Source organism: Phragmites australis, chromosome 21, assembly GCF_958298935.1.
Source record: "Phragmites australis chromosome 21, lpPhrAust1.1, whole genome shotgun sequence".
Lineage (NCBI taxonomy): Eukaryota > Viridiplantae > Streptophyta > Magnoliopsida > Poales > Poaceae > Phragmites > Phragmites australis.
Window position 1 is genome coordinate 12,336,138 of NC_084941.1, and position 70,339 is coordinate 12,406,476.

Genomic DNA, 70,339 nt, shown 5'->3' on the forward strand with positions numbered 1-70,339 from the left:
GCTTCTTGTTAGCCTGAACTTTCATTCTCTGCTGAGCACGGGTGAGGTGTTGATGTATCAGTTTGGATACAAGTTCGCGATCTTTCATCCAAGTGGCCAAAGGACTGATTGCACATGGCAAAGGTGAATCAATACCCATATGTTGAGGAGTGTGTTCATAGAGTACCTCAAATGGAGAGCGACCCAATGATGAATGATCGCTTGCGTTGTATGAAAATTCCACATGTACCAACCATTTCTTCCATTGTTTGGGGCAGGCATGGACAAAGCAGCGCAAGAATGTATCAAGGAACTGGTTAACACGCTCAGTTTGCTCATCGGCCTGTGGGTGATATCCCGTGCTCATCTGCAAGTCAGTATTGGTGAGGCGGAAAAGCTCTTTCCAAAATTGACTTGTAAAAATTTATCCCTGTCAAAGATGATCGCCTGGGGCATGCCATGAAGGTGATAGACAATATCCAAAAAGGTAGCAGCCATAGTAGCAGCAGTAAAGGGATGACGAATGGGAACAAAATGAGAGTAACGGCTGAATTTGTCGATAACAACAAGAATACAGTTGTATGTCTCTGATGTGGGAAGCCCTTCAATGAAATCCAGTGATATAGTGTGCCTACATTGAGTGGGAATGGGCAGCGGTTGGAGCAAACCTGGATATGGAGGCCAAGCCGGCTTGGCCTGTAGACAGATTTGGCAATGGCTCACATATTGTCGTACAGTTTTTTTCATGCCCGGCCAGGCAAAGATCTTCTTCAGACGATTGCAAGTCACTGGAATGCCAGAGTGGCTGCCCACTGCGCTACTGTGTAATGCCGAGATTACTGTGGTGTGAATATCTGTGTTAGAGCCCAACAATATGTGTCCTTTATAACGAATCAACCCATCCTTGAGAGAATAGTGAGGTAATGAAGTTGGTGAAAGAGCCAATTGAGCAATCAGTGCCAAAGCTTTATCGTCAGACTGATAGCTGGTAATAACATTGTGTAACCAATGAGGAGAGGCTGAGGATACTGTCGTGGAGTTAAGTTCCAAGTGAGGGCACCTAGAAAGGACGTCGGCAGAACTATTTTTTGAGCCCTTCCTGTAGATAATGCGATATTGCAGGCTAATGAGTTTAGAGAAAGCCTTTTGTTGTCAAGGAGTGTGAAGTCTTTGTTCAGTCAATTCAGTTAGACTCTTATGATCAGTTGAGATGAAGAATTCACCTTGCTGCAAGTAGGGGCGCCACTGAGTAACATATAAGATGATCGCTAAATACTCCTTCTCATATGTAGAAAGGCCTTGATTTCTAGGGCCCAGAGCCTTGCTCAGATAGGCAAGGGGATGACTAGACTGTGTCAAAACGGCACCCACACCATTGGCACTAGCGTCGGTATCTATGTAGAATGGTTTACTAAAGTCAGGGAGAGCATTATCATTAGTGTTGTCTTGAATGCTTGAAAAGCTTGATCATGGTGAGAAGTCTAGACAAATAGAGTGTTCTTGCGCAAAAGATCAATCAAAGGTCGACTAATAACACCAAAATGCCTAGCAAAGCGCCTATAATAGCTTGCAAGACCAAAAAATGCTCTCAATTCTTTAACAGATGCTGGAGTTGGCCAAGTGTTGATTGCTTGGATCTTGGCAGGATCAGTAGATACCCCTGCTAGAGTGATCAGATGACGCAAATAGGAAATCTGATTGAGGGCAAAGGCACATTTGGACAATTTAATCTTCCAATTATCCTTTTGTAACAGCTTAAGTACCTGTCTCAAATGATGTAAATGGTCTTCCAGTGTAGTGTTGTACACAAGTGTTGGAACCGAGATCCCAAACAAGGAAAGCCTTCGCTCCGAGGGAAAACCAAAGGCTCCTGGGTGTGACACATGTTTAGAGGTGAATAATCTTAATTCACCTCTCATCTCAGGTACACTATGACCCTATTTATAGCCTATACTCAACTACTCCATACTAAGATTTACAGTTTCACCCCCTCAACTGCCACATTCTCAACATATTCGGGGGCATTATGGTACAATCAAGTACATTTACATAATTACAACTGTACCCTGAGCGGCTATATGGGCTTCGACGTCCATTGGGCGCCTTCGGCCAATCTAATGACTGCGTCGCGGGTCTCTCTCCGGCCTCCAACCGAAGGTTCGCCACGACCTTCGCTCCTGCTCTCCGGCGCCGTGGGTCAACCTTCGGTCGAGCCTTCGCCTGCACGGGTGAGCGAAGTCACTGATCAACCTTCGGCCTCCGATCGAAGGCCCGCCGCAGCCTTCACCTACACGGGCGGGTTAGGTCGCAGATCAACCTTCGGCCTCCAACCGAAGGTCCGCCATAGCCTTCGTCTGCATTTCCTGAAACACAACTGCAACACCCATCAGTGCTCAGCCAATGGTAGACTTTGACTTGCCATCCGAAGGGGGCAGGAGATCATCCCCAACAACAAGTATGTCATCAAAAAAACCAAAGCACATTTCCTAAGAAGAGGTGCCTAGTGTAGCAATCATAGAACCTTGAAAAGTTGTCGGAGCTCCTATCAAACCAAATGCCATAACTTTAAACTCAAAATGTCCTTGATGGATTTGGAATGTTGTTTTATATTCCTCTCCAGGTTGTAAGAGAAATTAGTGAAAACCGGCTCTCAGATCTAATTTGCTAAACCATTTAGTGTTGGCTAATTCATCCATAAGCTCATCAAAAACAGGAATGGGCATTTGCATTTGATAGTAAGTGCATTCAGGTATCTATAATCTACACAAAAACACCAAGATTGGTCCTTCTTCTTGACTAACAGCACTGGAGAGCAAAAAGGACTATTACTGTGTTGTATCACTCCTTGATCTAACATAGCAGCTACTTGTTTCTCAATTTCATCTTGGAGTGCTGGAGGATACCTGTAAGGCTGGACATTGACTGGTCTTACCCCCCGGGATCAGTGGAATGGCATGATCACAATGCCGGCTAGGAGGTAGGCCTGATGGTTCAGCAAAAACAGTGGCAAATTCCTCTAGAATGGCTTGAATATAATTAGGAAAAATAGGTTGTGTAGCCTCAGAAACATCGTCCAAAGCATAAACTTGGATGACAGAGCATTCAAGAAGAGAGGGCAGAATACCTTGAAGAAGGACAGTATTGCCGTGATAAGGAATTGCAACCCATTTGTTATGCCAATCAATCCTCATAGGACTAAAAAATTCAAGCCAATCCATACCAACTATCATGTCATAACACTGGAGTGGAAGGACTTTAAGATCAGAGTGGAAAATGAAGCCATTAATACTCCATTCAACTTGTAGCAATTCTAAGACACACTGAATAATACAGCCATTGATGACTTGAACTTTGACAGGAGTGGCAAGAGTAGTGATACCAGCCAATTGAGTGGAGAGGTGTGCACTGATAAAGGTATGAGAGCTTCTAGAATCTAAGAGAATGGAGATTTCCTTGCTTTGCATCATACCGTGAAAGCACATAGTCTTGGGAACCTCAACACCAATAATGGCTTCATTGGAGATGGCAAAAAAACTCTACGCAACATCCTGATCTAGTGCAGATTCATCAAAATCCCAAAGCTCCTGAACCACATGCAGTTGGACTTGGGGGGAACATTTGTGATCCTTACTCCACTTCTCGGCGCATTGATGGAATAGGCCGCAAGCCTTCCTGTAAGCGCGGAGGGCAGCCAATTTATCATCCAGTGTTGGACCATGGGCAGCATCCAGACCATGATGATCGTCAGATTTTGGCACGCCTAGTGATAAATCCCACCTGGGTGGCACTGGTAGAGAAAGTGCTCTACGTGTTGCCTACCGATTCAGACTCTGGTTGTCGAGTTGACAGAAATCACGGCGCCTCACTGGTTCAGCTGCCTCTTCCTACAACAAGGCGAGCGCACAAGCAGAATCCAAATCCGATGGTCATTGAATCATACCAATGGATTTAATATCAGCATGAAGACCATCGATGAATCTCATAGTGTAGTATAAATGGTCAGAATTAGTATCATCCGCTGCCAATTGATCAATGATTTTGAAAAATTAAGCGACATATTTAGAGACTGAGCTCATTTGTCGTATATGGAAAAGTTGCCGGATCAGCGCTTCATGCTGATCGCGGCCAAAGCGATCATGAATTATACGGTAGAACTTCGACCAGGACGCATGTTTCACGCGACGTTCCGCAAACTGTAACCAGCGCGCAGCAACTCCGATGAAGTGCATACCCACGACTTCGATCCACAACGATGGATTGACCCCAATCACCCCACACATCTCAAAATAGTTCTTGCTACAGGATTTCCATAACTGAGGACTATCACCATCGAAAAGAGAAAAACTGGACTATCACCATCGAAAAGAGAAAAACTAATTTTAGGAAGTTTGCGAGTATTCATAGGGAAGTAATCAAAGGCATGGCTGCTAGAACAAACGGTGTGGTGATCTGGGTGAGAACCAAACAGATGATGAGAGGGGTGATCGGGCGTACCCTTGATCGGGAGGTGAGGATGAGTCGTGATCAACCCAAGCCTAGACTCCCGGTGAGTGTTGTTGGTGAGGTGCCCATCGGGGCCGACGGTCGTCTCACCGGTGGAGTAGCACACCGAAGCCATCAACGGGTTCTCAAGCACGCCTGGTGAGGCCGACGAGTGCTCGAGAACAGTGTGCTGCAGGTGTTTGCTGATTTTCCCCACCTCCAACTTCAATCCATTGACTATTGCTTCGAGCTTCGGCTTCCATTGTTGGATCTCAGCGGTGGTGTCCTCAATGGCGAGGAATCAGGCCTCCTACTTCTGATCAGCGTCGTGGAGATGCTCGTTCAGATCACGAAGGAAGTCTTGTTGGTTCTGGGTGATGCGGGCCTCCATTTTCATCTCGTCCAGAAGGAGTTGGAAGTTGGGCTTCATGGCTCCGTGCTTGCGCTGGAATTGCATGAAGTGGTCGTGCGACTCCAGGATCGGTGAATCTGATACCAGATGTTAACAGAGGTGCAGGAGGAAGAAGGGATCGGAGAAGAATTGGGCAGGGAGGAAGGAGGAATTGGATAGAATAGGAAGAGTAGAGAGGTTCAAGGTTCAGGGGATACAGAGTTTTCCGTCTTTGATGCCCTTTCACTAAGTCTCGATCGACCTCTTATAGCACTATATCCTATTACAACGGGCTGGGCCTAACTTGACTCAGCTCACATCCAATATGGCCCAACGACAAGCGTATTTGGTTGGAGCACACGCGCTGGGACGCATTCTCCCGCCTTCCTTGTCGAAGTCAGCTGGTGGCTCCCTTGGTGAAGATGGTGAAGTGACATGCACAAACAGATCTGACCACTCTTGTATCGTAACACAGCCCACTCACCCAAGCAGGGATTACAACAAGCGAACAGCTAGATCCACCGGTGACTAAGAGTAAAGGGGGCAACTCGCATCACCTTGTAATAGCCGAGGTCGATGGGAAGGTGCTCGGCAGCGCAGATCGCGGCGAGCGCTTTATCGGTCGGACAGAGCAGGAGACTAGAGACGCGCGGAGGAAGGAGGAGTGCTTGACCTTGGTCAGCGACCTTGACGACTGGGTGAAATCGCCGGCCTCGATGTGGCGGTGGAGCGCGGAGAAGAGGCTCGAACTCTCAGGAAGTTCGAGTCTAGGGTTTTACCAAGAATGGAAATGCCACACTTCAGATGGATCTCTAGCACAGGGGGCGGGGGGGAGGGACAGCAGCACCAGCTAGGGGTTTCCGGGGGAGATCGAAGCCAAGAGACGGGGCGGCGACCGGAGGAGGACGCAGAACGGCAAAGACGCCTGCCGACTGTAACGGAGACGGAGGTGGGGGTTGGGAATCGGGAAGGGGCATATCGCGATTGAGGGGATGACTGAATTGCACAAAGCTTGCGATTCGACGCTGCTCGAAGCACCTGAAAGGAGCAGATGCAACGGCCTATATACCTCCGTGACTAGATCTAACGGGTCACGATTTGATGATGACGTAGAGTAGCCAGCGAGAGCCCAGTATACAACGCAATTAGATTGTAATTAGATTGTACAAGACTGATACAATACAACCAACCACTATATTGAATGAGGAGGAAATCAATAATCTATAAGCCAAATATATCGTTCACCTTGTTCCAGTGTTGTTCTCCCATTAGCTTATAGCAATAAAACTACACCAAATGATGCCAGGTTATATACCGAAATATATAAGCCAAGTAATCTAAAGGTAGCTAAAGGCGGAGAAAGAGATGTCACCTTGTTTGCCATCACCAGGAGGTCACCTGACGCAGCAACAGATGGCAGCATAGTCGGTCAATCAGTATATCGTTGTGAGCACTGTTGAGGTGCCAGGCAGCTTCACGTTGGTATATCCACGGCATGATTCTTTTCAGCAAGAAGACCTCTCACATAGATGTGTTCATAAGCATCAAAATAATCACTGAGAAATCATCTTACTTCCCATCGCCGAGGGGGAGGAGTTGGGTCAGAGACTCTGAACTCAGGGCAAGTACGGATCGAGGATACGGCAAGGGTAATGTGGTTCAGCAGTGCAGAGGCCACCGCTGGAGTACATCTTCATATGTGTTCAATTTAGAACAATCCAAGCGGGCTTCCTCGGCCAGGCCTACCACCGGCTCCCTCTGCGACAACTCCCTAATGGCTGTGGTTGACGTGGTCGTGCTGCTCCCCGTCCTCACCACGCTCGGCTTCCTCGTGATCCTGTATGTGAAGCGGCTGCTCCTCGAGATGGGTGCGCTGCTCCACCCCGCCACGTCAGGTCTCTCGGCCGCCGCCTTCTTCGGGCCGTGGTCGCCGGGGCCACGGCGGTCGTCGCGTGGGAGCTACTGGGCCACCACGCACGCAAGTGCAGAAAGCCGAAGTGCAGGGGTCTGAAGAAGGCCGTGGAGATTGACATCCGGCTCGAGATGGAGGAGTGCGTGCGCTACCATCCCTTGCTTGCGGCGCCATCGGCGCTTCTCACGGCGGCGAGGGCGCGCCCCGTGGAGCTCGGGGACAAGCACCGGGACCTGGAGGCCGAGCTCCACAAGATGGCGCCATTGTACTTGTTGAGGTTGAGCTCGTTGTTGTGAGGAACCGTCCAAACGGTATTCAAATTAATCATCAGGCGGATCATTTTTCATAATCACAACCTCGACGATTAATCAAAATGTCATCCCGGTAGTCCCAGCATGTGTTTTGTGCCCAAGATTGTAACACATGCCTTTCCAACATATACATCACAACAAAGCTTAAGAAAGAGCGAGTAATTAACATTATATTACAAGTCTTTAAACATGCAGTTGTTTCCACAATTTACAACAAAAAGGAAATAACAACTACGCAGCGGAAGAAAACTATACAACAAAAGGATATGAAGCCATATTCCCTTAGGCTCAGAACCAAAACACTGAGTTCGGAGTAGAGTGTGCTACTCCTGCCCGCCACCCTAATCGACAAGCACAAAGTAGCCGAACACCACCTCTTCCTCGCCGACCTGTGAACCTGCATCAACTTAAGGGCAACACCCTGAGTACGAAGGTACTCGCAAGTCTTACACAATATAGAGCACATATACATAGCTCGACTCCAAGGATCATGCATTAGCTAGTAGCAAGGATTAAACATGCGGTTAAGTTAATTAAGCGGTAAGCATCCTAGACATAGGTGTGAGCAACTGACCTAACCAACTTATGTGAAACTACCCTGCCATAACCAACAATAGAGCATATGTAAATGTAACAGCAAGTATATCAATGTGAACAAGTGCCAACTCGAACCACTAACCACCAACCACCATACCCAGACCATAATCACATGCCCAACCATCAACCTCATGCCATCATCCACAAACCACAACGAGAACTCTACGATCGGGTGCAGATAAAACAATAGCATGCTCATGACCGAGAGCGCGTCAGTTCAAATTGTTTATACACCCTGCAGAGGATACTTCTGGACCCACACGACACGAGGACCATTTGTCTTGTGCCACCGGCCAAAGTGCACACAAGGGGGTACTCATGACAACCTTTTTCAACCAGCCCCAACCGTGTGGAGCATGCATCACTCGGCGTGGCGATACTAGAACTACTCCCGGAGCAAACTAGTACCGCTTACAAGCTCGCCCGCTCACACCGTCGATGTCCACGCCCACAAAGCCACAACTGCGAAGGTATTCGGCTCGCCTTACCATTAGATCGGCATGTGGTGAGTAAGGTAAGTGCTAAAGCCAACAACCTTGAAGATCGACCTTAAACGATGCAAGCGGTGTATGGTGCTCGGGTTTCCTCTCCCGACCTGCCCCTGGACTTTCCACCGAGGCAGATGACACCCCTAACACCGTCCACATCTCATCTCATACTCACCACTCACCAACCATCTCGCCATCAGCATGTATTTGTAATCAATAGTAATCTCTATACTCGCGAACAACGAAAAACACCGTTGTTCGACTTCTACCGAAAGACCTAAGCATTGATAAGCATGTATATCGTACTCGTACCTAGACGTAACACCATCTAAGCTACAAGAAAATTACTTGAACAATTGACCAAGGTAGAAAGATGCAATCGGCATAGGTTCTACTCAAGGGTACCCGACACATGTATACATACATAAGCATATTGATCAATTGAGACTTCCAAATTTGACATAGGTGAAATATGTTAGTTGCTTGCCTTGCTGCCCTGGATCAAAAAGGTGGGGTGCCTCCGGACCGCCCTCGCTCGTCGGGATAGTCGGATCGGCGTTCTCTAAAAAGAATAACGCATGCAATGCCATGAGTATGGATGAAATACAATAATGCATGCCATAAGATGCGCAAAACATGAATTGTCCAAGTGGTTTCACAATTTTCGAAGATGGTATTGATTATTGGTGATTTAAACAAGTGGAAACACATTTAATTAACTCATCAATTATCAAAAGTATTTTATGGAGTTCCAACACTTTTAACACGTAGTTCATACTCATACGAAGCTAACACAACTAGTCTCACGTCGTTTGAAGTTCGGATGAATTAATTATGAATTTTACAAGCCTCCACGTGTATGATGAATAGTAACTACGGACCCTTCGCACTTTTCCGGACTATCCGCACTTTTTTGAGGTTCTGGACTGCGAAACCTCCGGAAAATTTTTTGAATGTTGCAGACTTTCCAAAACTGCTCCTATTTCAACCAAGAACACCAAAAGACATCAAATTCGATTCGAATCTTTCAAGAAAACGAAAATGAATTGGATGAATGAGTAGCTTATGAGCTCTAGAATGCAATGGTACCACATACATACCTTCAATCCTTCACTTGAGCTTGGATTTCGGAAGAAATGGAGAGAGAGAGTGAGAGTTTAAGTGGGGAGGAAGAGCTGCAGCTACTGTAGCACGTGTGGGAGTGATGAAGGAGAGAGAGGGAGCAGGTGGGCTGCTACCCACTTGAGAGAGGGAGTGGGGCCACATGTGGGGCCCACAGGTAAGTGAAAAGGGTCCATTTTCGCTGTGAAATCAATTCTTTTTTCTCCCGAATTTCTTTCTCTCATCCAAATGATCTCAAACGAATTGCATTAGTATTCCGAATTATAATTACGCAAATTTAAACATAATGCTTAAAAAGCATGATTATGCTTAATTGTGTGATTAAGAATTTGGGATGTGACAGTCGCAGACCACGGTGGTGCGTACGAGCTGGTGGTCGGCTTGTAGCATGGGGAAGCAAGGTGCTAGGAGATGCACAGGGCCGTAATAGCAGCTCCCGCTCGAGCAAACGCTACGTCAATCTGGCGATGAAATCACGCCTCTTCATCGTTGATTTGTTTGTTGCCCTTTGCATCTGTACTCTATAAACAGATCTAACACTTGTGGATAACTTGTGTTCTTATCTATCTCTAGCTGATTTTCACGTGGATCTCAAGCGGATTCGAGGTTTGGGGAGGTCGGATTCGATTTTTGGGGAAATCAGCTGTTAGCTCGGGTAGAGCAGCACGCACACCGGCCTCACCATTTGTACGGGACAGGGATGAAGGCAAGAGGTTCCCAAGCCAAGCCTTCCAGAACCTACGACGCGGTGCTCACCGGCCGATCCCGATCCATCGGTCTAGATTTCTTGACAACGTGGCTCAACCGCTGATCGCTAGGCTCTAGCTGTTCTCTACAGGGAGAATAGACATGCCCACCACCTCACTCAGTTTGGCAAGTTCCCACAGCACCCGTCCGGTAGTCTGGAGGTCATCTTCGCACTTGTAAACAATGAGCCAGATCTCCATCTGAGAGAGCAGGTCCTCCTCATTGCCGCCCTGTACGCTGAGCTTGACAGAGCCCTCGACGAGCTGGAGGATATGCATCAGCTTCATGCAGAGTAGGAGCAGAGCATCCGCGAGCTGTAGATTCTGTTGGAGGACCCCGACCAGTTCCCCAAGGAGGCTCCCGAGGCACCCGTGGTTGCACCACCCCATTCCCTGTCACGCAAGAAGCTTCATCTGGAAGATGCAGCAGGTCCTTCAGGCACAACAGGCGAGGACTAGAGTCGAGCTAGGAGGATGTCCTTACCTGAATAAATCGTTAGTCCTGTGTGCCGTCTGTTTGAGTCTATGTTTGTTGTTTGTGTCTGTAGTGTGAACCTTGTAATGAATTGGATCTTTGCATGAATGTTGGTGTGATGTGGGGATTTCCCCTCTACATTACATCAATTAATAATATAATAATAGTTGGAAATCCCTTTCTTTCTTTCGTACTTTTCTGTTCCTATTTGTCCTTTCCTGTTCTTGTCTTATTTTTTTCGCCCTTGCTTTTCTTTTGTGTTCCCCACTCGTACCTTGGCTACCAACAGATGGTGAACACCAGGCGTGGTAACAACACCAACAACAACAATGTCAACAAGAACACCAACGCCAACCAGCACGATCTTCCCCCCTCACCCCCTCTGATGGATGTTAATCAAGTAATGACCATTCTCTAAGGCCTGGTGCAGGCTATCAACCAGCAACCTCAAGGCCAGCAAGCACCACCACATCAGCCACAGTCCAGGCTCATGACTTTCTTGAGTACTCAGCCACCCACCTTCTCACAGGCAGTTGAGCCTATGAAGGCTGATGACTGGTTGAAGACCATTGAAAGAAAACTGCAGATAGCTCAGTGCACTGGAAGGGAAAGAGTTCTTTTCACTTCCCATCAGCTTATGGGACCAGCTCAGGAATGGTTGACAGCATACACTACCGCCCACGAGGATCCCCAAGAGATCACATGGCAGAGTTTTGGAATAGCTTCCATGCACATCATGTCCCTATAGGAGAAGTGAAGCTGAAGAGGAAGGAGTTCCTCAGTTTGAAATAAGGACTCATGTCTGTGAGAGAGTACCTCACCAAGTTCGCCTAACTCTCTCGCTATGCCCCCAACGATGTTAATACTGATGAGAACAAGCAAGACTGTTTCCTGGAGGGTCGCAACACTAGCTTATAGTATGCCCTCTCGGCTAATGAGTACCCCAGTTTCTAGAAGCTGGTGGACAAAGCTTTTATCATGGAAAAGAAGAGGCAGAATCTGGGAGAAGAACGCAAGTGCAGTCTACAAGCGGAATCTTCAGGCAACAACACCCGTCCCTGTTTCAACCCCCCACCTACAGGTCCTATGTTCCGCCATGGAGGACAGAATCAGCAACAGAGGCCACCACAGAAGATGCCTAACTAGGTTGCTGGTGCATACAAGCCACCAATGCAGTTGGGGTAGCAGCAACAGCAGTAGTCGTGCTCTAACTTCTGGCAGCAGCGACTCAACATCAACAACCAACCCCAGTAGCAAAATCGCCTGGGTCAAGCATGAGGCAACATTGGCCTGTGTTTCAGTTGTGGCAACTTCGGGCACCTGGCCAACAAGTGTCCCAAGAAGCAGCAAGGCCAAGCATAGGCTCAAGGCAACAATCAGCAGCAGTAGCCTCGGCAGAATGCGATGCATGGTCCAATTAATTACTTTGCCATGGAGTAAGCCCAGGATACTCCTGATGTAGTGCTGGGTATATTTTCTGCAAACTCTCACCCTGCTACAGTTTTGTTCGATTCTGGTGCTACGCATTCATTCATACTATCTTAGTTTGTGAATACATATAATTTACCAAGAGCATTAATGAAAAATCGGGTGCTAGTTAGTTCTCCTGAAGGACAAATAGAATCAAGGCATGTATGCCCTAAAATAAGTATATGCATAAGGGGGGTAGATTTTGTTGCCAATCTCATCATTCTGGAATCCAAGGGAATTGATATCATACTGGGAATGGACTGGTTGACCAAGTACAATGGAATCATTGGATGTGCTACGAAGTCAGTTCAATTGACACACACAGATGGTACCAAAGTGGAATTTCAAGCCATAACGGAGTCAGCTACCAACGCTAGTCTCAACAAGGCTAATGTAGTGGAAGATAGCAGAGTGGTTAGTGAATTTTCAGACATCTTTCTGGAAGATTTGTCAGGTATGCCACCTGATCGTGAAATTGAGTTCATCATTGAGTTAGTACCTGGAACAGCTCATATATATAAGAGACCGTATAGAATGGATGCAAATCAGTTGACTGAGCTCAAGGAGCAAATCCAAGAGCTACTAGACAAAGGGTTTATCTGCCCTAGTTCTTCACCCTGGGGAGCCCCAGTTATCTTCGTACCGAAGAAAGGATGGAACCCAAAGGATGTGTATAGATTATCGAGCCCTGAATGATGTAACAATCAAGAACAAGTATCCTCTACCCCGCATTGAAGATCTGTTTGACCAATTAAAAGGAGCATGTGTGTTCTCCAAGATCGATCATCGGTCTAGGTATCATCAACTGAAGATTTGCGCCTTGGATATTCATAAGACTGCATTTGTTACTCAGTATGGTCTATACGAGTACACAGTAATGTCTTTTAGGTTGACCAATGCCCAAGCCTACTTCATGTATCTGATGAACAAGGTCTTCATGGAGTATTTGGACAAGTTTGTCATGGTATTTATTGATGACATCCTGATTTACTCCAAGAACAAAGAAGAGCATGAGGAACATATAAGGATGGTATTGCGGAAGCTCAAAGAGAATCAGTTGTATGCTAAATTGAGAAAGTGTGAGTTCAGGTTGAAGGAAGTTCCCTTCCTTGGTCACATTATATCAACAGGACTGTATCTGTGGACCCATCCAAAGTAAGAGATGTTCTGAACTGGAAAGCACCGTGGAATGTTTTGGAGATCCACAGTTTCTTGGGTTTAGCAGGATATTATCATCGGTTCATAGAAGGTTTTTCTAAGATAGCTAAGCCAATGACAGAACTGATAGAGAAAGGAGTAGAGTTCAAGTGGACAGGTGCTCAAGAAGCTAGTTTCAATGAGTTGAAGAAAATGTTAACCTCAGATCCAGTATTGATCATGTTCGACACCCAGAAGTCATTTTCAGTGTATTGTGATGCATCTCGTTAAGGTTTGGGTTATGTGCTCATGCAAGAGGGTCATGTGGTAGCACATGCTTTCAGGAAGTTAAGGAAACATGAAGAGAACTACCCGACGCATGACTTAGAGCTAGCTGTAGTAGTTCATGCACTCAAGATCTGGAGACATTATCTGATAGGTCAAAGGTGTGAAATCTACTCAGATCATAAGAGCTTGAAATATATCTTCACTCAACCAGATATTAACCTCAGACAATGCAGATGGTTAGTGCTCATTGAAGATTACAATTTGGGAATCAACTATCACCCAGGAAAGGCAAATGTAGTAGCCGATACCCTAAGCAGAAAGACTCAGGTCAATGCTATAACTCTACAAAAGATGAGTAAGAGATGAGTCCCGAGCTATGCAAGGAATTTGAGAAGTTGAATTTGGGAATGGTATGTAACACTGAGATAGTTGCAATGACAATAGACTCAACGCTAGAACAAGATATAAGGAAGGGTCAGCTTGAGGATGAAAAGATTTTGGAAATCAAGCATCTCATCCAAGATGGCAAACCCCCAGATTTCACAGAAGACGAGCAAGGTATAGTGTGGTACAAGCACAGGATATGTGTTCTGGACGTGAAGGCTATTCGGGATACAATTCCAAGGTAAACTCATGATTCAACATATTCCATTCACCCAGAAAGTACTAAGATGTAGCAAGATCTTAAAGATCAGTATTGGTGGTACAGAATGAAACATGCAATGGCAGAATAAGTGGCTTTGTGTGATATTTATCAGTGAGTCAAAGCCGAGCATCAAAGGCCAGCAGGACTGCTACAACCATTGAAAGTACTAGATGGAAGTGGGAAGATATTACCATGGATTTCATAGTGTGACTACCACGAACACAGTCAGGATATGATTCCATATGGGTCATAGTCGATCGGTTGATAAAAGTATCCCATTTCATTCCAGTCAAAGAAATCTATCAAGGTTCAAAACTAGCTGAATTATATATGTCCAGAATTGTCTGTCTACATGGAGTACCCAAGATCATCATATCGATTGTGGAAGCCAGTTTACTTCACAGTTCTGGCAACGCCTGCATGAATCTATGGATACAAGGTTGAATTTTAGCTCAGCATATCACACGCAAATTGATGGTCAGAGAAAGAGTAAATCAAATCCTTGAAGACATGTTGAGGGCATGTGCTTTGAAAAATGGTAACAGTTGGGACAAGAATCTGCCATATGCGAGTTCTCGTACAATAACAACTATCAAGCTAGTCTCAAGATGTCTCCTTTTGAAGCCTTATATGGAAAGAAAGTGTAGAACCCCGATGTTCTGGAACCAAACCATGGAAAGCCAAGTTTTCAGCACAGAAGTTTTGAGAGAAGCAGAAAGACAAGTACAATAGATCAAAGATAATATGAAAACTGCTCAATCAAGACAAAAGAGCTATGCAGATAATCGACGCCGAGAACTAACTTTTGTAATATGAGACTTTGTGTATCTCAAGGTGTCATTGATCACAGGTCTACGCAGATTCAAGGTCAAAGCCAAGCTTTCACCTCAGTTTATTGGTCCATAAAAGATATTGGGGAGACGAGGTGAAGTAGCTTACTAGCTTGAGTTACCATCTCAACTCTCAGGGGTACACGATGTTTTCTATTTGTCACAGTTGAAAAGGTGTCTAAGAGTTCCTGAAGAGTAGCTACTAGTAGAAGAACTGGATGTGCGAGAAGATCTCTCTTACTCAGAGTATCCGGTCAAGATTCTTGAGATGTTAGAACGGGTTACCCAGAACAGGCGACTGAATGTGCAAAGTGCAGTGGAAACAACACTCAGAAGAGGAAGCTACTTGGGAAAGAGAAGATGATCTGAAGGCAGAGTTTCACCATCTCTTTTCCGATCCTTCCGAATCTCAAGGGCAAGATTCTGCCTAAGGGGGTAGGTTTGTAACACCCTAAATTTTCAATTTTTGTAATAGTTTAAAATTTTACTATAATTTAAATAGGAGGTGTAGATTTTATTCAATATAGAAAGAAATTAATTTCTAAATTCAAATTTGCCTTAGGTTGTAGTTAAGTTTGTTGCATTCATGATGCAGTAGTTGCAATAGGGTTTTATGCGTGAAAAGTGCTTACAAAAGTTCGCTAGAAGGCGCTCGTTTAAACCTCTTTCAAAATTGGTTCAAAACATAAAAGAAAAGCCTTTTCAAAATTCCCTAATTTCTTCTAGGCCAAAACTCCTTCAAAAGTTTGGCCCAAATCTCCTTCCCCCCCTTCTATTCTTTCTGGGTTGCCTCCCTCCCTCTCCCGCTTGGGCCTGGCCTGACCATCTTTTCCCCACGCCCGCCTCCCTCTCCCGCGCTAGGGCTTGGGCTAGCCTGCCCCGTGCCTGAGCTTGCCGCTGTCCATAATGCTTGAGCCGCCCCCTCCAGCCCTCTCTTTCTGCTAAGTGGGCCCGAGCCAAGCCACCCGCTAGCTCCGCTTCTTCCTCCTCCCGCTCGCCATTTCCGTCCCCAAATCTCGTCGCCTGTTCAAAATTCGATGCCTCCCCGAGCCATTTCTCGCCAATCAATGTCACGCATGCGATCCCCGCCCTCTCCTTTGCGCGCTGCATGAAACCTCCCAGGTTCCCCTCCCCTCTATCCTTCGTTCTTTAATCCGATTTATGGAAGGTGGTCGCTGGTTTGGAAACGGCTCCAGCCGTGTCACTCTCCCTTCCCGAGCCCCCTCCTCCCTATTTAAGCCCATCCCAAGCATCGTGCGCCCATTCTCCACCCTGTCCAGCCGCTTTTGCCCTCTCTCCCTCACTCTTGCGCCGTCACCGTGCCTTTCATCCCCATCGCCGATAAGAGCTCTGCCGCTGTGTCTATCTCTACTGTCGAGCCCCCTAACCCTATTTCTTCCCTCTATAGCATCGCACGATCACCGGTGAGGCTCCCAGCCACTTCTCGGCATCGCCCGACCCCCGGAGCGTCATATATATATATATATATATATATATATATATATATAGCTCAAGCTCCACCCGACCGCCCCTCTCCGTCGCCAGCCTCCCACAGTCCCTCTCCGCCTTCGAGAAGCAAGTGGAGAGACTCCTCGCGCCCTCCTCTTCGTTTTGCACTTTCCCCATCGAATTCTGTGGCTAGATGCGCGTTTTCACGCTCCTCCAGCAAGGTTTCGGCCATGCGCCACCGTCAGCCAGCTGCTGGTCATGTCCAGCGCCTCATGGTCCGCCCCCATTCACCACAAGCCATCTGATCTTGATCATGTGGCTCAGATCGCATACCCCTTTATTCTTTTTTAACTGGTCCACCGTGGACCATGGACCCGCCCTCATGGGTCCATGGACCTTTTTTGTAAGTTTTTTCTATGGAAAAATAATTCTTATTCACTTTTTGATGTCATAATCAAGATTTTCAGTATAAAAAAATATTCAGTTTATTCTCTGAAATTAAGTAAAACTTGCAGAAAAGCCCATAAAACTTCAAAAGTTTATAACTTTTTGCTCGTAGCTCCGATTTGGGCTGTTTTTGTGATCAAATTCTCGTAGCGGCGTGTAGAATCTTTTTATAGAGTTTTTACCTAGTCTTAGAACTGTATGGTGTACTGTTTTTAGTAGTTTAACTTGTGTGCTTTTTCTGGTTTGTCGTTTAGGAGGTGATCAGTATGTGAACCTGCAAAATCAAGCCTTTGAAGACTTTGAGCAACCCTTAGCCGAAGGCAAGTGTCCTTTAACATCTTGCTCCTATTTTAGGATATTATGTAGTTGTTTACCTTGATTGCATGCTTGTCTAAATTGGAATCCCATGTTAGGGTTTACTATATTTTCTATGATTATTCTTATCACCATTGATGAGTCATAGGTTATGAAGGGTAGAAATGCTAGTTGCTGCCATGGTTAGAGTAATTATTAAACTTGACTAATGATTATGCAACAAGAACTGGGTATGGTAATTTTTTAGCAACATGATATAGGGATCTCAATAGAATGTTCGTATGATGATGGTGCGGGAATGCACGTGTACGGGTAATGCACAGTTGGTTTATGGTTGTTCTTGTGTGGGATCCTAAGGACCGGTTCTTGAAGCATGTAACCTGGCTAAACCGCACAACCACGAGGCTTATAAGGGTACGGCCTAGCTAACTAATTAGCCACCCCTCCAGTTCTGTGGGCACCAATAGACGATTGAGTGGAACAAGAGGGGGCTTCCGCATGAAAGTCCTTAATGTCGACAAGAGGGGGGTGAATAGTCATTTCTAAAATTTAAAACTCTGTAGCGGATCAGACAGTGTCCGGAGACTCCGGCTCAATCCGGATACTCTGGGTTCTGGAGTATCCGAGTTCACCCGGATTATCCGGACTATACAGGAACTCGAAATCAAAGTAAGTTTAAGTTAATCTAATGTAGTCTATGAGTTACCACTGTTTCTATAAGATGGATAAGTTCCTTTCAACAATAATCCTGCACTCAAATACTCGCAATCAACAATATTGAGGCAAATCCTCAAATAACAATTTGAACGAGTAAATTGCAAAAAATTAAATGGAGACAAGATTTGTTCCCGAAGTTCGGCCACCTCACAAAGAAGTGCCTACGTCTCCATTGAAGAGCTCACAAAGAGCCGGGTTTTTTTCAACCCTATCCTCATCCAAGCGACCACAAAGATCGAGCTAGGGTTCTTACTCAATTTGTGGGTAATACAAACTTCCCGTGGCACTCCACAACGATTGGGTGCTCTACTAGTGACCTCTTGCCATCTAGAAGCACAAAGCTTCAAGAGAAAAGAACGCAAACCGTAGCTTGGTAAGAACTCAAAATGCTCAAAGATTTTCTTGTTGCTCCCTTGCTCCAAATCTCACTCCCCAAACCTAACTCAAAAATCTTAGAAAAGATCAAGCACTAGAGGGGTTTGGGAGGGCTATTGAATGCTCTAGAAAGTGTTTGTTCACTGGTGGTTCAGCAGCAATAAATGGAAGGGGGTGAAGAGGTATTTATATCCTTCCCCCAAAAACTAGCCGAAGTATCCGGGTTCACTCGGAGTCTCCGGGTAGCACAGAAACTCACGCACCTAACCTGTCAGAACTAGCCATTACACTGACCTGGAGTATCTAGGTTCATCCGAAGACTCCGAGTAACACTTTGGGAAAAATCGGCTAGAACACTAGTTTGAAGGATGCCCGGAAGGTCCGGAAGCATCAAGACTCGAAGACTCCAGCTAAAACACCCTTGGCTAACCGAGAGTCTTTCTCGGAGTCTCACTCGGAGTCTCACTCGGAGACTTTAGGACACTAACAATATCCGGAGTATCCGGACTAACCCGGAGACTCCGGGCTCAGACTTTAAAGCGAGACCAAGACTCTCTCCCGGAGTCTCACTCGAAGATTCCGAAACACTAGCACAGTCCGGGGTATCCGGACTAACCCGGAAACTCCGGGCTCAGAATTAAAGCCAAACCGAGAGCTTTTCTCGACCAACCTGAAGACTCCGGCTCAGACAACTCTGCCCTTTTTTCCGGTGTCCATGAGTGATGGTGTCTCTTAAAATTTGGTTTTCACAAAATACTTTAAGCACTGAGACACTACCAAGACTACAGAAGCATCCCTCTTTGTAGTACGACATTCCTAAACTCAAATTCAAAATTAAAATGAATCGAACTCTATGAGTTTCTTCATGCCGCTTCTCCTTTCTTTTTGAGGGACATCGACTTCTTTTAACCTTTTTTCAATGGGACTAAAACCTGTTCATAAACTAGATAAACTCATTAGTCCCTTAATCATTTGTCATCAATTAGCCAAAACCCACAAGGGGCCTAGATGCATTTTCAATCTCCTCCTTTTTGGTGATTGGTGACAACCCGATTAAAGCTTACAAAGGATAATAGAATTTAAGGATTTTGAATTTTAAGGTATATGGTGAGCTCCCCTAAATATGTGCATTTTCTTGAAATAAGAAATTGAGATCAAATGCACATATTTAAAGAAATTTTGTGAGAGCTCCCCCTATATCTTAGAATTTGTGGGGTGCAAAAGTGAGTGAACATGTATATTGTGATGCATATGACAGGATATTTCACAAAATCTAAGAAAGAGAGAAACAAACATTACATCAACCAACTCATGGCATCACACTAGCACAAATATAGTCTTATGAATGTAAAAGGTTCAAACTCAAGCACACCACACATAGTTCAATACAATTATTACAAATGTCTCAAATATCCAACAGAAATGATGAAGGATTTAAGAATGAAGGTAGACATGACACAAGGATTTCTCTCCCCCTTTGGCATCAAGCACCAAAAAGAAAGAGAAACAAAAGAAAGATTTAGCCATTGTCCTCTTCAAAGTCATCATCGCCACCATCATCGGATCCATCTTCATTGCCATTTTCCGAAGATCTTGATTCAGCTTCTTCTATCTCCTCGTCGTCGTCGGTCTCCTCATCATCTTGAGCATGAGAGGGACCCTCAGCAGCTGTTTGGGCTTCATCATACTAAGCCAAAGGGTTCTTGAATTCTGGCTCACTAGCTTATTTTTCATTGATAATTGGAGAGCAAGGTAGCTGAATACCAAGATGAGTGTGAATCACCTTTTGCCTTGCTTCAATTTTCCTCATCCTTACTTTGGTCTCTTGGATTTGAGTAGCATTGTGAGTGCAAACTCAAAATATTGCCTTGAGTGCACTCTTGATAAAAGATTGAGAGCCACGAGAGGATAGAACATGCTTGGGAGTCATTCTTTGTGCACTTGGAGCTGCAGGTGGAGGAGAGGGTGGAGGAGATGACCTAGAGCTCACAATTCTCATCCGATAAGGTTTGTGCTTCACTTCCTTGAAGAAATTTTTCTTGGTGACCCTTTAAATCATATACATGATGTAAGGCGCATAGGCACAACTTTTGTTGGGAGTATATGAGATAGTGTGGATTTCCTCCCAAACAAAATCTATCACACTGAAAGGTCCGCCCACACTAGACATCCGAGCTAGACGGTTTCTTGAAATTCCTTGAACATTTGTGGCATCACCTCCTTTGGGATTCAATATGAGATGAAATAAATTATTTAAATACTTGTAGTAGGGCTTCATCCCTACTGTCATGCCATGAATCACCCTTCCATGATCCAAATACATAAAGTCCATATCATCTGGAGACAACTGATTTTCATTATGGATCTTAGAGTTGTGCAAGTCACGAATGTCAAAACCAAAAATGTGAGCAAAGGTTTGATAAGTGATTCTGTATTTCTCTCCTTCTATCATCCAAAACATGGATTGGTTTTCTTCATGATCATAGGAAAGTGTAGCATAAAATTGTGCAATAACTTCTACACTCCAGTCACACTTCAGACTCATAAAATTCTTGATTTTCTTTTCCTCACACACTACAATAACAGCCTTGAAAGTTTGATCATTCTTTTGCTCCATGTAATCCCAATCAATCCATTGCATTGGAGTGACAGGATTCTTCTTTGTGAGGATCGCGCTCTCATAGAAGTCAGCGTGAAACTCATTCCAAAAATGTGGGTATGCCATGCTCTTCTCATACTCATAAGGATCTTCATTTCTATCCTTTTTGCACTTGGTAGCCTTCTTCATATAGTCAATCATTCTTCTTGGTATTTCATGTGCTGAGTGAGCTCTGTAAGGCCTGTGTAGCTTTAGAGGCGCTAACACAATGTTCTCTTCTTCTATCTCTTCCTGCCCGTGGATACTAGAACTGACACCCACAACTTTCCCTTTTCCACGACCTGTTTTTACAGGGGCTATTCCCCTTGCTCTGAAAGTACCCCTTGCCCTCATAGCTTGTAGCTTAGTCAATCCACGGGGCACATTTTCAGATTTTGCCAGCTACTCGATCCGAATACCTCTTGATTCAAAACACTGAGGAGGACCATCGATTTGACCTTTGAGCTTGAGAGTCACTTTTGTGTTTCTTCCTCCTCTCATAGCCATATCCCTTGTTCCGATCCATCTCAAAAGTCATGAGGTATACATGAAAGATATATAAGAGAAGGCACAAAGATCGGTTGAGAAAAAATTTGGAATTGAAAGAGTGCTGTTAATTTTGACAGACCTGGAGTATTCGGGTTAGCCTGGATACTCCGGGTAGCCCGACCCCGGGGCAAGAATTTAGGGATTGAGCTATTCTTCCCCCACATTGCGAAGCCCTTTCTAGGAGTTGATTCTAGGGATCATAAGGAACATCTTCACTAAAGAAATTTGATTCTAGACCAAGCTATTTAGAGATCGGGTGAAAAGTACCTTTTAGGGCTAGAGGAGCACGGAGAGTCAATTCGGAGGGAGGATCAGAGATTCCGACATAGAGATGATAAAGATTCCAAGAAGTTCGCCAAAAATTATTGGACAAGACTTGAGATCGCCGAAGCTCTCCTCTCATGGTGAAGGGAAGGAAGAAGGAGTGAAAAGATGGAAGAAAGAAGAAAAATGATCAGGGGTCTCTGTATAAACTGGGTGACCCAAAGACCCCGGTCTGACCCGGAGACTCCAGGTGGAGTCTAGAGTCCGAACCAAGACCCTTTCCCGGAGGGTGACCCGGACCCTCCAGGTTGAGTGAAAGAATCCGGATACTCTGGGTGGACCCGGAGACTCCGGGTTCTATCAACTCAACAGAACCAGAAGCTCACAGAACAGTGTCAGATTCCGGATACTCTGGCTTAGTCCGGACATTCTGGGATCTGAAGAATTTGCATATTGAATTAGGAGCTGAGATTCGATGGGGAGAAGATTGTTGGACAAATGAGACATATATTTACCACTTGTGATCAGCCAACAAACAACATTACATAACTATGATCACAAGTAGCAAATTATGATCCAAAGATCGAAGAGTCAAAATTTTCAAATATTGCACACAAGAGTTTTTGCAAACCACTATCTACAAAAACTACAAATCTACAACAATCAATTTTATGCAATATATCAAGCCACGTTGCGAGAATCTAGGATATTAAGCTCACATCTCAACTCGCAAAACCTTTGCTCATCTAATGGCTTTGTGAGGATATCGGCTAGTTGTTTCTTGGTTCTCACATGACGAATATCGATATCCCCTTTAGTTGAGTGGTCTCTCAAGAAGTGGTGACGTATGTCTATGTGTTTGGTTCTTGAGTGTTGTACAGGGTTGTTGGCTATTTTGACGGCACTCTCATTATCACATAAAAGTGGGACTTTTGTCATATTGTAGCCGTAATCTCTCAAGGTTTGCCTCATCCAAAGTAGTTGAGCACAATGAGTGCCCACAGCAACATACTCGGCTTTTGCGGTGGATAGAGCTACGGAATTTTGTTTCTTTGATGACCAAGACACCAAGGACCTACCCAAGAATTGGCAAATCCCGGATGTAGTCTTCCTATCCACTATACATCCAGCATAATCGGAGTCCGAATAGCCAATAAGTTCGAATGATGAACCTTTAGGGTACCATAAGCCAAGGTATGGAGTATGAACTAAATATATAAGAATTCTCTTAACGGTTATTAAATGGCACTCTTTTGGAGCGGCTTGAAATCTTACACACATGCACACACTAAGCATTATATCGGGCTTAGATGCACAAAGGTAAAGTAAGGAACCAATCATAGAACGATATACCTTTTGATCCACGGCCTTGCCTTCTTCATTTAGGTCGAGATGCCCATTTGGTTGCATTGGAATCTTGATGGGCTTGGTATTCTCCATGTCAAACTTCTTAAGCATGTCCATAATATACTTGGTTTGACAAATAAAAGTTCATTCCTTGATTTGTTTGATTTAAAATCCTAGGAAGAACTTTAGTTCACCCATCATTGATATCTCGAACCTCTTGGTCATAATCCTACTAAACTCTTCACAAAATATTTTGTTAGTAGGACTAAATATAATATCATCGACATATATTTGGCAAACAAATAAATCATTATCAACATTTTTAATGAAAAGGGTAGAATCGGTTTTGCCTATTTCAAAACCTTTCTTGATAAGAAAATCCTTAAGGCATTCATACCACGCTCTAGGTGCTTGCTTAAGCCCATAGAGCTCCTTATGGAGTTTATACACATGATGAGAACATTTGGGATCTTCAAATCTGGGAGGTTGCTCTACGTACACCAATTCGGAGATTGGTCCATTTAGGAAAGCGCTCTTCACATCCATTTGATATAGCTTGAAATCATTGTGAGTAGCATAGGCAAGTAATATACGAATTGATTCAAATCTAGCTACAGGAGCATAAGCCTCACCAAAATCCAAACCTTCTATTTGCGTGAAGCCTTGAGCAACCAACCTTGCCTTGTTTCTAGTGACGATCCCGTTCTCATCTTATTTGTTGTAGAAGACCCATTTGGTGCCAATTACATTTTGGTTTAGTCTTTTCACCAATGTCCAAACTTCAATCCTCTTGAAATTATTCAATTCTTCTTGCATAGCCATCACCCAATCCGGATCTCCAAGTATGTCTTCCACCTTCAATGGCTCCAAAGAGGAAACAAAAGAGTAACATTCACAAAAATTTGCAATCTAAAACGAGTGGTTACCCCCTTTTGTATATCACCAAGGATGTTCTCTCCTTTTCAAGGATGAGCAAATCTTTTTGCTTCTCGAGGATCTCCTCTTGACCCTCTATTGTTTCCATAAGTTCTTTCAATTTAGACATGGTATTTTTACTAAGACCTTTAAACATGCTTTCATCACAACTGTCACTATCACTAACTAGAAGCTTGAGATGTGATTTTACCTTTCGCCCTTTTGCCATGAAGCATGTGGGGGTGTCGTCATCGCTCATTTCGTCAAATAGTGATTTTGTTGGTGTAGGGGCGCGAATGGCGATGGTGATGACTCCTTCATCATCGGAGTTGAAGTCAGAGTTTGAATCCCACTCCTCGCCAATATGAGCGTGATCGAAATACTTCTTCCTGTATGCCTTGTCCTTGTCTTTCTTGAATGGCTTGCTCTTCTTTTCATCTTTGTCTTTGCCCTTCTTCTTGTTAGGACAATCAGCTATGAAATGGCTAACATCGCCACACTCATAGCACGCCCTCTTGGAAGTTCTTCTTTTGGGCATATATCTTTTATACTTGCTATATCCTCCTTTCCTCATGAATTTTCTGAATTTCCTCACAAAGAAAGCTATCTCTTCATCATCGGAGCTTTCAGATTCACTTGAACAAGATTCTTCAACTTGTTTGCTCTTGCTTGCCTTGAAAGATATTTCTTTGTTTTTGGAAGTGGAGTTTTGCTTGGACAAGTTCTTCACTTCATTTGCTTCCTCTTCCACGAGCTCATGAGCAAGTATTCTCCCAAGAACATCACTTGGGGTGAGCCTTTTGTAATCTCTCCTTTCCCGGATAAGGGTGACCAAAGTTGGGTTTCTTGATGTGAAGGCTCTAAGCAACCTCCTCACAACCTTGTGGTCATCAAGTTATTCACTACCAAGTCCTCTAATCTTGTTGACAAGCACCATCATCCAATCATACATGGCTTGTGGAGTCTCATCATCCTCCATGACAAACCTTCCCAATTTTCCTTCAAGTAATTCTATCTTGGATTCCCTCACACTAGTTGTACCTTCATAGGACACTTGAAGTGTATCCCAAATTAATTTGGCCTCCTCAAGCCCATCCATCTTGTTGAACTCTTCGGAGCTTAAGGCACTAAGTAGAATACTTGTTGCTTGGGCATTTCTATGTATGGCTTGTTCTTGTTCGGGTGTAAGCTCCATGTCTTTCGCTGGAAAATCAAAACCTACACACACAATTTTTCAAATACTCGGATGGAGCGATATTAAATGCATCTTCATCTTGTGCCTCCAAGCAGCATAGTGATTACCATCAAAAAATGGTGCACGCCCGGAAGGCACGGAGATGAAGTTGTTAGAAGGAGAATTTAATTTACTATAATCAAAACTAATATCAACTCCCTTTCTATCTTTGGAGCCACTAGCTGTTCAAGCATCTCCCGTATCCATTTGTCTTCTCGAACCACCACCCGAGGTTTCACCTTTAGGACTTCTCGGGCTTTTATCTCCGGATGCCGGCATCTTTAATTCCTCCAAGTGGTTAAGCCTTGCAGGAGGTTAGGCTCTGATACCAATTGAAAGTCCTTGATGTTGACTAGAGGGGGTGAATAGTTGTTTCTGAAATTTAAAACTCTACAACAGATCAAACAGTGTCCGGAGACTCTGGCTCAATCTGGATACTCCGGGTTTCGGAGTATCCGAGTTCACCCGGATTATCCGGACTATACAGGAACTCGAAATCAAAGTAAGCTTAAGTAAATCTAATGTAGTTTATGAGTTACCACTGTCTCTATAAGATGGATAAGTTCGTTTCAACAATAATTCTGCACTCAAATACTCGCAATCAACAATATTGAGGCAAATCCTCAAATAACAATTTGGACGAGTAAATTGCAAGAAATTAAATGGAGACAAGATTTGTTCCGAAGTTCGGCCACCTCATAAAGAAGTGCCTACGTCTCCGTTGAGGAGCTCACAAAAAGCCGGGTCTTTTTCAACCCTATCCTCACCCAAGCGACCACAAAGATCAAGCTAGGGTTCTTACTCAATTCATGGGTAATAAAAACTTCCCATAGCACTCCACAATGATTAGGTGCTCTACGGGTGACCTCTTGTGTCTAGAAGCACAAAGCTTCAAGAAAAAAGAATGCAAATCGCAGCTTGGTAAGAACTCAAAATGCTCAAAGATTTTCTTGTTGCTCTCTTGCTCCAAATCTCACTCCCCAAACCTAACTCACAAATCTTAGCAAAGATCAAGCACTAAAGGGGTTTGGGAGGGCTATTGAATGCTCTAGAAAGTGTTTGTTCACTGGTGGTTCAGCAGCAATAAATGAAAAGGGGTGAAGAGGTATTTATACCCTTCCCCCAAAAACTAGCTATTACTGTGCTATTCAGACAAACTCAGAGTATTCGGGTTCACCCGAAGTCTCCGGGTAGCACAGAAACTCACACACCTAACCTGTCAGAACTAGCTGTTACACTGACCTGTAGTATCCGGGTTCACCCGGAGACTCCGGGTAACACTTTGATAAAAACCGGCTAGAACACTAATTCGGAGGATGCCCGGAAGGTCCGGAAGCATCAGGACCCGGAGACTCTGGACCAACTCGAAGAATCTAGCTAAAACAACCTTGGCTAACCGAGAGTCTTTCTCTGAGTCTCACTCGAAGACTCCAGGACACTAACAACATCCGGAGTATCCGGACCAACCCGGAGACTCTGGGCTCAGACTTTAAAGCGAGACCAAGACTCTGTCTCGGAGTCTCACTCAGAGACTCCGAAACACTAGCACAGTCCAGAATATCCAGACTAACCCGGAAACTCTAGGCTCAGAATTAAAGCCAAACCGAGAGCTTTTCTCGGAGTCTCACTCGGAGACTCTGGGGCACCTAACAGAATCTGGAGTTTCCGGACCAACCCAGAGACTACGGCTCAGCCAACTCTACCCTTTTTCCCGGTGTCCGTGAGTGATGTTGTCTCTCAAAATTTAGTTTTCACAAAATACTTTAAGCACTAAGACACTACCAAGACTAAAAAAGTATCCCTCTTTATAGTACGACATTCCTAAACTCAAATTCAAAATTAAAATGAATTGAACTCTATGAGTTCTTCATGCCGCTTCTCCTTTCTTTTTGAGGGACATCGACTTCTTTTAACCTTTTTTCAATGGGACTAAAACCTGTTCATAAACTCGATAAACTCATTAGTCCCTTAATCATTTGTCATCAATTAGCCAAAACTCACAAGGGGCCTAGATGCACTTTCACCGCAGCAATGGAATCGTCTATTAGTGGTGAAACCTCAACGGGTGCCTACGGATCGGTGGGAGCTTTGTAAAGGCCTTGTAGTGAGACCCCGACTCCACACCCCCGGAAGTGTGAAGCAACATGGGAATCACGACTCGTGGGGAAGCCGGGTAATAGAATTACCTGGTGAGTCTTGGTAGTCAGATGGAATCTGATGAGTTGTTACGCTTGTCATACTCGCGTCTCCTCACTTAATAAATAGGATGCATGTTGTTGAAGTCTTACGTCATAGTTGCTTAGTGCAGTTAACCAGTGTCTAACTTTTTCTTAACTTAAACCCCATAGCATGTTTTCCCAACACTTGCGGAGTACATTTTGTGCTCACACTCGTAGTCCCCTTTCTTGCATCCCTCTACTGTTCAGAAGCCGTCAATGAAGCTGCATCCTTCGATGAAGATGACTTCGACCCGGAGCTCTTGTTCTAGGCTGATGTGCCCCCAGTTGAGGCATGTGGAAGATGGAAGACCTGCTAACGCTGAAGCTCTCTTGTTCCGCCTTGTTTTCTTTTAGACCTTCGGGTCCTTTTGTAATAAGTTAATATCGTTATTGTAATAATGGCATTGTGATGATACACTAATTATGTAACACATATATGAAACTTAATCCTAGCATAGATGTGTTGTGCCCGGTTTTGTTCCTTTAAAACTGGGTGTTACACGTAGAATCATAAATGTGGGATGGTTGGTATAGTTTTGTTAGCATGGTTGTCGATGGTCGATTATTACATGAGATGATTCTATTTACATTTACGTTCATGTTGTTTACAGGTTTAGAAAGGTTTGTTTAGTTAAGTATAGGTGCTCACACATATGTGTCTAGTTTTCTTATGCATATTAATTTACTTAACCTTTTGACATTCTTCTTACTAATGGCTCAATGCATAATTTTTATAGTCGGATTATCTATATATATCCTATATGAATTAAGTCTTGTAAGTATCTTCGTACTCACGTTACTCTTTCAAGTACTTCTGGTGAGGAGAAGCTCATTTTTAGCTACTTCACGTCCGTCGATGTTGGTGGCGGGTCCCAGTAGGCAACTACTCTCGAGTGGCGAAGTTTTTAGGGTGGAGCCTTCTTTTATTATCTATAGCTTTGTTTCCGCTGCGTAGTTAATCTAATCTTTTGATGTAAACTGATAAATGTTGGAATGCTTAAGAACTTGCAATATAATTTAATTACTCGTTCTTTCTTAAGCTTTGTTGTGATGCTATATGATGGAAAAATATGTGTTCCAATATTAAGCACAAAACACGTGCCGAGACTATCGAGATGATATTCCGGTTAATTATCGTGGTCGTGATTATGCAAATAATCGTCCGGACGATTAATTGGAATATTATTTGGATAGTTCCTCACACATGATGTAGTCGGTCATATCAGCAAACGGTGAAGGCTGAAGCCTGTAAGTATGACGCATATGTGCATCTTATCAGATATGTTCACAATAATAGAAGTGTAGTTTTGCGATAAAGTGATATAAAATGAGTGGTTTTGTGAAATATGAGGCGGAAAACGTAGTTTTGTGATAGCTTAAAGAAAATGTAGTTTTGTGATAAAGTGATATAAATAAGTGTATTTTTTTAAATAGAAGGAGAAAATATAATTTTGTGATAGTTAAAAAAATCATAGTTTTGTGGTATTTACCAAAGAAAAAACAGAACTACTACAGTTGATCATCACTCACGGAAATGGCAAATACTACGCTGGCATCGTCACGTCCGTGAGAGATCGCGGAGATGGTAGGGAGCACGCGCGCTTTGCAGGCGTACACGCATGCTGGGCAAAAGGCGGCGTGGTGTGAGACATCGCACGCAGCCTTTTCTTTTCCTTGTCCCAAAAAGCAAATCGCATTGTGCATGGAGAATCAGTGTAGTATCGTAATGGTTAACGTACATGCAAACGGCATACTCTCTCCCCCTCTCTCTCTGATCTGAATTCTCATTTTCTTTTGCCTGCCACCTTGTATCAAACAGCGATCTCTACTTGATTCCTGAATCCTGATGATACCTACAGGTAACTCTGCTTAACACTATTTACTGAGAAAAGTCCAATCTAAATTCTGACGAACACGTCCACGGCATAAAACCAAGTCAATACAGGACTCGAGAGCCAACAAGTTAGCAGACAAATCCAATCATTTTCATTTCATTCTGCAATTTCAGGAGCAACAGAATCAATGTAGAATCAATACAGGTACCCAGCCACATATGGTTGCACCACATCAAACGGCCGATTCATTTCAGAGTTATTTCATGTTTGCAAACACAACACGAGAAAGAAAGGAAACCTCACATGTTAATGTCACAGAAAAACCTCATGCCGGACGACTGAAAACTACAAAGCGAAATTGAGGTCCGCGCGAGTCACAAACCCACCGGGGAAGAAATAAATACAGGTCTGCAGTCGAGAGCTTCACGCCGATTCCTTTTGTGAAGCGATCAGCAAACTACATCAAGCTATCTATCTTTCATCTGCTCCGGAGCATGATTAAGAGGACTGAACTTACTGTCCTCACATCTTCCATGTATATGCAACTGGACTGCGAACGACGTGTTCATCGTTCACCCATGATATCCACCCGAAATATGGTTTCGCGCTGCTTTGATTAGCTTTCGACCTGAAGGTGACATAGTACCTCTGCTTCTGCCCCGCCTTCTTGAACACGAGTTTGGCCGGTGTCACCGTGACACTAACAGATTCAGGGCTGCTGACCTTCACGTTGTAAACGGACATAGTCGCTGGGCCAACATTGGTTAGCTCCCTTCGGAACCTTAAAACCTGCCTTGATTTCTTCTTGAACACTACTGAAAATGATGGGTAGTTGAGGTCACCAGGACGGAATTTCCTCGGACAGGTAATGTTGGACATCTTGGTGATCACTTGGATGTGTGGGAGACTGTAGTTCAGGGAGCAGAGGAAGGAAACATAATCGTTGGTGGAGATATCGTACACCAGACCCGGTGAAAGTGCCTTCTGTGGGTCCACATGGCCGGCACCATAAACAAATGGGTTTGCAAGTGAGCCATCTGCTGCGTCCCGGAGAGAGGAGTTTGTGTTGTCGACAGTGTATGCGGTGGTCATCAGAGCAGACTTGATGGCAGCAGGACTCCAGTTGGGGTGAGCGGCCTTCAGTAGTGCAGCGACTCCACTAATGTGAGGGCATGACATCGATGTCCCTGAATTGATGGAAAAGCGTAATCAATCAGTCCATATAAAGGCAAACACTTGATAAACTACAACGCCTAATGGCAGAAATCTAGTTTTCAGCTTAGCTCATTATAGCATGCAAATTCACATAGTTGCATCAGTCATGGGAGAAAAACTGAAGTTCAACGCGAATTCATATAGAAACCTACTCAACTGCATCAACATGGGAGAAAACTATATTTAAGCATTAACATACAAAAATAAGACAGTTTAGTACAATAAATTGTGACTGGATGGAGCACATACAAACTTAAGAGTAGATCTTGTTTGATTTGTACATTCTTCTGTGTGTCAACTTCTATTCTACCATCATTAGCTGTTCCTTTTATTTCGTTCTGCTATCGAATAAACCAAATGAATTTGCTAACCAGAAGTCAATAGCTCAACACACCCGTAATTAAAAAAAACGTTGTTACGATTTGTTAATCAACCTAGCTTTTTGGGGGAGGTTACGATACCTTTGTTTGAAGCTCATAATGAAAATGCTACCACGATTTCACAAGATCCAGTTTGTAAAGCCGGAGACTACTCAAAACACTATTGTCTCCTTGCCTCATGCTTTTCGAATGGCAATCTAAAGATACTAAAGTAAAAAGTAACTTGTCTTTGCTGTTGCCTTTTAGTGCTTCATATCTAGCAGAGCATACATGTGCGTCCCTGACAAAAGGTAGTGAAATAAATTTGACATTTCTTCCATCACAAAGGAAGTTGAGATGAAATGAAATGGCCTTTCTGCAACAGAGTGCATGACTGAATCTGACCAGTAAAGGCTCTGTTTGCTAGTAGTGTCTCTTTTCCTGACTAAATTGTCTATGTGTGGGAGCAGTAAATTAGTAATTCCAAACACGATAGCGGCATGACAAAGATGCGAATTTTTTTAATATGAGCAGCCACAAGAGCTTGATAGAAACAAAGGGACACTCACCGGAGATGATGTTGAAGTGAGTCCGGCGGCCGTCCTTGGCGAGCCCCGTCGGCCCGGCGACGCCGGACCACCCTGCCAGGATGTTGACCCCGGGGCCGATCATGTCTGGCTTCAGGACCTCCGGCACGACGGTGTTGGGGCCGCGGGAGCTGAACGCCGCTACCACGGGAGACGGCCGGATGCCAAGAACCGTGCCGCCGAAGCTCAGCATTGCCATCGGCCTGCCGCCGCGCGCAGCGTACTCCCGTATCTTGTCACCGACCGACCGCCCCACCGCCACGGCCGGGAGGAGGTGGCTGTCCGCCACGAGCTCCTCCCCGCTGACCGCCGTGTTGGCCAGCACCATCCCGCCGCCGCCGGCGGCCTTGACGACGGCGCCCTTCTCCACGCGCGCATTGACGCCGCGGTCGCAGAGCACGATCTTGCCGCGCACCGCGGCCGGGTCGAGCGTCCCCGAGAGGCAGAGCTTGCTCGCGTTGTCGCGCCCGCCACCGTAGACGAGCGGGAGCATGGCGGGGCGGGGGGAGGAGGAGGGCCCCGCGTAGAGGGACACCCCGGCGAGGCGCGCGCCTGTGGGGAGCGTGACGTAGGCTGGGAAGTCGCGGTCGAGCGTGCCGGCGCCGACGGTCGCGACCCACGGCGCGGAGTTCGACACGGTGGCGCCGGATGGGCCGGAGTTTCCGGCGGAGCAGGAGACGAACACGCCGGCCGCTGCGGCACCGAAGGCACCCACCGCCACGGTGTCCCGGAAGTACGGCGCCGCGCCGCCGCCAAGGGATAGCGACAGCACGCCCACCCCGTCGGCTACGGCGGCGTCAATGCCGGCGAGGATGTCGGAGCTGAGGCACCCCTCCGGCCAGCACACCTTGTACGCGGCCACGCGCGCCCCGGGCGCCATCCCGCGCGCCGTCCCCGGAGCGTACCCGAGCAGGCTCGCGTTCGCCACCACCGCGCCAGCCGCCGTGGTCGCCGTGTGCGTCCCATGCCCGTCCCTGTCCCGCGCTGATCTGAACTCCCTCTTCCCCACGCCTATTGCGCCGCCGTTCGCCGCACGGAGCCCGCGCGAGAAGCTGCGCGCGCCGACCAGCTTCCTCCCGCACAAGCTCGGTGGGAAGTCCACGCCAGCCTCGCACACCCCCTTCCACCGCGCGGGAGGCGGCGGTAGGTCGCCGCCGGCAAAACTCGGGGACTCCGGCCAGACGCCGGTGTCAAGAACCCCTATGACCACATCGTGCGTGGCCGCCTCCAGGTTCTGGATGGCAGGCTGGTACGCCGGCGCGAGCAGCCCCAAGAACTCCGGGGAGCGCGTGGTGTGGAGCTGGAACACGGTGTCCGGCACGACCTGGAGCACCTCGGGGCTGGCCCGGAGCAGGGGCAGGTGGGCCGGGAGCAGCGCCGCCGCGAATCCGTGCGCGGCGGCGGAGTAGGAGTAGAGCAGGTGGCGCGCCGGGTCGATGGACAGGGACTGGAGGTGCGCCGCGTGCCAGTGGGCCGGGGTTCGGTGAACGGCCGGCATGCGCGCCGCGTCCATGAACACGATGTAGGTTGTCGCGTTGCCGCCTTCGGCATTGACAAGCGAGTGGCTCGCAAGGAGGAGAACGACATGGAGGAGGAGGGGGAGGGTGAGCTCCATTGGAGAGGGGAATGTGAGCGTTGGGGAGTGGGAGTGAGAGTGAGGGGGAGGTGATAATGGCGGCTGTGTGGGAAAGCACTTGTGCCTTGTGGGGAGGTAGGGCCCTTGTGCAGGGGCTTTAGAGAGGGTTTTGGGGCTTTTTCAGTGGATGAGCACGAGTGATGGATGTGGGAAGTTGAAGATGGAGAATGTCTTTGGTTTTTTATAGGAAAAAAACGGAGTAGGTAAGGTATGATTAGTGAGTAATGCAGCATCATTTCAGGATTAGTGAATTTTAGCAATTATTTCAGGAGTAGTGAGTACTAAAGTTTGCGAGACCAAGTTTGGTATGTGACAAATAGGTTTTCCATGTAATAATTATTGATTAATTGTATCACTAATAGTTTAGAGAGGGTTGTGGGGCTTTTTGCTGAACGAGCATGAATGCATGATGATACGATCAGGATGGAGAAGGCCTTCGATTATTCGTTTTTTTTTTTAAAACAGAGTTGGTGATATGATTAGTGTGTAATGCAGCATCATTTAGGAGTAGTAAATCTTAGCAATTTTATTTGGTTGTCTACTATTTTAAACGTTACACTACGTTTGTGGGAGCCAAGTTTTTTAATGTTACAAATGAGATTCTAGGTAATTATTTGTCAATTAATCGTATCTCAAATTGTTCAACCTTTTTTCCATTTTTTAGCAAAATACTCAAAATCTTATGATTTAGTTCAATTTCTGAAAACTCTTTATGAAATCCACCCATCCGAACACCCTTCAATAAACAAGGTCCATCTCTAGCTTTAGAAGAATAGAGTTCAGATAAAGAAACATAAAAATTGTTTTCAACACTTAAGAGCTAAATTTAATTGCAAGTGCTTAATCACACACCTATATTAGATCAAAAAATGTGACTCCGTGGAATTTGGCTTTTTAACAAAGAACTTTTTATGTCACTTATACGTTGTGGGCAATCGAAATGAGGGATGAAGCTTGTTGGCATTTCTTTTCATCAAATATGGAATTGCCCTATGTTCTATTCAGATAGCATGTGGTATGATTAAAAAAATTGTGTACACAACTAAGTGGCTTTTGCAGTTGTGTCTAGTGTATTTCGTAAGTTTCTTGTACACATGTATGCCAGAAACTTAGTTAAACCATAGGACAAAGTATTGTATCTCGGATGCATATTGTAATTAGATTGTACTTTATTCGCGTCTCTCGGTGGAATTAAGAGTTAAATTGTAATAGCCCAAGAGGTTATACTCTGTAGCTTTACTTATATCTCTTATTGATGGATAATTTGAATTACTGTGCAAGAGAGGTTTCAATCAACCATTCTCCTGATGGGCTTCACCATGTAGCCCTCAACTACTTTAAGGGTGTGTTTGGTTATCTGCGCGTGTGTATATATATATGAAGTATATTTAGTTCTCTCGAGAGTATGTACTCTCATATACGTATCTCATAATATAGAAAGTATCTTATATGATAAATTATATGTATATAGAGCATGTGGGTATATAAAATTATTCAAGTGGTATGTATATTTTTTACGTGGTTCACATATAATTTATTTAAATATATTATATTTTATATACAAATATAAAGGTATTATCAAAATCTATTAAAATTGATGAACTTCTTTTTTCAATTTTTTCATATAATTCACATTGATGTATTTTAGAATGAGTATATAAATATACTTATAGTGATAAAAAAAGTATATCTAATTTATTTATATATTATATCTTATCTAGTTCATTTATATGCTAGTCTTCCTAGCATATAGGATTCAAGCAGCAAGTATTTGGTTACTTGTATACCACCCTGAGCCCGACTTTCGCAATGCAAATGTATTCACTCAGCCTAGCTCGGGCATATACATGGAATTTGAGCGTTTCTACAAAGCTAGACCCGATCCTGATGTCTAACTAATGATATTATCAGTATGTAATTAGTGTACATTAAGTGTTATTAATGTATTTCGAAGAATATTAATACTTAATAAGATAAACTAAAGACTATAAGAGTACAATGACATAAATAAATATTATAATAATACTTATTTGTTAATTTTTATCTCATACAATATATTTTTTAAGCAACCAAACATCATCGATTCTTAGCCTCCCATCCCTACTGTGCGCAGTCACTGGCAGGCTGACCCACCGAACCTCACCTTGTCCATCCATGGCCCACGACAGATGCAGCAGTCCGCAGCAGCGGATGCAGAGCAGAGTTGCAGAAGGGAGCGGAGATTTGAATTTTGTATCGGCACACCCGCACACGCAGCAACAGCAGCAGTCCCTGCTCCCAACGGCTGATTAAAGAAAGGTAAGCCAAGAAGTGAAGGCCGAGGCGAGGAGGATCCATGTCAGCTTCCATGCGCTCCGACGGGATTTTTTTATTTACTAGTATAACACCCATGTTATAACGGAACTCATGATTTATACCAAATGGTATCATGTCCTATATAAAACACTTATATTTTGGATATATCATACATCGAGCATACGAATTCATGTTCTAAGAGATACACAAATTCATATTCTGTACAAAACAATTAATGTTAACGCTGTATAGTTGAAAGTGTTAGTCCTAATGTATGCACTAAAAAAGGGGATAAGAAGCTAATATACACGTTTACATATTGTTCATGACGGTATCAAATAACTTTGCAACATAAGTAAAAGAGCTGCTAAGCGATCAATGACCGAGAGGTGCGTTCAACAGTGCATTAATAGAGGCCTCTAATGATAAGTTACAATGAGAAAATTGTAATTCAACATAACATTATGAATAGAAAAAGAAAGGCTGGAACTATAAAAAAAGGCACAACAAAACAAATAATTGGACCTAAGAACGTGTTGAATTGAGGCAAAATTAACACATGATTAACTTCTACTTCCTTTGCCACGTGAATTGTGATCGGCGGTGGTGGACAATCCAGACATTTTGGAGACATATACCCATAAGAATCACACAAAAGGGAAGATCCGAGAAGAACTGAACCAATCTAATCATGATCAGAAGATATCATAATTTGAAGTTTCCTTAATTTGTACTGTGTATAGAAGAAAATAACATAAAAGAAGTTTAACATACAACGCCACAAACCCAAGCAATTGCACTGCTACATGGTGTGCTGACCTCTTCGATGCTTCAAGCAATGAGGTCTCAACCACCTTCTTATTTGGGAAAAATGCAACTCCCCAAGGTCACTTGGATTTTGATTTTCCCCTAAAAGTTGTTTTGTTACAACAAATCCCCTAAATGTTTGGTTTTGTTGCAAAAACACCTTTAAAAATTAAAAAAAAATAAAAAATCATAAAAAATTCTAAAAAAAAACTACAGACAATTCTAAGACCTTTTGTGACTTTTTTTTTTCAAAAATAATATCATTTGCATCATATTTCATGGAGAGTAAGTTTAAAAAAAAATGTGCAGCTCATTTATTAATTCGAGTTAAATGCATAGTTAATTATTTACTAATCCAAAAATCATGAAACAAATTTTTTTAGTCTTCTTACATGATCCTCTGTCTTCTAAAAATACATGAAATCTTGAAATAGTTATTGTAATGTGCATGATTGAGTAAATGTGTTGCAAATAGATTAATTTATAACTAATCCATAACACCCCCAAAATTAGTGAAACCACTTTTATTAGTTTACTTAAAAAATTATTTGTGTCGGAAAAATAATGGTAGACATGACAAAGTTAAAATAATATGAGTTAATAAATGAGCTGCATATTTTTCTTTTTTTCCAAACTTCCTCTCTATGAAATATGATGCAAAAGATATTATTTTTGAAAAAAAAATTCACATAAGGTCTTAGAATTGTCTCTAGTTTTTTTAGAATGTTTTTGTGATTTTTTTATTTTTTTGAATTTTTGAGGGGTTTTTTTTTTTGCAACAAAGTCAAATTTTTGAGGGGTTTTTTTTTTAACAAAACAACTTTTTGGGGGAAGTCAAATCCAAGTGATTTTTGGGAGGGTTTTACATTTTTCCCTTCTTATGTAGATAAAACAAACCGTCTTACCAATTAGAATCACTCCTGTCATCGATTACTTTTCGGTAAAGTTCATGCATGTGAATTGCAAGAGAAGCCTAATGAAGCAAAATAAATTATTCTCTTAGACCAACTCCAGCAGTGGAGTTATCACTGTAGCATTATTGCATCACACTGTTTTATGTGGTCTACCAGTGGGCTCGGAAGTAGAAAAACGCATCAGGTTACTGTCGCAGTACTGTTTATAGAGACTGACAGCGGGACTGGAGAGAGAAAAAGAGGTGTAGAAAGTAGGAAATAGGGTAACTGCTGGAGATAAAAAAAATAAGGGATGCTATAATAGTGATAGGGGATGCTGTAATAGTATTTTTGAGGATAAAAATTTAAAGTAGCTGCTGGAGATAATCTTAGAAGTGCATCTTGGTTCTGAGATGAAAGGTCAACTTTAAACCCAGTATGAATATTCTCTTATTCCATCTTTTAGAAATTCAAAAAATGTGAAAAGGAGAAAACGTCTGATTCACTTAAGAAAACCAGAATCTTACCAAAAGTGTTGGCTGGCATTTGTTTACCCGTAGGGCATGATGAGTATGTTGTGTTGTTGCACTGGCCCAAACATGCATCATTTTAGAAAAGCAAAAGGAAGAACCAGGCTAAAATTATACGACCAAGAAAATAGATATTGAACCTAAGGTCTCTTACCAAAGGAGTTCTTTTGAAAAAAAAAACACATTCTTATATTTATGGATGCTGAACAAGGATATCTTGAGAAACACCAATAATACTGGCACGCAAATCTACACACCATAAAATTCAACGTTCTTAATCTACAAATATTCCCCAGGTCTGAAGGTAAAATGCTCTTGATCAGGTCTTCAGTGCACTGCCCCTGGAAATCGAAGTAGATAATAAGATAAGCTAAAGGTATGTAATAAGAAAATGTGAACCATAAATAAATACAGTTACATGGAAGAGCACGATATAAATATAAGAGAATATATTTGGAGATTAGAATTTAGAAAACACACCCGATCCTTTTCCTTTGCATCTCTTTTCTCACTGTTTTACTTCTTAAATGGCCTTTATTTCCATCTTAACCTAGCAATGGTGCAGCCGCATCAACTTGTTTTGCAGGGCTTTATACTGGTTACTAAAATAAGCTATCGTTGTTACAACAAATAACCTATTTCACAGAGTAACCATCTCTGGCATGTACTTGAATCTATTCCGATTTAGTCCATCCATTATCAGCAGCTGCCCTATAGATTAGACACGGATCATGTTAGGATGGAGAAAATCATAGCTAGCTGTGAGAGGATAGCATCAAACACCTGCCGCCGACAGCCGCGGCAGCCTCCTCCTCTTCAGAAGGAGGACCGGTTGGGTTCACGGAGTGGCCGCTTCCCTGACCTAGTCGTATGAGAGCCGCTCACACGGCAGTATTAGGGGATCCTTCACCCGAATGATGCGTGGTGCCTTGGCATGTATAAGGGGATCTAGGTTTTGAATTTTTCTGAGATGATCCAGATTCTGAATTGACCATTATTTTGATTCTTTTTCTAGCTTACTGAATCAGTAAGATAGGTTTTTTTTTCTAAAGCAATTGCCAAATATGCTATTACCCCTTGCAAAGTACATGACATTGGGAGCAATGCATTAATTTTGTCAATCTAAATCTTCCAGTTCTACCTTGACACACTCTTCGTACATGATATATGGTACTTAGCGTTCATGCTTAGACCCTGTAATTCATAACACCAAAGATATGCAGACATCGATTAAGAGAAGATCCACTCTGCATACAAGATGACACGCTATTTGCTTGAATCAAATATGGATTATAAGTGGAGAGTTCAAGGATCCGGAGCAAAAATGTGAACGCACACCTATGCACAATTCCTTATTTCCTCACCCAAAGTCCCCACATTGAGGGGCTCCAAGTGGTGAAGGATCGTTCTGCTCCAAGAATCCAAACCCCACCTACGCAACCACCAACTCGCCGGATATTGCTTGCAGGCATTGTTCAAAATCTAAGCCCAAGATCTCAACTTTGACACTAAAGTCTCTGATTCTGAAATATTTAACTACCATTCTACTCAAAGATCTAAACTTTATACCACGGCGCGGCGGCGCCCGTGAGATCTGGACTGATCCATGGTTCAGACGGAGAAGGGAGACAAGGGAGGGCCGTAAGTACCTTGCGCTTGATCTCGTGGATGGGACTCTCGCTATCCTCGACGTCGGGCACGAAGGCCGCTGGCATGCAGCCCGAGTCCCGTGACACGGTGGTGACGCAGGTGGCGGCGAGCGAGGTGAAGATCTCGTCATTGATGTAGTCCTCGTCGGCCTTGCCATCGGCGTTAGTGAGGTCGTCGAGGACAGGCGCCGCCTCCATGCCTGGCGCGTGCAGCCTTCTGACGGCGAGGCGCTCCCACTCGTGGTCCTTGAGGTGGCGTTCGAGGTCCACGATGGTGGGGTCGAATGGGATCTGGTGCGGTGGCCGCTCAAGGTGAGCAGCAAGGTGTCAAGGCGGCGAGGTGCACCGTCAGGGTGAGACGCCGAGTGGCCAGCGGCGGGCGCTAGCATGTGAGATGAGGGTGTGGGTGTGCCGTTAGGGAGATTGGCGAGCGTGAGGTTTCTAAATTAGCGTAACACGGGGAAGGAAAGTGATAATAGGAGATGGTGGAGAATCCTCGTAATTCGTGTATTTTATAGAAGTATAGATTTTTAAGTGTATTTTTTAAAATAAATTGATAGGAGAGCTGTCATGTTACGTTAAAATTGGCTTGGTAGAGATTTAGATTCTTTCATAAATATTTCGGTTTCAGATTCTCTCTTAAAACGTTTCTCTCGTGAATCAGAATCACTTCTGTAAATTGTTTGGCTAGCTGGATTCGATGATGGTTATGCAATGGACCAATTTACCCTATCCTGATTAGCTTTTTTTATATATTTTTCAGTGAGTATTTCACTGAGCAATTGACCAAATTCAATTTTTTGCTAGATATAAAAAAGACAAATACTTCACAAATTGCATACACATAAATAATGTCCTTTGGCCATCTTACATGTGGGACCCATAGTTGCATTGTCTCAACTTAGCCACCATTCAATAAACACCATCCTCGTCCTATCTCGCCAATCTACCATCTCTCTCTATCTATGAATCTATCTATAGCAAACCCCCAGCTCGATTGTCTGCTCCACCTTTGAGCTCAACGCCCGTCACCACCGCTTTCGTCCGCTGTCGGATCCGGTATCCATCGACCGCGCATGGGTGGCACGTGGAGGTGCAGCTGAAGGGCCACCATGGGCGGGGGGCGAAGCCGATGGTAGCCGGGACGTGGGTGTGGTGACAAACTGGGAAGGAACGCGACATGAAACGGGAGAAACACCTCCTAGGTCATTTCGTTTATGAAGATGTTTTTCTGGGAGCGTTTCGGCAGATTCATGTAGAAACATTTCTCCTCCAACGTTGTTTGGTATAGATCTTGCTGAAACTGTCGAAAATCTGGAGTGTTTCAACCATCCAAACGAGGCTTAGTTATAGAGAGAATCCCGGAATAGGGTGGTACAACAAACATAGACAACCGAAGAGGTTAGCCCGATACAGGAAAGGAACCTATTCGCACTAGGTGAGGTGCCCTACGCACCATGCCCCCACTAAGGACCAAAGGTTAGCTTCATCCTTAATCTTTTGTGCGACCAGAAGTGTGCGAAGTTTCTTCCTCTCAAATATTATGGCGTTGTGCTCTTTACAAATCTCTCATTAGGCTAGGATGATAAGCGATCTCAGACTTCTATCTGAGATGTTTGGGCAAGTTGCTAAGGTTCTCCACAACCTATGGGTGGACATTGTTGATGACCATGAATCTAGTTGAAGCATCGAAAGTGTAGCCCACTGCACGAAGAAGGATGCACCTTGAAAATCTACATTCCACGAATAGATGAAGGCTAGACTCTAGTATCTATCTGCATAGCATGTAGTAAGGACCATGGGGCCAACCCCTTAAAAATAGCCTATCCAATGTCTATCGTTTGTTTTGTTTTGCCAACCAGATGAAGAATATGCATTTCTGCAGAAACCTGTTTCCGTGGAACCTAGGAATTACGCTTCTTGGTAGAAGCCACTGAGTATTCGTCGTTTTTTGTGAATTTTCAAGTGATGTTATCTTGGATATTCGGTCTCAGCTCCACCCGACGGATGGCACTCCAGAGGTGTATGAGTTCCACGATGAGCTGGCCTATAAATCCTGTCATGTAGGTTAGGTCTGGCAACCAGGAGTTACTATTGATGTTGCCAGGTAGGGAACATTCTTTAGCTATCGACGTCAAAAAGATTAATGGAGCAACATCTTTTGGCCGTTGGCTTTGGAACCATGTAGAGTGCCAGAAAGACGTCCTTGCACCATTGTCGATGGAGATGGTGGTGCATGCCACGAACAACAATTTATCGGTGTCATTGCATGGGATCTCCGTTCCTATTTAGGATCTTTGCCGGCCCTTCCAATCCTGCCACAACCATCACAACCAAAGAGCCATAGCAAAGTTTTGCAGAATAAGTATGCCAAGATCGCCTCTACTTGTAAGCCTACAAACCCACTTCCAATTGACCTTGCACTTCCCCCATGTTAAAGCCTCTATTCCCGCCCAAAGGAAACACATTCTCATTGTGTCAATTGCTTTTATGATATGCTTCGATGCGTGCAGGGTGGTTAGTAGAAAGATCGATTGGGATGAGGGCACCAACTTGACCACCGTTAGCCTTCCGCTTGGGGCGATGAGTCTTCTTTTCCATCGAGCCGAAGTGGCAGACGCATTGTCAATTAGAGGTTGAAAGTCTAACCCTCTTTAGGCATGAGAACCCATTGTTGTTCAAGTTGTAGAAAGTGGAGGCTGCCACCATAATGTCATGCTTAATGATATTCTATAATTTTTTTTTGAAGAAAATCCATGTGAAGCCATCAGGCGCTGCGCCTTGTCTAGTGGCATCGCATTGATAGCGTGGAAAATTTTATCTTCAGTGAAAGGTTCCACTAACTGTTGTAACTCAGTGCCTGCCCAACCCAGTCATTCCCAGTTTAGGTCTGTAGCATGGGGCAAAGGGAATCTCGTGATCACCAAAAAGTATTATTTTATGATGGTCTCCTTTTCATCATATCTGACAGCTCATCCTAGCTTGGTGCTTCTGTAGCCTCTGGATGTGGTTCTTTCTCCTCCTAGCATTCACTCTGAGGCGGAAGAATTTGGTGTTGGCATCTCCTTCCTTTAGGTATGTTATCCCCGAAGCTTGCCTTTACTAGGCCCTCTCAATGATCGCAAAACTCATAACTCTCTTCTTTAGCTGAGCGTGAAGACGGTGCTCCTCGGCTGACAACACCTTGGATTCTTGCATGGTGTCTAAGCGTAGGATGACATTTGAGCCATAAGTAGTTTAATCTTAGCATATGAGAATGTCCCTTGGCTCCAGAATCTGAGCTCCATTGCCATGGCATGGAGTTTCTGGTTTAGTCTGAGGAAAGGATGTGTGCCGAACGTGGGCTGGTTCCAGGCTACAGTGACAACTTCTAAGAAACCTAGGATCTAGGTCTAGAAATTCTAGAACTCAAAGGTTCTAGGGTGTTTAGGGACACTCTGGTTTGAAAGGAGTAGTGGGTAGTGGTTAGAATGTGTTGTGGATAGTGTGTGCAGTACGTGGTTGTCGAAGGTTGTGTTCTATTCCATGTTGCAGAAGACTCTGTCTAAATGGACCAGAGTTGGATTTTATCTTTCATTACTCCAGGTGAGCTTTCGATTTTGGAGATTTATTTCATGAGGTTCACACTCATTTAGCACATCCCGGAAGTGGCCTATTAGCATGTAGTTTAACCTTTCTATCGTTCTTGTCACTACCCCTATTATAAGCCATTTTTGTCCCGGAGATGGTCTAGTGTTCTTGATCTCAAGAAGAAAGGCAATTTTCCCATTGGCCCTTGTTGGACCATAGACTAAGGTTAATCGGAAAGAGGTTGAGCACTCTTTGACTGTCACATCCGTGAAGATGTGTAAATCACTGGTTGAGATGTTCTCAACATGCAGGACATTGTCGTTCCAGAGTAGTAAAAGACCCCCTCAAACTCCTCGAACCCTGATAGACGGTTGGTATGTTAAATCGGGAAGCCTGTTTTAAGGCTCCACATTACATAGTCTTGTTTCTTGAAGACATGCAAGATGATAGGCCGTTGTAGTCTTGGTTTCATGGACCACATTCAGTCGAGCAGCTGAGTTCAAGCCGCGAATGTTCCAACATAAAATGTCTATGTTAGGACCTATCATCCGTCACCGTGAAAAAAACTTGACGCCCTGAGCAGGCTAGCAAGTGGATTTAGAATGTTGGACGGATGCTGCAGGCAAAAACCAACATGCTTGGAAGCTTGATTTGGGCCGAAGTTGTTGGCCATAAGGTCTTGGTCCAGTACAATACATTGGAGGAGATGGCCAAAGTTGCTGGCCATACAAGGGCCTGATAGTTTTATATCGCAACATGGAGAAACCAAAAGGCGCCAAGACACGAGCAACACCTACAAATTAGGTAGTCCCCAGAACCATCTCACCTTGAATCCTAGGGATACTGTCACCAGGGACGGCCAAGAGCGCATTGTTTATGTTGTCTGCCTTCGCATAGTCGATGTTGAAGAGGGTGGTGAGGGCCTCGATCAACTTCATTTGAAGTAGACCATTGAATATGGTGGCATATTCCTGCAAAGTAACTTCCAATGGTTGAAGGTCATCATGTAGAAGGTCTAGCTTTCCACACAGATTTCTTGGGGTCCATTGTATGCAGGTCATTGGTAAGGGTGCAGTGAGTCAGGTCATATTGGAGTCCCATGGGTTTTAGACATGATGGGGGTGGGTTCGGGTGTGAAATTTGATCTACGAGGCCGTCAGGCCGGGGCCTCGATTTCAGGCAGGTCTTAGGCCAGGGTGGCTTCTGCACCTGTAGGTCCCCCACGGGCCACGGATGTAGCCCGCGACCTCCCCACTCCCCCACTCGTTTGTCAAGCAAGCGGTGAACCCATTTCCTTTCTTGAGGGCAGCTTCTGCCTTCTCACTCGTGATGAGCATGGTGGGACCCTGTAGGATCAAGGATACCGACTAGAGGAGGGGTGAATAGGCAGTTTTAAAACTAATTGCTAAGCAATCAAGAAAATTTTCAAAAATAAACTAAGAATCACTAGAGCAATACGTAGAACAACTAAGAGCTAAGTTGAGGTTCGCAAACCTAGGGTGACATGCAACAATTTATAATCTAGGAAGATAAATTACTTGAAGTAAATTGCATGAAAGTAAATAACTCGATGATAAGGTAAATAGCTCAAAGATGACACAAGAGATTTTTTCCCGTGGTATCGGTGATTTGCCAATTACTTCTAATCCACGTTGAGGTGAGTTCAAGCTTTAAACTGCTTCTCTATCAAGTATTCAATTCTCACACGAGAAATGGCTCATTCTAGCAACTTGACCTTAAGCCGGAAATGAACAAGAACTACTCAAAACCTCAATTTCACTAGTGAAACACTTTACCACTCCGGCAAGGCGGTCTCAAACCTCTCACAATCACCACCACGACTTTTTCACAATCTTCCTTGGAGGACTCGATGGTGCCACAACCTCCAAGACGTCTAGGAGGCGGCAACCTCCAAGAGTACTAAGTTGATGATGCTTGCTTGAAGGATCACAAGGGCCAAATTACTCAAACTATTTGAAATTATGCACTAGTTGCTCTCAACCTCTCAAAGATGCAATCACCGAGTTAATAGATAGGGAGAGTGAAGGGCTAGAGCTCAAAGTGTTATATTTATGTGCTAGAGTCAAGAAACCCATTCAATGAACCAGCCATGCCCTTATTTATACTCTTTTACCCAAAATCTAACCATTACTGCTGTTCTGACAGCTTTGCGCAAGTGGCGGTCAGACTGCAGCACGAGTGGCGGTCAGACCGCCCCGTACAACGGCCATAGACAACAGTCAAAATTAATTCTGACATAGCCTGGCGGTTAGACCGCCATCCTTCTCGGTCAAACCGACACAGCCTTGGCAGTCAGATCGACGAACCCTGCGATCAGACAGTATGACCTAAAACTCTCTGTGTGATTCTCGGTCAGACCGGCCCTCGATCAGACCGAGACTTAGATTTACTCAGAGTTTTTAGAAGACTTTATACAGTGGTCAGACCACCACTCTCAAAGAGGCAAGACTGCCCTGATTCATTATACAGCGGTCAGACCGCCGCCTGGCCCGGTCAGACCGCCAACACATAGGAGCACCCAAATGCAGTCTTTTCGACTGTTTTTCTCAAACTATAATTTTCAACTCTATATGAAATGCAAGTTTGAGCAATTTGGTACCACAGAAATTTTAAGTAAACTCACATCAACCCCTCTTAATAGGACGGCACTTATCCTATCAATCCGATCAATTTTTCTTCTCTAATCTCCATTGACCGATAAAAGAAAATACCCTACAATTATACCTTTGCCTTGAGCTAGCCATTCTTCATGCTTTTCACTCATGCAACTTCTAGCTCTGCAACACCTTTGTGACTAACATTTTCATAACTCATTCAAATATATTAGTTCACAAAAGATATATTATCATTAATTACCAAAACACGAATTAAGGGCCTAGATGCTTCAGACCCGCGACATCATTTAACTATGTGGCTCCGAGGAGATGCTCTAGGGGCTACACGCCATGCGCCGCCGTGCCCATGTGTTTGAACAACACAATGCCCCTCCTAGTGATGGGGGTGGAGACGTTAGGACCCACACCGTAGTGGCTGAGGAATCCGCAAGAGGCCACGTTGACGCTCGATAGCTTAAGGCCTACGAGCGCACCCAGTACCTCACACCCGCCCTATCACGCGCATATGTGGTTTGTGCAGACACGTACCTCTACCTCTCTGGAAGCGCGAGGTGGAGCAGGCCTCTAGCGTTGAGGCATTGAAGAGCCACCGCCTCAACATTGGGGAGGAGCCATCATCGTGTTGCTGGTCTTGGGAAGATGAGCCGCCACCGAGAGTTGTGAGGTCGGGGAAGGAAGACATATCTAGGCTCCTCCTCCTTGGGTTTTGGGTCCTCCATCGGGTCTCAGGCCCCCTTCATGGCCAGTGTTGTTTTGCACCCGGTAAGTATTTCGAAGTCGAATCAGGTTTGATATCTCAGTTTTTGGATCGAGTGCATTCTCGCTCTAACCACCCTTACCCAACCCATTGCCACCCTTATTCATTGGGCGCGCATTTTGCACCGCACTGTTTTGAGGAGGCCAGAGAGCTCCAAAGTGAATGCATGCCCTTTCTCCACCAAAACCTCTCTTAGACATAGGCGCATCCCAAACCCAATTGGATTCACATCGACTTGGAGATCTGTGTACAAGACGTTGGCCAGCTCGATGTAGCATGAGCTCTCTCATTGCGACGTAACTGACGACCATCATCATAGCCACCCTCCCTAGCCGCGGATTCAAAAGTTGTAGCTCTGGAGCTACAGCCAAGGTGAGTAATGGCAGGGTGACACCTGTGTTGAGGTATGTGGCTGCAATTCAAACCAAGGTGTGGATGCTTGGTGATGTCATCATAGGATGGTGGAGGATTGGTGGATGCAATTAGTGTCTCCGAGACAACTATGTCGTCGGGTTGGAGAGTTTGAGACCTTGGCTAAGGCAACAGCGACGACGGCAGCATGTCGATGTGTTGTTCGCTAGTCACATGTGCTGTTCACTAGTTGGAGGTATTGTTCACTGGTTGGAGTTCACAGGTTAGAGTACTGTTCATCTAATCAGAGGTACTGTTCATCTAGTCGGGGGTATTGTTCACTTGGTTGGAGTACTGCTCACCTGGTTGGAGTACTGTTCATCTGGTTGGAGTAATGATCTCATTCCCCCGTTAAGCCAACGATCACTGTAATAGCCATTATAAATGCCAAATCTTGTCATCAACACATGCCCCCTATTTTTTTGGCAAAGCTTGCATACCAAAAAATAAACCTAACTCTCAAACATGACTACAAGCCCAGGATTATTACTACTTAAACACCGGCTCTTATTCCCTCGGACGACAAAAACAATTCATATTTCTAGTTTAGATATCCCTTTAAGCATACTAATTTAACCGAAAAAAGTTCTAACAAATGTTTTGGCTTTTAATGCATAATAACAATGTTTTGGATATGACTATAGCAACCGATCACATACATCCCCTTTTAATGATACCCAACTAAAATATGAAGACTTATAAAACGACATCCAAGGATTATACCAAGTCCATAATGGATATTCAAACATACCCGCATAATGAGTCAATGACATCTGGATTGGCACAATAGATGATAAAAAAGTGATGATATGGTTGCTAATGATCTTGGTACCCGTATGCAAACTTTTGGATCCCCATGGCTAACCAAGACTATGTTGATTAGTTTTTTCATCCTCACGCTTGTCCTGAAGTTGTTTGGATGTCGACTTCGACTCTGTCTTTTAGGTAGCTTCAATAATCATTATTTGAATATTAGCTTCAACCTTTTTGCTACCCTTAGGGACCCAAACCATCTTCCTCTCCTTCAACCTTTGTGCACAAGGTTGCTGCAGCAATCTTCCTTTCTGTGTATATGATAAACCGAGTGAACATCGTCTCGGTTGTGGCTTTGCATCAGGCAACATAGACACTCGTTCCTTTTTTATGCACATCCAACTTTCTTTTAAATGCAGCCAAACCTGGTGCTTTTTGCATTGCTTCTGGCTGAATTCACAATATCATTGCCTCCCCGTTCAGCCCATATACTAGTCTGGACATCATCAGTATTCTTGTGACTAGCTCTATTGAAATCCCATGTCGGGCAAGGAAGAAATGCAGTTGGAAGATATCCCCAAGGTATGGGCATTGTCGGCCTGTATGACAGAAACATATCCTCTTCATTGGCACTCCTCTGTTGATAACGCTGACCATCAAATTCTTGCTTTGATGATGATCTCGATCATCTAAAATTATTAAACCGACTAGCATTTACCTTGTCGGTCTTTTCCTTCTCATACTTAGCCAGAAGCTCTTTGAATGTAATCCTCAGCTTTATATTTGTGTAGCTCTAGCGTTTGATGCTTTAACATTATCCTTAGCCTTGACTTGTCGATAACCTTTAGGGACCCAAACCATATTATTCTTTCTGCCATATGTTTTGCTAGTCTTTTAGTTCTATTATCAATGAACTTGTTGTCTATTACTATTTTCTCTCCTTTGGTTGTATCAGTCCTTTCCGGCCAAATCAACACTTTCTTGTTCTCACCACTAATCATATTTATAGGGGGATTTTTTATCTAACTGATGCCCCCTGTCTTTAGACAACCTGCAAACTTCAATCGACCTTCATTAATAGCTGATTGTATTTATCAATGAAACATATTGCAATCATTAGTACTATGAGTAAATAAATTATGCCATTTTATAATATGAGCACCCTTTCAACTCTTCACGTGAAGGTATAACATGATGATCAAGCACCTCTCTTGCAATAAAATATTAAAAATCTGATCACACTTGGTAAAATCAAATATATACCTTCTCATTCTCAGTCGATTCTTTTGTGGAGATGGCTTTAAAGCTAAGCAAACGAATGGTTCAGATTTGATACCTACCCATTCGGCTACACATTTGTTTTTGTTTCATTTGTCCGATATTTCAGAATTATATTTCATTTCACGAATATTGATATCTTCAAATTCTTTCAGTCTCGACCTTGTATCTCTAAATCTAAAATAATCACAAAACTTATGCCTCATTTGTGACCAAGTGTAGACCGAGTTTAGAACAAGTAAAACAATCCATATGAATACCGCCTAAGAAAGATGATGAGAATAATTCTAACTTTAACATACCAACCTTCCTATATGATGCAATAAATTGGCCGACAAATCCCACAGCGATTCTACTATCCTTACTTATGAAATTTGCAAGTTCTAGCACTTTAAAACCCCGTGGATATGTGACCGTATTATCATATTTAGAGTACGGTCTTCTAAATACAAATATTGCATTATCAAATTTTATTTCAAATTTTTCTTGCAACACACTATTAATTTGCTTATTCATATTATCTTCTCTACCCAATCTTTCAGAATCATTAAGCATATACCACCAAAAGATTTATCTATCGAAACTATAAAATCAGATTGGAGAGCAGATAAAGTAGTTGCAAATTGTACCTCTTTTAGTAGGGTATCAATGGGTGAAAACTCTTTTATTTTAATGACACCTTGCTTTGTTTTTCGATAGCACGGAAGTAGCTCTTTCTGATGTTCTTGCAATTCTGCTTCAATCGCGCTATGATCTTCTTCAGATAATTCATCAAGCACAAATGTATTGTCGTTACGATGTCAGCTATACGCATAGGTATGACCTAAACACCTTCATCTTGGTCTCGATCATCAATTATTTTAGTATGAAATTCAAATGGTAAAACTATAGCCTCAATTGTGTCCGATCATTCAGTAGTAGCTTGCCTTTGTTCTTTTTCTGAGACTAATTCTTATCCTTTATTAGAATTAAAACGTTTCTTCACAATTTCATCTACTTTCTCCCAAAAAGCTACATATATTATATATGTTTTGGCTTCTTTTCTAACACCAGATTGCCCCTAATACTTTTAGGCCCTATATGTTGCTCGGCCGTGGGCCGAGTAGATGTGGAATCAACTTGTCATTCTGGGCTAAAAGTATATAGCTTTGAGGTATCACAAGAATATGATATTGTGGACTGCACATATGGTGTATCTTGTTTGGAAACACTAAAATAGTTTTTTGGTAATGAACTATAAGGAATACTGAAAGTTTGGGGTGGTGTAGGGGATACACTATATGCTACATTATTGTATGGAGACACATACATACTCGTTGAATTCTCATCTATTCGGTTATGATCATTAGTGACATATGGAGCCGAATTAGATGTCTTAGGTGTTGCATATGATGCTGAAAAAGTATAGGACGTAACTTTCATTCTAGTAACATATGATGAATCAAAATAATTAGCCAAATAATCAACATTACTGCAGCATACATCTCATTCATGAGCATAATTTGTTGTGTAATCATAAGTGATGAAGTCATTGCCAATAAATTAAGAGGTGTAATTTCTTGTTATACACTATTATAATTGTTAGCATGTGATGGCTTATAATAATTGGTTGAACCTATCTCAATTCGGCTATAATGATGATTCATCGGCACACTAGTTTGTGGTATTCTAGTGATGTAAATATTGCTAATAAATTAAAAGGAGTAGACTTATGTTGTATGTTACTAATAGTATTGAAAATTGAAGCATGCATATTATTTTGTATTGGCTACTGCATATTATCAATACATTGTAATTCAAACACTGAAGATATAAAATAATCACCCAACATATAATCTGAATTTCTAGCCGAATGCACCAAATTCATCAACATCAACATGCCCTATTCATCATATTTGCAAAATAATCCTGAGAAACAGGTAGTGTATATGCAAATTATACCTTGAGCTCGGTGTAGATGGATGTCATGATGATGTTGTTGTTGACCCCGAGTTCATACAGCGCCATGGCCGAAAAAGTTGACTTCTCGGCGTACGGCCTGTAGTAGCAGCGGACGACGGCCTCCCACAGCAGCAGAACGCAACAAAAACAGCAGCACGCGGCAGCGGCGCGCAGCAGCCGGGGCGTGCAACACAGGGGCGCAAGGCGTGCAGGAACAAGGAATTGGCTTCACGTGAGGTACAGGCACGATGCTAGCAGGAGCTGGTGATCGAGCAGCACCAAAACCACACGGCGCGTGGTCTGCTTCACATTGCGTCGCACGATTACTTCGCCTCCACGATGTGCGCTTGAATGTGCTAGCAGATCGAAACGAATACTTCTTGCCAAGGCCTTGGCTAGCGGCAGCAAGCAAGCGCAAACGGCCAAAAGGCCTGACGCGGCAGAGACGGAAAAAGTAGATCGGTTCGAATAATCGGCCACGGAAACAAATTCGGCTGCACCTAATCCGAACAAATGGACTCTAACGGAGTTAAAAAGGTGTATAGACGTAAAAGGTACCACGTTAAACATCGAGCATCTCCTATGTGATATCTAGCGAGCAGCGTTCAGAATATCCAGATCGTAACGTTATGTCGTTGGACTTTCATAGTTATCTATGTTTGGGAAGGATCCGTCGGAGCGCGGATAGCTAGTAGCTTATTTTTGTCATAGAGATTAAGAGCATATAGTAATATAGATAGAAAAAAAAAAAAATACTATAGAAGCTAGATAAAAGATGAAAGGTAATGTAAATTATATTTGATCGATCGATTGATGATTCTTAATCGGTCATGATCCTTTTATATTTAAAGGTAACCATATAAGATCAGAACTTCTAATTTAAACCGAACATGATTTACAGAAATGATTCAGTTTACCTTCTGATCTCAAAATATTCTATAACTAATATATCTACTCAAATATTCTTTATTACAACCGGCCTTCATGGTTCACTGGTGGCAAGAATTATTCACTGGTCATAGGTACTGTTTGCCGGTTACATGTGCTGTTTACTCGTTATAGTACTGTTCATCTGATAGGGTACTGTCTATCGGTCGGGGTACTGTCTATCGGTCGGAATAACGATCTCATTCCTCTGTTTAGCCAACCATAACTGTAATAAGTATTATAATATCAAAATTTATTATTAATACACTTTCATGTATTCTACTTAAAAACTAAAAACTAAAATTATTATTTAACAGAGATTCTAAAATAAAATAGTTTACCAAACAGGCCTAAACAAGTATTCTCGGTGCCATACTCCCTGCAATGCTAGCTGGTGACATTAGAATCTCCCAAGAAACTTTATTGATTATAGCGTTACGCTCTTTACGGATTAATAGTTTTTTTAGATTATTTAAATCTAATATTTTAAGAATAGTCTTAGTCTAACTAAAATTTTAAGATCTGCGTCGATGATTTAGTCATATCATCCAATGGTTATTGGCCTAACCGACCACATAGCCACGCCATAAACATACCAACTAGACATAGGTTCTGTTTAGCACAGCTTATTGCTGGTTTCTGTTTCTCATTAGCTTTCAGTTGAAACAAATAAGTTTGTTTATTGCAGCTTTTTAAAAAACTGAAAAACTAACTTTTGATATAAAAATTGATTGAGAGTGGTTTTTTAAAAAATTGATATGCTGAGAATTTAAAAATTTCTCGTAAAAATCAATAACTTTTGATATAAGTCATAAGTAGCTTTAAAAAAATTATTTTGAAGTAAAACCTAATAAGTTTCGGTGTCTCAAACAACACCATAGGAAAAAAAGAGAGACTACAGTCGCTGCCTACTCTTGCTCGGTTTGCGCGCGTTCAAGTGGGGGCCCCACCCACCTACGTGGCATCCGTCTTCTCCCCTTCCCGACTTCCCGTGGAAACAGAGCAGTCATGGGCTGCCGTGCCGTTATCTTGTTCCTCTTTTGGAACGCGCTTCTTGGCAGCCATATCCGCCGGCCGGGCCCGCCTGTCAGATTAATTAGGCGCTGCTTTCTTCCGTGGTGCTGCTGTACTGGCTCCAACCCCCCCCCCCCCTTCTGAGATGAAATAGTAATTTCGATGTTGCTAGAGTGGATCGAAAACGTGAGAGTTGGGATGGAAGGCCCGAAATAACTTTTTGAAAGAAGATTGGATGCCAATGCTGAAATAACTCTGTTTTTAAGCATAAAAGATTCGCAGGTTTTTTCCCGCAAGATCTCCTGTAAGAAGAGGATAATCTCCAACTTGATTCGGTAATAAAAAAGAAAGAAGACGATTTATTCGTCCGGGCTGTCCACTGCGAAATGTGTGCTTTTTAAAATAGGAAATGACTATAGTGTGCCTTTTATCATGTCCTCGCACTAAACACGTATTGTCCGTGCCATACTCCCTGGAATGCTAGCGGATGACATTAGAATCTCCCAAGAAACTTTATTGATTATCATGATTCTCTTTTCGGATAAGAGAAAAAGAAAGTCAGCGAAATAAAAGTGACGAAATGGATGCCCACGTAACGGTGATGAGCGCAATACGACACGACCTTTCGAACGTGTCCAGACCGTTGCCACGGGCCGCTCTGGGCTTCGTCTCCTTTGGGTGGTCGCGTGGGGCCCAGTCTGACGCACCGGTGCTACTGGCAGCTCAGCCCGATGGGCTTCGTCTCCTTCCGATGGCTGGACCGGCCGTGGCCTGCGTGGGCAAGCAGAGCTCAATCCATCCACAAATGACTGGCTCACAGGTCACCTCACCGCGGAATTTTACGGCGCAGTGGAGCAGCTGCCCGTCCACCCGCCTCTCGACTGCCTCCTTCCCTCACCTCTGAAGAAACGGCGCGGCGCTGCCTGCTAGCTAGCTGGGTGAAGCAATTAAGCTGGTGGTGGCATCCATGGCCATTCTTTCGCTCAGGCTTGCTGCCAGCGCCGGTTTCGCGGCTCCGCCTTATCCTAGGAACCGCAGTGGCGGCTTCGCTTTCTCCTCTTCCTCGTGCCGCGCGGTTGCCGCAGCGGCAGGACCCGGGCTGCCGATCACCGTCGCCGGGGACCCACCCACGGTCGTGTCCGCGCCCGGCCGCCGCATTGTCGCGAGTACGTTCGTCATCTCATCTCAGCTCAGTCTTCATGCTAATTGCATGTAACGTGCGTGCGTAATATCGTGTGGTGCTGTGTGAACGTCGGTGGAACTCGCAGTTGGTGATGTCCACGGCGATCTCTACCAAACCAGAGCCGCGCTAAAGATGGCCGGCGTCCTGAGCGTGGAATCAGATGGCCATGTCTGGACAGGCGGACGGACGGTAACTCCTCTCCTTTTCTTTTAATAAGGGAAAAAGGGCAGCTTTATTAACCCTGCCTTCTGCAGAAGCCAACAAGGTTCACATGAGTAGGAAAAGAAAAGAAAAGATAAAAAGGCAGAACAACTAGCACAGCATCCTGTTCAAATGCTTGATGTTGCACGTTTCAAGCTATATGTATCGTTTCACGATATATGTATCGTTTCACGAATATTAATCTCTAAAGTTAATTTGCTGCCAAGATAGCGAGTCTGTGTCTATGCAAAACTTCATTTCCCGCGCACCTTTTCTGTTCTGTTCCCTAGTTTGATCGACATCATGTTTGCAATGTGCATTATTATTCGGTCAAATTGATGTGCTTCTGTACAGGTACTCGTTCAAGTCGGTGATATCCTTGACCGCGGCGAGGATGAAATTGCTATACTATCTCTATTGAGCTCACTGAATGTGCAAGCCAAATCTCACGGGGGTGCTGTATTTCAGGTTTGTGTATCAGTATTACTCCCTGGCCTCTAAATGTTAGTATTTGTTGGTGCTTATTCTGATATAATATGGTTCTTGATTCTTCGATAGGTTAACGGAAATCATGAAACTATGAATGTGGAAGGTGATTTCCGGTACGTAGATCCTGGAGGCTTTGATGAGTGCATACGCTTCCTCGAGTACTTGGATGAATGTGATGGTAACTGGGATGATGCCTTTCTCAACTGGGTTAATGTCGCTGAAAGGAGGAAGAAAGAATATGGAGCTTCGCCTAATGGTGACTGGCGTCCTTGGAACTTTGTCAAGGTAAGCAATTTTTTTTTTTTTTTTTTGCAATCTATATATATTTCAATGTATTCACTTGGTTGAAAAAAAAAACCCACCATCAAATAACTCTAAATCAGAACTGGAACAAATAATTTACAGCTAGTAACTTTGTAGAACCGTTTTTAAAAGATGCATTGATGAGGTATTCTCTTCTGCTTCTGAAATATTTCCCTTTCAATGTTGAGACAGAAGCAGAAAGGAATTGCCGCAAGAACATCGCTTTTCAAGAGAGGTGGCCTATTAGCGTGTGAATTGGCGCGACATCCTGTTGTCCTTAAGATCAATGACTGGATATTTTGTCACGGTGGCCTTCTTCCTCATCATGGTGAACCCCCTTTGCCTCCCATTGCATCAGTGTTAGCCTACGTATTTGCTTATGTGCTTACTCTAAACAATATATCACATCCGGTGTATACCAGAACCTGTCTGACAGGAACTGTGTAAACTGAATGCAGGAAGAGGCTCTCTTGTTTGAGCTTAGCACGAACAAGCTGGATTTTTGTGTCCTAGCAAAAATAAAATTACAATTAAAATTCTGTTTGATAACACAGATTGCATCTAGTAACTAATGTTATCTTAATTTGTTCTCTTCGTATTCGCAGCTGAATACGGGATCGAGCGCATGAACAAAGAAGTATCAATGTGGATGAAATGTTCAGGTGAAGACAGTGATGATGAAACAGATATCCCCTTCATAGCTACTAGAGGTTACGACAGTGTGGTATGGAGTCGCTTGTACTCGCAAGACCCTGCTGAAAGGACGCGCCGCTCTTTGATGGTGCGAAAAATCCAATCCACTAGACATATGATGCTTCTTTTTATTTTTGCATCATGGAAAATATATGTGTCCCATTGACAAAACTGTTTCAGATTTCACAAAATGTTACACAGATGTTCATGTTGGTTTCAGCTATCTTCTGTTGTTGCTGAACAAACGCTGAAAACTGTGGGAGCCAAGGGGATGGTCGTAGGGCACACGCCACAGACCCACGGAGTGAATTGGTATCTATCGTTCTCAAATCTCAATTGGAGACTGATCTAAAAAAGATCTCAATGAGAAGATTTACGAGATAACATTCTAACAGATAAGTTAAGCGATGTCTATATTTTTTTGTCAGCAAATGCGATGGAAAAGTTTGGTGTGTTGATGTGGGCATGTCTTATGGTGTTCTCTACTCAAGACCGGAGGTAAAGTTTTATTTTTGAGATGGAAATCTATTTGAAAATAGGATTTCCCTAGTCACTGAAAATTCAAAATGCCTTATTGATTTCTAGTAAAATATCCTGCTTGTTTTGTAAAAAAGTAAATTCTATTTATCGTTGTGTTGACACTCGAACATTTTGTAAATTTATTCACGAGATGCATTTGGTGATCCTCTGCATGGCATGCATACTGAACTTTTTTTTTCTGTAACCTGAGTATCGAAACTACGACAACATTTCTCGGTGTGTTAATGAAGATTTCTTAATAAATGACTTGTTCTTTTCTCATTTAAAATTCCATCCTCCTTGATTGGTAGATTACACTATGTTGATGCCCACAAACTTTTTTTTGTTTTGCTTATTCTATGATGGTCTGAATTTCAGAAAATGCCACTATTTTGGTGTCTGATGTTCGATTTTTATGAATTAGGTCCTAGAAATAGTCAATGATAGACCGAGGGTTTTGAAGAAGCAGAGGGACTCGTATGATGAGATGGAAGTGCTAGACTATTTATAAAACATTGAGAATCTTATGTAAGCACTCTTTCATCTCAGCCTCTTCGTCATTTTTTTTAAAAATAACTAAAGCATGCCATGCAATTTGTGCAGCTTCTGAAATATAGACTCTTCACCAAATTTTTACTGTTTTGTTCTTCCGTTCTGATAATTATTTTGTTCTCTGCAAGATCATTTGGATGGCATCATGCATTCATACATAGCTAGTTCTTTCCATTCGCTGAAAATTCTTAGATGAAATAATCATGTTACTGCAGGTATATAATAGCAAACATTATTTGTCCTGAAAGCTACTGTACCAGATAATTTGGGAGGAAATATAGGAAGGAATATGCTAGAGCTATAAACATAAACATCAGAAGGAAGGTCTTCACATTGTGGTCAGTACATTTCCGTCAATTGAAACTGCATTTCATGTTTGGACAAAATTGCACTGCTCTACAAATTTGATATGCTGCCAGATCACTACATATATCTCTATCATGTATGGCTTATGATATGTAGTTATGTAGAAACAAAAAATTAAAAGATTTTCTGGGTCCCTAAATTAAATTACTACTTGGAATTGAACAATTGGATCCATCATTTAGAATGTTGTAGTCAGTAGTCACCAGTCTGACAAACCTTAAAAAACATGTCATACAGGTTAACTCTTGTAGAAAACTGCAGATGTCACACATGAAAGCCGAAGGTCTGTGGCTTCCTTCACAAAGTCGGATCAAATTTTTGGTGGCGCTTCTTTGTATCAGCATTCAAAGATCTCTCAATCAGATTGCTCATAGCCTTCTTCAGAGCTTTCTGTAGGAATCAGGAACCACACAAATAGTAGAATGAGTTGGAGAATACATGTACATGATCAGGCTTCTCATGTAACTGTTGTGTTATATTAAAAACAAGAACTCGACCACGGGAAGAAGACGTCTCCTTAGCTTTGTCTTAAGAGAGAGAAATACCAAACCTTTAAGGATATGCTCACATGACCTGCGAGCACTCAGGTTCGAGCCCGGATGGGCGGCCTCACAACTAGAGGCTCTATCAACCGAGCTATTGTCCGGTTTTCTGTCTTCAACAAACTAATTCTCCTTCTTACCTTCTAATAGCTGCCTTAAAAATGCAAGTTTGCATAGAATCTGCAAGCAGTGTAACACCAAACCATGGAAGAAAAAACAATCGGAGATGAATATATTGGACCACCAGCATTGTCTCTGTTTCCGGTTGTTTGCAAGTATAGTATTAAACTTCTGAAAAAAATTCATGCAAATTTGGCCCTGATGTCTGTAAGTATATATTTGGACCAATTAAATTAAATTGTTAGTTATTATTCAACAATGTAAAACACCGACCGGATAGGGTTGGTTTCTTTTGTGATGCTTGGTTTGTAAGGCCAGGTTGAATTTGGACAGGCTAGAGGGATGCAAGAGATGGTGATTGATTGTGTGTTTGAGGACTAATAGGATTTGGGAGATGTTGTGTGGTTGGGTGCATGAGGATGTTTTTCTTTGCATGGGGGTGCATGAGGATGTTGTTCAAATGTGGTAAAGCATGAGAGGGTATAATTGAGCGTTTCTATGGAGCCTTGCCTTTAGGGAATCTTGCATCTGCTTATGCATGCAACCAACCAAACATGTGAGCCTGATCCGAACCCATACACCGAACCAATCACACCATAACTTGTCTATCCTTTTGAATCCAGGGAACTATTTAACGTGTATGTTCATCACTAGATTCAAAATTGCTAGTTTTCAAAATAGAAGATTCAAAACCATGATTTTGTTTCAGAAGTGTACCCTCACGCATAAAAAGAAGAAAGTAGCTGACTTTCCAAGAAAACATATGCAACACAGTTTTATCATTAGCACATCCATAGCTTCTTTTTAAAACTGTAACCACTAGCATATATCAAAGTATTTAGATTTGAACAATATGAACACATTCATCATGAAAAAGTAATTATTTTTAAGAACAGTTTTAGTAGTTTGGTAATATAAGCTCATAAACAAGAAGTAAACTAGGTTATGGTTGTTGCTGATTCAAGACCCGTGCAAGTATTTTGGAGCACAAGTGGTGTCACATCCCAAATTCTTAATCACGCATTTAAGCAAAATCATGCTTCTTAAGTATTATGCTTAATTTTGTGTAATGGTAATTCGGAGCGCTAATGCACTTCGTTAAAATTCATTTGGATAAGAGAAAGAAAATTGAGGGAGAAAATAATAGAAATTGCATTGAAAATACTCATTTTCTCTAACATGTGGGTCCCACTAGTGGCCCCACCATCCCACCCACCAAATGGGGCAGCCCCACCTGCTCCCTCTCTCTCCTCCCTCACTCCCCACATCCTCCAAGCTACAGCAACAGTAGCTCCTCCTCTCTCCCTCTCCCACTCAAGCTCACTCTCCCTTTATTCTCAAAATTCGAGCTCAAGTGGAGGATTCAATGTATGCATGTGGTACCATTACATTCTCTAGCTCATGAGTTATTCATCTATCCAATCCATTTTCATTTTCGTGGTAGAATCGAGTAGTTCTTGAAGTTCTTGGCGGTCTTGAGTTTTTTGGAGAAAAAATGGAGTTTTGGTCGAAAATGAGCTCTAAAGTCGTGTTGCTAGTTGATGAGTAAGTTCCAGTACCCTTGGACTATCCCTAACATGTCCGCTTTAGGCTTGGAAAAGATTGCAACTCGAATCAACCAAAAATCCACTCGAGAACAACTTTTCTGGGTTGGCTCGGATACTCCGGACTCACCCGGATACTCCGAGTTCAGCAAAAATTATCCGTTGAATTGTGTTCAAAATTGGTTAGGGTTTAAGGTGCGAGATTGGTTTAGAACCTTTTGGATAGGGCATATGCACGTTTGTGTAGCACAGATTTGTAAAGTGAGTCAAATCACCCAAGTGGAAAAAAATCGTGAAGAACCCAAGTTTGTATCACTTGGATTATCCGGTCAAACCCGGAGACTCCAGGTAGTTCTGTGGTCGTGTAGCCAAGAGTTTCGTTCGGAACCTCACTTGGATTGTCCGGCACATTCCGGATAGTCTAGACCAACCCGGAGGTTCCGGGTCAAGTTAGAATAGTGCTAACCGAGAGTCTTCACCGGAGGATGGCCCGGATACTCTGGAACTCGAACATTCCGGATTCACCCGGATACTCCGGGCCAGTCAAATAAAAAGCAGTAACCGAGCGCCTCTTCCGGATGGTCACCTAGAGGGTCTGAACCCGGATACTCCGAACCAATCCGGATACTCCGGATGGTTGTTATTTTTCGGTTTTTGTTTAGATCATTTAGTATTACATTGATTCACATATCTTATACTTCTAGCATGTTGTTAAGCATTGTGGCATGCGTCATTGCATTCATTCATACTCATCATTGCACGTGTTCTTGTTTAGCTAACAAGGAGCCGGAGCGGGAGACGACCATGGTCGAAGACAACTACGATCTTCCGGATTTTGGCGAGTGTTGCGTGGGTAACTATAGGCAGCTACCTGAGCAGCAAGGCAAGCATCTATCATATTGCATCTTTGTCGAATTGAATGAAATCTAAATATTGATAAACTATGCTTATGTATAGGTTTGCATGTATAGGGAGTTGATGTTGGGGTTTTATGGGTAGAACCTATATTGATTGCATAATCCCTACCTTGAATTGTTCACCTATATCCTTGTAGCCTTGGTAACGTGGTAAATGTCTAAGAGTCGATCAAAATGCTTAGCAATGCATATGTCCTCGGTAGAAGACGAGCAATAGTTCGACCGTTGTTCGTGAGCTTAGGGCTTACTACTTGTTCACGTATATGGTTATGTGGATATTGGTTGGATAAGTGGTGAGTATGAGGCGAGATGTGGGTAGTGTTAGGGGTGACGTCTGCCTCGAAGGAAAGTCCTGGGGGCAGTCCGGGAGAGGAACTCGGGTACCGTAGACCGCTTACATCGTTTAAGGCCGATCATCGGGTAGTTGACTTTAGCACTGACCTTACTCACCACATGCCGATCTAATGGTAAGGCGAGCCGAATTCCTTCGCAGCTGCGGCTTTGTGAGCCTGAACATCGACGGTGTGAGTGGGTGGGCTTGTAAGTGGTACAGGTTTGCTCCGGGAGTAGTTATAGTACTGTCGCGCCGAGCAATGCACGATCCACACGGTTGGGGCTGGTTAGGAAAGATTGTCACGAGTACCCCCTTGTGTGCACTTTAGCGGGTGGCACAATGTAACACCCTGAATTTTAGCATATAAAAATATAGCAAAATTCGCTCCAAATTAAAACTTTTTCTAATTATTAAACTAGTATAAAACAAAGGAAGTATATATTTGATGTATATATACTTGTATGTATATATTCAAATATATTATTTTGGACAAGTATTCCAAAGATCACTAAGTTAATTTCTAAATTAATCGTTGCATAAATTGAGCATATGCATTTTGGTTTATTGTTCTTATGGTTCTTTGTGTGGCGATTCGAGTGTTGTATGCTTCTCAGTTCGAATCTATTCTAGTTCTTCTCGGTAATTTCCTAATCCAAATCCATTCGATTCAATTGCATTCAAATTGAATCACTCAATCTCAATTTGAATATTTCCAAATCCTATTACCAATTCAAACTATTCAATTTGATTCCTTGCAAATACAAATACAATTCAAATACATCTATTTGAATTATCACACATTTCATTTACAAATTCAAATACATCAATTGAAATTGTTACAAATATCTCTCCCATCTCTCCTTCTCTCTCAGCCCATCCTCTTCCCCATGCTTTTCTCTGTGTGATCACCGACCAAGGCAAGCCCATGCTCCTCTCTTTCCCTCTGATCTTTTCACCGCAAGCTCATCCCCATGCCTCACTGATCTTCTCACTGAGGATGGTAAAACCAAATTCTCTTCATCCCTCTCCCTTCTCAAACAAGCTTCTCCACACACATACATGCATACACAAAGCACAGCAGCAGCACCTTCCTTGCTCCTCTCTCACACGAGCATTCATACACACAAGCACACATACACACAGGTGCTCAACCATGGCTCCTCTGCCTCTCCTCTTCGCGCCCGTGCGTCCTCCCGCACCGCCGCGCTCAGCTCCTCCGTGCCGTCTCGACCGCTCGGCCACGTCCAGCCAGTGCGCCACCCCGCCGAACCGAGCCCGCCACGGCGTCAAGCCGCTCATACCGAGCCGCCGTGGCCCACCTCGACTCCAGCCGGCCGCACCGACCCAGCCGTGCCGTGCCACCCACGCGCCGTGCGCCGTCCAGGTGAGCTCCCTGCTCGGTTCGCCTCCCCCCTCTCTCTGTTCAGGGCAGCCACCCGCGCGTCTCCCGCGCCGTCGTCGTTGCTCGCCCGTGCGTGCCGCGCCGTAGCGTCGCTTGTGCCGCGCCACGCCTTCGTGCGTCGTGCCGCCGTCCCGACGCGCTGAGCCGCCCGGGCTCCTCCCGTGCGCCGCACCGCGTCGCGCTGCGCCGCTAGTGTGTGCTGTTCCGCCGTGGCCGAGCCTCCTTCTCCGGCCTCCCACCGGCGAGCCTTCTCCATCTCCCCGCCGCGCCGGCCCGCATGTCCTCCGAGCCGCCGCCCTCTGCGCCGTCCCGAGAGACCACCGTCGCCGATCTTCTCTCCGCTGAGCTCTTCCTCCGGCCTCCCTCTCTCTCTCCGGTGCCACCATCTCCACCGGCGCGTGGCGTCACTCCGCCGCTTCCCTGACCAAGAACTCCCGCCGCCCCGGCCTGTGTTGCCGCATGTGCGCCGCCGGGAAGCTCCGCCCTCCTCCGCCGGCCAGCTCCGCCGCCGCTCTCTCCGGCGCCGCCGCCGCCCCTCACTCCGGTCTCCTCCGCCTCTCTCTGAGCTGCACAGGCAAAATGGCCCGACCGGCCTTATTCCCCCCCCCCCCCGCCTGCCTTATCTCCTCCCTCTCTCTAGCCGTGGGCCCCACGAGTCCATGAGACCGGTCCACGGTGGACCATACACCGAGCTCCCCTTCGGTCTACCGGCCTACACACCGAGCCCACCGACAGCCCACAGCGCCCGGTCCACGGTGCGCCCACCTCACAACCTCCCTCCGGTCCACAGTCCCACGGACCGAGTTCGCGAAACAGTGCTCCCTCTCTTTTCCCAGGAATTATCCTTTTCGGTAAATCTTCCGACGTCCGTAATTCATCCGTTTCAACTCCGATTTCGGTGATTCTTTCACCTATATTTCTCTAAAATCATAATCTACCTCCATGCCAAATCTTGTATATTTTGGAATTCGTTTAATTTTCTCGTTTGGTAATTATTTGTATTACGGCATTTGATCTAGATTTAGATTTTCTCCTTTAACAAATAAAGTCGAGTTTAGATAATTCCATAAATGTGTTTGAGATATAATCATGTTTAAGTTGCTTATATTAATCTCGCTTAAGTGTAGATTAATCATCATATGAGTTAAAGGGTAGTTTTTAGATTAATCTTTTAATCAATGTTGCAATATGTTGTTATTTCATGTGATAGGTTATAAGTTAATCTTAGTTCAATTAAGGTGATAAATTAACCCGTGTAGCGGTTAAATAAATAAATACATGTTAATAGAATATGATAGAATAATTTAACATTGGTAATTAATTAATTGAATAACCTTTTGATAATTAATTGATTAGATTCAAAGAATAGATTATATAAATTATTAATTGCTTGTATGCTTTTAATGATAGCAATAATATGTAACTTAATTAGTGTGGCAATTAACAACACTAGATAATTAAGGTTAGTTGCTAAACGACCATGTTTTAGTGCTATAGATTAGAATATTTAACCTTCACACTTAAGCACAGATAATCGTCTAGAGTTATACTTATGTATATATGTATACATACTCGTATACATATAAACGTAAGTATTACACATATATTCATGTATGTACACGTGCACTCATCTACACGTAGAATCTCTAGCTGTCGTCCTTCGACAGTTAATCTAATAAGAGTTCACCCAGTTAATGGTGATTTGTTCAGGTTTTCTCTTAAGTTGATAACAACTAGGTTAACAGCTTAGCCTAGCTTCGCTAGATTATCCCGTTATTCTCTGTGTATTAGTTTCATATTGATTAGAGTTGTCGTTTGTCTTTTCGCTGGGTTTAGCCTTCGTCATTTTCTCCGTTGTTTTTCTTCCGTTTTGGCATTTCTTGGTTTTGTTCTGGTGTTCAATTGCTTAGTCGTTGTGCACTTTTTGTCGTTAATCTGCGTAGGCTCGAAGTCAAGGTTCTAAGCAAGAACGCGAGAAAGGAACTGAAGGCAAGATCCAGCGATGAAGAAGAACCCGAAAGATGTGAACGACAAGACCAATCGTGAATTGACCCTTCAAGAAGGCAAGTTCTATTTCCTTGATCATATTGAACCTATGTTTTCGAATAATATACATGATCAACTAAAATCGGACTTATTATCGCATGTGCTATATATTGCATTTTCTTTCAAACTACTTGTAGTAGTTAACCCTATCAACACTGCCATGCCATACATGTCATCATCCAGAATACATATCACCCTAGAAATACCTGTTGTTAAATATATTAACGATGGACGACGTCTTGATATCTAGCATGCTTAGGATTGAATACATCTCCTCGGAGATGTCGCTTTTAAAATACGTCTCCTCGGAGATATTCCTTTTAAAACACTTCTCTTCGGAGACAAGATTTACTATTATCACAATAACTCATATACCATGATTCCTTAATGGTTGTGAATTCCGTGATGGTCGAGAAATCCTTGATGTCACGTGGGACATGGAAGGTGATGTGTAAAAATGGGTGAAAACTGTTTTGGCGCGGGCAGGTAGAGTAGTCCTCCGGGGAGGATGCTCATGGGGCGTGAGTTACATGATGGTATTCATTGCCCATGAAGATGCCTAGCCCGGCCGCTTAAGGACCGAGTCTTGCGCCGTCATGCTTAGCCACTCCGTGCAACCATGCGTCCTGTATGGGCAGGACTTGACTTCTCCCTTCACCAGACTGGGTTGGGCATAATACCAGGAGGCTGAGAGCAACGAGCAGTCAAGTGACTATCCTGTCGGCTGTTTGGAGGTTTCAGGTACCGGCTTAGGCTTAAAAAGGGATGCTGGCCTTCGGAACATACAGCTCTGGTCCTTGACGTGCGTCGTGGAAAAGCCCGGTAGGGAAGGTGTTGGAAAGGTCTCGGTATGAATCGCTCCTCCCCTTGCAACGGATGAAGGCTGAGCATATCACATGGGTAAAGCTGTACAACCTCTGCAGAGTGTAAACCTATTCGAATAGCCGTGTCCGCGGTCATGGACATGCGAAGGCATGGTCACGTTTGACTAGACTCAGGGTGCGTGTGTCTTGATGCGTGAGTGTGTGGACTAGATGTCCGTGTGATGTGGTTCCTGGCGCACTCCGCCAGAAGCTGTGTGGTACTAGATGTACACCAGATGTGATAAAAGGGACTGCGGAGTGAGGTATAGCCCCTCCCAGGACTGAAAACCCCCCAGATACAACTTGTTACCCTGGTTTTGGTTTTAAAACTATTTCGACAGCTTTGCTATCAAGTCACCTTCTAATACGTTGGGGACTTGAGGTGATACTCAGTACCAACAGAAGATGCCTGAACCGTTTTACTTCTAAACCGTTTTGAAAGCTTTGTTATCAGGTTACCTTCTAATGCGTTGGGGACTTGAGGTGATACTCAGTACCAACAGAAGATGCCTGAACCGTTTTACTTCTAAACCGTTTTGAAAGCTTTGTTATCAGGTTACCTTCTAATGCGTTGGGCACTTGAGGTGATACTCAGTACCAACAGAAGATGCCTGCCTTTGTTTTCAAAAGCTTTGTTACATTTATTTCAAAAAGGTTAACGGTGGAGAATATAACTGGATATCTGCATAAAACCTGTTTTACACTTAAAACTATACCGTAAAGCCTTATCCTTGAAATATTCATTATGCATCTATCAACCCTTTGAAGTAGTATAGGACTTGTTGAGTACCTTCCGTACTCAGTCTTGTTGCTTTCAGATTATTGAGTTGGAGATCAACCTCAACCCAGATGAATTCGAAGAGAAGAAGTCTAAGGTCGCGTCCGCACCTGAGTTGCCTGTGGCATTGGGTTGCATCGTCGTTTCGCTCCGCTGCGCTGTAGGCTCTTCTGCTTGGCTGGTCTGCTGTGGATTCTTGTCCACCGGACCATCTTTTCTCTTTTCAGGTATTTATTTTACTTATTTGTATTCGAAGTATGTATTTGATATCATTCTGTTGAATTCTGTGCGTATCAGCTACTTGATCCAGGGACTGATACAGGAGGCACAGGGGAACCCGGGTCCGGGGTCCTGACACACAAGCCGTATGGTCCTCGTGTCTTGTGGGTTTAGGAGTATCCCCTGCGGGGTGTATAAATAGTTCGAACTGCCATGCTCTCGGTCATGAGCACACTATTGTTTTATTTGCACCCGGTCGTAGAGTTCTCGTATGTGGTTGATGGTTCGGGTATGTGTTGGATGGTTCAGATATGTGGTTGTTGGTTCGGTTATTGTGGTGGTGGATGAGTTGGTTCGGTTTTCTTATATGTTCAAGCATTTATGTTACAGTTTCATTTATATTCAGTTGGTTATTGCAGGGTAGAATGTCATGTTTGGTTAAGTATAGGCACTCACACATGTATGTCTAGGTTGCTTACCACATATATTTTACTTAACCTTATGGCCTGTCCTTACTAATAGCTCAATGTATAATCCTTGGAGTCGGAATATTATATATCCATATTGTGTAAGTCTTGCGAATACCTTCGTACTCAGGGTGCTGCCCTTAAGTTGTTGCAGGTTCTGCTGCTGCCGAGGAAGAGGCTGTCTTTGGCTACTTCGTGCCTGCCAATCAGGGTGGTGGGCAAGAGTAGTGCATCCTACTCTAAAGGTGGTGTGTTGAGACGGTGCCTAAGGGCATGTGGCGCCGTTCTCTTTTGTTGTCTCTAAGTTTAACTTTTCGTTGCGTAGTTCTTTTATGGTTAGGAGTTGAGGGGTTTTATCTCCTCCTAGCTTTCTTTGTTGTAAATTATTGAAATCAATTACATGCTTAATACTTGTAATATAAATGCTTATTATTCGCTCTTTATTAAGCTATGTTGTAATGTACATGTTGGAAGGCATGTGTTCTGATCCTTGGGCACATAACATATGCCGGGACTGTCGGGATGATATTCTGGTTCATCATCGAGGTTGTGATTATAAATAATGATCCTTCTGATGATTAATTAGAATATTATTTGGACGGTTCCCCACAAGTGGCTGCTCATATGTGCCTTCCTGCCTGCCTGCCAAGTGCAGGTGTAGCTTGTGCCGCACCGTGCCGGTGCCCTGGTGGAAGAGTTCGAGCCCCAGGATGCGACCCCTTCGCATAGGCCTCAAGCCCATACAGATCATCAGCCGCACTGTGCAGCAATCGGCACGTCCAGTCACGTATGGTGCGCATAGGGGCAAGCAACTCGCTACGTTCATGATGCGATTGTCTTCTATTTGGCGATATCTTGACAGCTACATTTCCGGATTTACGTACTCATCCTTTTCCTTACGGTTTGACATTTTAAACACAAATCTTGTGTACCTGACAATTAATTAAGGGTTAGTCGAGCAATAATTAATGATGATGTGCAATAAAACATAGAGAGATATGATGCATATTTGGGACGCATTACTTTATAAACACCATCTTCTTTACAAATGTTAGCAATCAGTTAGTAGTTTTTGGCAATTCTAGCAATGTGTTTAGTTACCAATTGTAGCAATTTGGATGTTTGGAATGGATGTATGTTAGGCAAAATTGGCAATTTTATGATAAGGCGTGTTTGGATGGATACCCTTGCTATGTGGATATGTGAATAGATAGATGATGAAAAGGCTATGATAAATAGATGATGAATGGATGGATGGATTCCCTTGCTATGTGGATATGTGAATAGATAAATGGATAGTTGAAAATTTAGTTGGATTCAACATTTAAGCTATATTCAACAAAATATCAGCTTATCTCTTGGATTACATCTGGCATGGCAAATTAGGTTGTCAGCCAGAAGCCGGTGGGGGGAATTATTGTTTTAACATAAGTTGCTAGTATGCAAGATTTAGTCTCATGTATGCTATGTGATAGACTTGGGGTTTCAAACACTTTAAAAGGATGAACATCAAAGTAAAAAAAGAGCTTCATAAAGATATAAGAACATATTGTTTAGACAAGTGATCATGATGTTGAGAGCATTACTTGTATAGATAGATTTGTTTTCTTTGGTCATACTATAAAAAATGCTTGGGTTCAGTAGCTTGATCTAGTATTTTTAGTTAGTAACCACTAGGTTTTGCTAGCTCTAATGGAACAGTGGAAGACTACGACATCAAGGAAGAGAAGCCACAAGGACCATGACTTGAGATGGATTAAATTTGACAAGTCCCCTCAGTAAAATAGATCGTCGTATCATATTGTGAGGTCACCGTAACATATGGCAGGGGTCACCTTACCATACATACAGAAGACAACAAGCTTTTTAAGAGTCATCATACCATACGGTGAAGTCACCGTAGCATATGGTGGGGTCACTGTATCATACAATGACTAGGTTTCTGTGCAGATTTCTCCATATGTTAGCTTTGGAGTTGGCTCTAAGTTGGATTTATAAATACTCAACCATTGTATCATATGGTGGAGTCATCATTGTTGGTGATTCTTACACCGCATAAATTCGTAAGCGCACAAATGCCATTGTAACTTTTACCTCAGAATGTTCTGAGGTAACGTATTGATGAGGAACAAGTAGCATTTCAGATCTAGCCGACTTATACTAAAAAGATTCACGCAATGAAAAGACAATCAATAGCGAAGAATTATGGTTATGGGCACTAGGTATGAGAACAGAGTCAACTAACCTCCTCTAGTCATGGTTATACCAAATGATAGGGGTGGATCTTCAGGGGCAGGGGGCCTACGGTGCCGGCGCACCGGGAGCGCCCCCAAGCCCCCACCCCCTTGATTTTTTTTGCAGGTCAGTGAAGCTCGGCGCGGCGGCAGCCGGCTGACGTCCCTGCCTTGGGAGCTGTGAGGAAGAAGATGACTCAGTGGGCCGGCGATCCGCTAGTGGGCTGGTCTAGCGGTGTGAATAAACAACCCAAGGGGCTGGTGTGACAGTCCGCGAGTGGGCATAGGTGGGCCAGTATTACCAGTGAGTCGGCGCAACCAACCAATCCTTCTCTAGGCTCGAGGTTTTTTCTATTTTTTATTTTAAATATTTAAATAAATATACTCCTAATGCCAAGATTTGCAGAAATAGGCGCCTACCACCCTCTGAAAGGGTTGCAGCCCTTTTAGAGGGCGGTAAGGATGCCACGGTGGCACGTCCACCCCTTATCGCCCTATGAGAGGGCGGGTAGCCCCTTGCCGCCCTCCCAACGGGTGGTGGGGAAATTTGTTTTTTAATTTAACTTTTGTATACGACAATTTAAAAATAGTGCACATTCATTCGATGAAAAATGTTAGTTGTCGATATTTTGGAAAATTTGGATAGAAACGGTCAAAAAGTGGTTAAAACGACATCACGGAGTAGTTACTTTTTTGGAAATTTTGGATCGATGTAATTTTGTCGATATTTATTTATGTATTTGATGTAAAATTGTATGAGTAATTTTTTAGTGATGTATTGTTGGGAGGATACAAAATCTAATTTTTTGAACAATTGTAGATGTGAAGCGCTCTTGGCATACTACCCGACACGGAGGTTACATATGGTGACAAACATTACATGGGACATACGGTGACAAATATTACATGGGACCCTAACCATAAAGACACGATGACAATAAATGGTGGCATGTACGGTACGCCTAAAGACCAATCTAATAGCGTGCCGGTGCTAATCCTAACATGCCTTAGGAAGTGAAAATATACCGGGTTACATTAGATGCTCTCTACTAAGTGCACCTAGGATATTTGTCATTTCTCATGGCATCAGGGCCAACCGCCTTAGCGCGACGGCCCTCTCCCGCTTCCTTGCCCTCTTTGCTTCGTGGGCTTGAGCCACGGTATGGTCCTGCGCTGCTTCCTCATGCGCTCCTCTTCCTACCGCTTCAGCCGTAGTTCCTCTTGTTGTTGTTCGTACTCCTGGCGTGTGTATGCTTCCCTCCTCCACCGCATGCTTATGTCGACCCACCACTTCTAGTCTTCAATTTGCTCCATGTCAAGCCATTCAATGAAGTCACAGATAGGTGGAGGAGACTGGACAAATAAAACAAAATGTGAGATTAGTAAAACAGTGCATGAAACCGAGAACAAGATGTGGAAAGTGCCACATGACTGATACGGTCCATATTGAGGCTTGTCGTATTGGTTATTGTCACACATGAAGAAGCGTAGGCCATAGGTGTAGGAGATGTCCTGGGACTCGTGAAACCTACAAAGGTCGCCATAGAAGCACATTGGTGGTTCAACCCCCTAGGGGATGAAAATCTCCCAATGTTTTTTGGGTGGGCTTGGTGGAGCTGAGGAAGACATTGCAGTTGAGAGAGCTGAGGAATGAGTGGTCCATCCATGGATGAATGTGGGGTTATTTATGGTGGTTGGGAGCTGGTGCATGGACTGAGTGCATGGGGTGGAGCATTGGATTCCCTGTTAAAGAATGGAAAAGTTGTGGCATTGATACTGGACAGAGATTCCCTATGTCAAGATAAAGCTGAGTCATGTGGTCACTTCGTGTCTACAGCTTATGTGAGAACAGAGGTGTTGTCATTTTATGCTTAAAGCTAAGTCGTGTGGTCACTTTGTGTCTAAAGCCAGACTCCTAACAGAGGTGTCGTGTGGTCACTTTGTAAGAAATGCTTTTCTAGCTCTGTCGTGAACGGTTCATACGAAGCCGAGGACGAGGAATGAGACAACCTGTTGAAGAAATGCAACTAGTGTGCGGTCACGTTAGATTGAGAAATGCAGTTATGACATGGTAAGTAGAAAATAGAAAGTAGACATGTCTGAATATATAAGACTAGTTTGCGAATCGAAG

At 43.6% G+C, this 70,339-nt stretch overlaps 3 protein-coding genes and 1 pseudogene across 8 annotated transcripts; 2 read left to right on the forward strand and 2 right to left on the reverse strand.

Annotated features, from left to right (window-relative positions):
- Positions 1 to 6,230: 6,230 nt before the first annotated feature.
- Positions 6,231 to 9,669, forward strand: LOC133903165 (uncharacterized protein At5g19025-like; annotated as a pseudogene).
- Positions 9,670 to 19,696: 10,027 nt separating this feature from the next.
- Positions 19,697 to 24,428, reverse strand: LOC133903166 (histone deacetylase HDT2-like). Its single transcript, XM_062344504.1, has 2 exons — positions 24,102 to 24,428; positions 19,697 to 19,864 (listed from the first exon to the last, which is right to left on the reverse strand). Exons 1-2 carry the CDS (start codon positions 24,426 to 24,428, stop codon positions 19,697 to 19,699), a joined length of 495 nt encoding a protein of 164 aa, XP_062200488.1.
- A 4,972-nt stretch (positions 24,429 to 29,400) lies between these two features.
- Positions 29,401 to 33,141, reverse strand: LOC133904106 (subtilisin-like protease SBT1.8). The gene is made up of 2 exons (XM_062345593.1): positions 31,322 to 33,141; positions 29,401 to 30,365 (listed from the first exon to the last, which is right to left on the reverse strand). Exons 1-2 carry the CDS (start codon positions 32,952 to 32,954, stop codon positions 29,701 to 29,703), a joined length of 2,298 nt encoding a protein of 765 aa, XP_062201577.1. The 5' UTR covers positions 32,955 to 33,141; the 3' UTR covers positions 29,401 to 29,700.
- Positions 33,142 to 53,216: 20,075 nt separating this feature from the next.
- On the forward strand, positions 53,217 to 58,394 carry LOC133903806 (shewanella-like protein phosphatase 1). 6 transcript variants are annotated; one of them, XR_009907358.1, is made up of 11 exons: positions 53,219 to 53,602; positions 53,705 to 53,808; positions 54,175 to 54,288; positions 54,379 to 54,594; positions 54,805 to 54,940; positions 55,218 to 55,393; positions 55,526 to 55,617; positions 55,734 to 55,803; positions 56,249 to 56,352; positions 56,625 to 56,714; positions 56,980 to 57,533. XR_009907358.1 is itself a non-coding variant. In XM_062345268.1 (10 exons), exons 1-9 carry the CDS (start codon positions 53,404 to 53,406, stop codon positions 56,333 to 56,335), a joined length of 1,194 nt encoding a protein of 397 aa, XP_062201252.1. In that variant the 5' UTR covers positions 53,220 to 53,403; the 3' UTR covers positions 56,336 to 56,352; positions 56,980 to 57,533. The 6 variants fall into 6 exon arrangements, 1 of the variants encoding a protein (XP_062201252.1); XR_009907359.1 differs by having other exon boundaries at positions 56,637 to 56,714; XR_009907357.1 differs by lacking the exon at positions 56,980 to 57,533 and adding an exon at positions 58,347 to 58,394 and having other exon boundaries at positions 53,221 to 53,602; positions 56,592 to 56,714.
- The last annotated feature ends 11,945 nt before the right edge of the window (positions 58,395 to 70,339 follow it).

What these genes read in the sequence shown, in the direction of transcription:
- LOC133903166 (XM_062344504.1), bottom strand. Translation starts at nt 24,428, where the DNA reads ATGCCCAAAAGAAGAACTTCCAAGAGGGCGTGCTATGAGTGTGGCGAT. An exon ending in TCATGGCAAAAGGGCGAAAG is followed by an intron (nt 19,865 to 24,101) that starts GTAAAATCACAT and finishes CCTTTGGCTTAG; the next exon opens with TATGATGAAGCCCAAACAGC.
- LOC133904106 (XM_062345593.1), bottom strand. Translation starts at nt 32,954, where the DNA reads ATGGAGCTCACCCTCCCCCTCCTCCTCCATGTCGTTCTCCTCCTTGCG. An exon ending in TCACTTCAACATCATCTCCG is followed by an intron (nt 30,366 to 31,321) that starts GTGAGTGTCCCT and finishes CCATCAATTCAG; the next exon opens with GGACATCGATGTCATGCCCT.
- LOC133903806 (XM_062345268.1), top strand. Translation starts at nt 53,404, where the DNA reads ATGGCCATTCTTTCGCTCAGGCTTGCTGCCAGCGCCGGTTTCGCGGCT. An exon ending in TCTGGACAGGCGGACGGACG is followed by an intron (nt 53,809 to 54,174) that starts GTAACTCCTCTC and finishes GCTTCTGTACAG; the next exon opens with GTACTCGTTCAAGTCGGTGA. An exon ending in TTCTCTACTCAAGACCGGAG is followed by an intron (nt 55,804 to 56,248) that starts GTAAAGTTTTAT and finishes TTTATGAATTAG; the next exon opens with GTCCTAGAAATAGTCAATGA.